At 40.5% G+C, this 72,089-nt stretch overlaps 3 protein-coding genes and 1 non-coding gene across 5 annotated transcripts in view; 1 reads left to right on the forward strand and 3 right to left on the reverse strand.

Annotated features, from left to right (window-relative positions):
• Positions 1 to 4,790, forward strand: part of trappc12 (trafficking protein particle complex subunit 12) — a 64,000-nt gene extending 59,210 nt beyond the window's left edge. For both annotated transcript variants that reach the window (XM_061968518.1, XM_061968517.1), the window contains exon 12: positions 2,557 to 4,790. In XM_061968518.1, the coding sequence (XP_061824502.1) occupies positions 2,557 to 2,799 (243 nt within the window). In that variant the 3' untranslated portion in view covers positions 2,800 to 4,790. The remainder of the gene's footprint in view (positions 1 to 2,556) is intronic.
• A 2,646-nt stretch (positions 4,791 to 7,436) lies between these two features.
• adi1 (acireductone dioxygenase 1) lies at positions 7,437 to 14,585 on the reverse strand. The gene is made up of 4 exons (XM_061968526.2): positions 13,907 to 14,585; positions 13,620 to 13,739; positions 10,414 to 10,593; positions 7,437 to 7,950 (listed from the first exon to the last, which is right to left on the reverse strand). Exons 1-4 carry the CDS (start codon positions 14,027 to 14,029, stop codon positions 7,801 to 7,803), a joined length of 573 nt encoding a protein of 190 aa, XP_061824510.1. The 5' UTR covers positions 14,030 to 14,585; the 3' UTR covers positions 7,437 to 7,800.
• Positions 14,586 to 30,861: 16,276 nt separating this feature from the next.
• trnas-gcu (transfer RNA serine (anticodon GCU)) lies at positions 30,862 to 30,943 on the reverse strand. The gene has a single exon. It is a non-coding gene; the product is annotated as a tRNA-Ser (tRNA).
• A 915-nt stretch (positions 30,944 to 31,858) lies between these two features.
• marcksl1a (MARCKS-like 1a) lies at positions 31,859 to 34,165 on the reverse strand. Its single transcript, XM_061968527.1, has 2 exons — positions 33,868 to 34,165; positions 31,859 to 33,239 (listed from the first exon to the last, which is right to left on the reverse strand). Exons 1-2 carry the CDS (start codon positions 33,952 to 33,954, stop codon positions 32,697 to 32,699), a joined length of 630 nt encoding a protein of 209 aa, XP_061824511.1. The 5' UTR covers positions 33,955 to 34,165; the 3' UTR covers positions 31,859 to 32,696.
• Between the last annotated feature and the right edge of the window lie 37,924 nt (positions 34,166 to 72,089).

The raw sequence follows: 72,089 nt of genomic DNA on the forward strand, positions 1-72,089 counted from the left end.
TCAAGGCGTTGAGGGGATCTGGTTTGGTGGCTGCAGGATTAGGTCTCTGCTTTTTGCAGATGATTTGGTCCTGATGGCTTCATCTGGCCAGGATCTTCAGCTCTCACTGGATCGGTTCGCAGCTGAGTGTGAAGCGACTGGGATGAGAATCAGCACCTCCAAGTCCGAGTCCATGGTTCTCGCCCGGAAAAGGGTGGAGTGCCATCTCCGGGTTGGGGAGGAGATCTTGCCCCAAGTGGAGGAGTTCAAATACCTCGGAGTCTTGTTCACGAGTGAGGGAAGAGTGGATCGTGAGATCGACAGGCGGATCGGTGCGGCGTCTTCAGTATTGCGGACGCTGTATCGATCCGTTGTGGTGAAGAAGGAGCTGAGCCGGAAGGCAAGGCTCTCAATTTACCGGTCGATCTACGTTCCCATCCTCACCTATGGTCATGAGCTTTGGGTTATGACCGAAAGGACAAGATCACGGGTACAAGCGGCCGAAATGAGTTTCCTCCGCCGGGTGGCGGGGCTCTCCCTTAGAGATAGGGTGAGAAGCTCTGTCATCCGGGGGGAGCTCAAAGTAAAGCCGCTGCTCCTCCACATCGAGAGGAGCCAGATGAGGTGGTTCGGGCATCTGGTCAGGATGCCACCCGAGCGCCTCCCTAAGGAGGTGTTTAGGGCATGTCCGACCGGTAGGAGGCCACGAGGAAGACCCAGGACACGTTGGGAAGACTATGTCTCCCGGCTGGCCTGGGAACGCCTCGGGATCCCCCGGGAGGAGCTGGACGAAGTGGCTGAGGAGAGGGAAGTCTGGGCTTCCCTGCTTAGGCTGCTGCCCCCGCGACCCGACCTCGGATAAGCGGAAGAAGATGGATGGATGGATGGAAAATATTTTGGGTTTTGCCCTTAAAGCCCTCCTGTGTCCAGGGACTTATTTTCTGAGTCTGTAAACAATAACAAAAATGTAATGATCGTAGTATCGACCATATACTAATACTGCACTTGGTATCGTTACTCTCGATATTTGTATCGATCCGCCCACTCCTTTTTACGTTCTAGAGCTCTAGCTTAGCGGTTAGCATGGCTTCTTGTGTACTCATATGGTGTGTAGTGTAGCATGTTAAGCTTTTTTTCATCCTCCACTGATGATACTTGTGAGAAACAGTGAATTTATCGCAATTGATGAAAGGATTAGTGACTCGCACTGTGGAGGGACGTTAGCCGCTAGCTTGTTAGCTTGGGATCTACATTGCGTTGAAGACGCGATTGCATGTCGTAGTCAAATTTGCAGAACACAGCTAGAGGGTGTCATCATCATGTATTATTACGACATGACGATAGTATTAAAAGCTCCATCATTTGCCAAATGTATATTGTATATTGTGCAATCCTAATTTAAATGTACATGATTTCATAACATAAGAACATTTTCTTTAATATTACTTGTATTCCGACACGTGACTTCTTCCCGAAGGTGAAATCAGTGGTGGTCAACCTAGCCAAGATGCAAACAGTGTGTGAACTATTTGAGTACAAAAGAGGCTTAAATCTTCCTACAAAAAGCAGATATGAGTAAAAAATCTAACTATGCAATGGAATAGATTCCTATAATTTATCAAAAAAATATTTGTCGAGTGATATCGCCGGTTGCGTTCCCAGAGATATGGAATTATTCAAACGTCATTCTACACAACAAACCAGATAGAAACTTAGAAGCATGGAGGTCTACAACTTATTTGTGTGTGGCTGGGTCGAGGAAATTGGTATCAAGACTTTCCCGGATATGTATGCATCGTTTTTGCTTAGATAAGGTTGCATTTCATGCTTTAACTTCAGGTTTGCTGCTATGTTTGTTGCTGTTGCACGCGCTGTTCACGAGTAGCGTGTTTTCCCCCGTCTTTATCAAAATATAACTATAGATGTCAACATTGTGTATGTGCTGAAAGATTCATTTATGAGTGTTGCCTTTGGTAAAAGCTCAACTCTTTTAGGTTTTGCTCACATTTGCTTTCTTTTATTTAGACTCACCGAGTTGATGCTTTTGGAAACACTCATAGCTTAACATGTTTCAGAAATACAAATAAGATCAAGATGACACTTAAATGGGAAATAATAAACCTTAAAAGTATATCAAACAAACCTTTAACGAAGTGATCACTGCAAACTTGTGCATTGTTCGACTCTGCTCCCTTGGACTGTAGTGTGAGCTGCATGCGTTTCTCATCGTTGTTTTGTAAAATCTTGCACTCTTCTGCCCTTTTTAATTACCTCTCGTGGAACATTAAAGAAACTTTTATCTTTTTTGAGATTTGGACGATTCGTACAGCCGAAAAATCAAGCATAGGTCATTTTTTCTCTTCGAGAAAAGCTAAGTGGCGCCTAGTACTCATTGAGAACATAGCTAGCTTGACCACCACCCATATTTAATGGGCAGGACGTGAGCCGGACGTGACGTACGTAAAATCCAAGTAACAGTTAATATATGTACTGAATCTTTACTGAAGTGTCATGATTGTCTTTTTTTTTTCGGGGCAAATAAACAAGAATTTAATGCACAACTTAATTCCTTACAAGGCTAACAACAATGCAGCGGTGTGCCTGCTCTACCTGGGCCGGCTCAAGGAGTCTCTGGGCAAGCTGGAAGGCCTGGTTCAACAGGACCCAGCACTCTACCTGCATGAGAGCGTGCTCTTCAACCTGACCACTATGTACGAGCTGGAATCCTCACGCAGCACCCAGAAAAAGCAGGCACTTTTGGAGGCCGTGGCCTGTCGAGAAGGCGACAGCTTTAACACTCAGTGCCTCAAACTGGCCTGACAAGTAAGACGAGGACTGGAGGGGGGAAACAGTATCACACCTTCTACTGGTAAAATGATGTTCTTTGCTTGAATTGGTTTCCCAAAAGTGGTTTACTCTGACAGTACATCATCTATAATAACTAGATGTGTTAACTTCAGTCTGTCAGGAAAGTGTTCACATTTTTGGAAATACACACATTTATATGTGAAGAGTTACCATAAATGGCAGTTTAGTTTGGCTTTGTCCACACAACACAACATCTAGTACTACTTATATTATCACTATCATTATTAACAACAATACTGTACTTCTTAAAAAAGACCACCCAAATTACTCTATAATGCTTTAGAAATACACCTTTTTTTTTTTATTAAATCAACAAGGTAGTCAGGAAAATGGTTCATTACAGAACTGTACAAGCTTTCGCTTTTTGTTTGATCAGTTTGCATTTTAATAGCGTTAGCATATTTGATTGTTAAATATGTGGCTGTTTTAACTGTCATGTTATGAGCTGCTAGCGGATATCAACTGTTGTCTCAGTCATGCAGGAAGTCACAATATTGCAATGATGATACTTTACATGTGTTAGGATGCATACATAGGGGCAGCTATTTTTCCAGCATACTCTTGATACCAAGATAATTACCTCTGCTTGGTAATTATTTACAGTGGAATTACTGTCTGTCAAATATCATAGATACATTGCACTACGCCTGCAGTGGTGATTTTAAAGAGAGGACTTGACACGGGCATTATGCTAAGAGCCATTCTCCAAGACTAATAAGCATGCACGAGTCCATACAAAGCTTCTCCATGTAAGCAGACACCTGTAATACGGGATTAACGGTCTGATTCCACCTTTTCTTGCTGGGGTTTAAGTCAGACAATATTCACTGCTATTGCATTGCAACTTGTCCAAAACATAAGTTAATATCATATTTTGGTCGAGCTTTGTCTGGGATCTAAATGTCAGTGTTTCCATATTGTGTTGATCATAACAGATTCTGTCTTAACCTTAATAAAAGAAACATTTTAAACAAAAACATGTTTTATATAAAAAAAAATTCTCGAAAGCAATGATGAAGCAGTCCATATAATTATTAGACATAGCACTGTTACAATGAAATATCAGTCGAAACACTGGTTGTTGGTTGCATTCATTTCTTTATTAGGAAGCTGTATGCAGTGTAGTGCTGGAAAATCTTTAGTTACTATAGCTGTTATAATTTCCCTTTGTCAGTGATGAAGATAGAAGATAAAAAATCTATTTAATATGTTAATTGTTGAATATAATTGATTATATAATTGTTGACGTAAACAAGTTAATAATTTAGTCATGCACCTTTAAGTTGAGTCAGGCCGTTTACCGGGCAGCTATGTTTACGTTTCCGGGGTCTTTGAGTCAGCGTGTTGAACAGTGTGTATGCTGGTGAAAAAGTCACAAAGAAATACGTTGAAACGTAAAACCGGTGTCCTTATTCCCTAACCGGAGTACGCTCACGGGTGAAGAATCCCAGCACAACAACAACATCAGTTTATCCACGTGGTTCTTTAATAATAGCAATTTTAAAATATTTGATATATTTATTTGACCACAGCTAAAGTTATTTTTTTGCATTTCCCACAATCATCAATATGCGCTGACTGCTAAGTAGGTCAACACTTTGTCTAAGATTTAACATTATTCATGTGTGGGTACTGCATTGTGTTAACCTTATTTTTCCGACTATAAACCGTACCAGTATATAAGCCGCACCTACTAAATTTTAGAAGAAATAATTTTTTTATATAAGCCACAGATATATACTGATACATTTTAAAATGGGATATTTGCTGTATTTTTCATACCATAGGTCGCATTGGATTACAAGGCGCACTGCCGATGAGCGGGTCTATTTCGATACAAAAGGCGCATTAAAGGGATCATATTATGATTTGGGATGTGTCACTTGCAAAAAATGTGGGAAGCTATTTCATACGTTTCCCGCAACCCAGAAAGGAGAACACTATGGGAAATAAAGGTTCGCCATGTATATATATATATATAATTATTATAAGTATGTATTAATACAATTTATAAATATATATATATATATATATATATATAAATATTTATATTAATATATATAGATATAGATGTATAGATACATATCTATATACATATACTGTATATGAATATAAATAGATATTAATATTAAAAATATATATACATATTATAAATATATACATATTATAAATATATACATATATATATAAAAGTATACATGTTATATATATATGAATATGTATTTGAATAAATATATATATATATATATATATATATATATATATCGATATATATATATATATCTATATATCAATCTATATAGATATATATCTATATATATATATATGGATGTATATATATGCATCTATATATAGATATATATCTATATAGATAGATATATAGATATTTATATTAATATATATATTTTTAATATTATATATTTATATTAATATATATATATATAGATATGTATCTATATAGATTTGTCTATATATATCTATATATATATAGATATATAGATATCTACTATCTATATATAGACATATAGAGACATATCTATGTAGATATATGTGTGTGTATATATATATATATATATATATATATATATATATATATATATATATATATATATATATATATATATATGTGTGTGTGTGTGTGCTTCAAAATAGCACCTTTTCTGCATGTCACCAATAAGCCAAACTAAACTCATAAAATAGTGCAGTAAAAAGCAGCATTAGTTCAGTATTCTAGTTAATATGGTGAGAATGAAATCAGGAAATCTTGAACTCGCCACAGCAAAACCAATGAAAAATATTCAAAAAAGCAAAAGTGAAAGCACAGGCATATGCGCAGGCACGTGAGTGCCTTTTGACCAATCAATGAGGAGATTGCTTTTGTGTGACTGCCATCTACTGGTCACACTTATCATTACATAAACTGGAAATTGTGATGTATCATGTCGTTTTTGATTGATTGATTGAGACTTATTAGTAGGTTGCACAGTGAAGTACATATTCCGTACAATTGACCACTAAATGGTAACACCCGATGGTAACACCCGAATAAGTTGTTCAACTTGTTTAAGTCGGGGTCCACTTAAATTGATTCATGATACAGATATATACAATCATCATAATGCAGTCATCACACAAGATAATCATCAGGGTGTATACATTGAATTATTTACATTGTTTACAATCCGGGTTGTGGAGGGGGGGGGGGGGGGGGGGCGGTTAGGTTTGGCTGTTATCATCAGTCAACAATTGAGAACAGAGAAATGGATATTGAAACAGTGTAGGTCTGACTTGGTAGGATTTGTACAGCAAGTAGTGGACATAGAGAGAGAGAGAGAGATCAGAAGGCATAAGAAAAAGTATCTACATTTGATTATTAACAATCCGGGGAGGGTGTTAGTTTAGGGTTGAAGTTGCCTGGAGGTGTACTTTTATTGCGGTTTTGAAGGATGATAGAGATGCCCTTTCTTGTATACCTGTTGGGAGCGCATTCCACATTGATGTGGCATAGAAAGAGAATGAGTTAAGACCTTTGTTAGATCGGAATCTGGGTTTAACATGGTTAGTGGAGCTACCCCTGGTGTTGTGGTTATGGCGGTCATTTACGTTATGGAAGTAGTTTGACAAGTACTTCGGTATCAGGGAGGTGTAGCGGATTTTATAGACTAGGCTCAGTGCAAGTTGTTTTACTCTGTCCTCCACCCTGAGCCAGCCCACTTTGAAGAAGTGGGTAGGAGTGAGGTGTGATCTGGGGTGGAGGTCTAGAAGTAATCTGACTAGTTTGTTCTGGGATGTTTGGAGTTTAGATTTGAGGGTTTTGGAGGTGCTAGGGTACCAGGAGGTGCAAGCGTAATCGAAAAAGGGTTGAACGAGAGTTCCCGCTAGAATCCTCATGGTGCTTTTGTTGACCAGAGAGGAGATTCTATAGAGAAATCTCGTTCGTTGGTTGACCTTTTTGATTACCTTGGTTGACATTTTATCACAGGAAAGATTAGCCTCTAGAATGGAACCTAGGTAGGTGACCTCATCTTTCCTGGTGATAACAATGTCACCCACTTTTATAGTGAAGTCATTGACTTTCTTAAGGTTGATGTGGGACCCAAACAGGATGGAATTCGTTTTACCCAAGTATATGGATAGCTTGTTGTCAGCGAGCCAGGTGCAAGTTCTACAGAGTTCAGCACCAAGGATTTACTCCACCTGTGACTTGTCCTTGTCTGATACCAGCAGGGCCGAGTCATCCGCAAACAAGAACAATTCACAGTCGCATGCATGCATGTTCGAAATAAACTCAAACTGAACTCAACTCAACCATGTACCAAATAGCATTGCTTTGAGGTCGGTAAACACAACCAGAATAAATCTGTACATAAGGCGCAGTGTTGATTTTTGAGAAAATGAAAGGATTTTAAGTGTGCTGTATAGTCTGAAATATACGGTACATAAAAATAGGCTCCAGCACCCCCACGACCCTGAAAGGGACAAGCGGTAGAAATGTATGGATGGATAAAAAATATTTTGTGAACGTGTTTTTTTTACATACCTTAATTGTTTCCAAACCATGCCTGTAAAACAGCTGATCAACCATAACAGAAAAGTCATTGATGTCTTTATTCATCCTATTTGAGATTAATAAGACGTTCTCCTTTTTTAATAAGGTTTTAAGATGTTTATCAGGAATCTTCTTCTGTATTTTGTATACACTTTGAGTTTAAACAGTTTCGTAAAGTGTATCATTGTGGTACATTGTTTGATTTATTTGCTTAATCCATTCCATAATTTAGATTTAAACAATCCATGGTTTAGCCGCACCTTTGTATAAGCCGCAGGGTTCAAAGCTCGGGGAAAAAAGTAGCAGCCAGAAAATACGGTAACCACTAGAGTGAATTTGCAGCTTCTTGCAATTGTGCAATTATGCAACCTTGACAAATATTCCAAACTGGAGCAACTAAGCAACTAGTGGTCGATCATGTGGTGCTTTGCTCCGTTACAGCCGCTCTGCAGAGAAGCCACATACTTCTTTCGACTCTCGAGGTCATCCGCTGGCCGGTTGTGGCATTTCCAAATCGGTTTCCCCACAAACAGCCTCATTGCCTTTGTGTAGTTCTGTGAAGAGATGTAAAAAAATAAAAAATTACTGCAATTTGTCTCGTCCCATGTACCGCGGTTTACTGTGCATTCGACACTGTAAAATAACTATATTAGCAGTATTCAAGCAGGTTGTACTCTTCTAGGAATGTAAAAAATAATATGCTTCCTCATGTGTTTAATCACAAAAAAATGATCGCATTGATCATGTATTGACGCCGATTAATCACACATTTTATTTTGACCCTACATGCTTTTTTACCTTAACCGCGGATAGTTACCCGAAAGGCGGCCCAAGTTGCGATATGGTCAGTGACCGAAGCATAACTTGTGGTTAATCTGATTTAAAAATATATATCATTCGGCAGTACTCTTTTTCTATTGTGCTATTGATCATATATTATTTTGAAAGATTTCTCACTTGGGGAGTAACATGAAATTACACAAGCCGCAGAAGAATCGTGTTTTCCGAATCAATATATGTTTTAGCTCAGTAACATTAAATTAATAAAACTTTGAATAACTTTTGTGTGTTTTACATCAAATGCTCCAAGTACTTAAATAAGTGTCACATTTTTTCCCTTCAAGAAAAAGGTGGTGCCTTTTAAATAAGATGCCAACATGTAAACCATACCAAATCAACACATTAGTTGTACATTTTCATATGTTTATTTTACTGGAGGCAAAATATTAACACAATTGTATTGCATTTGATTATAATTTGCAAATAAGCAAAAGGTAATTTGTTGACAAGCACCGAGTTTCGATGTTCTTTTGTATTTATTCATCACTAAAATCTAGGGATGTCCGATAATGGCTTTTTGCCGATATCCCGATACTGTCCAACTCTTTAATTACCGATACCGATATCAACCGATACTGATATCAACCGACATATGCAGTAGTGGAATTAACACATTATTATGCCTAATTTGGACAACCAGGTGTGGTGAAGATAAGGTACTTTTTTTAAAAATTAATAAAATAAGATAAATAAATTAAAAACATTTTCTTGAATAAAAAAAGAAAATAAAACAATATAAAAACAGTTACCGTATTTTTCGGACTATAAGTCGCAGTTTTTTTCATACTTATACATGTTTTTTTCCTTCTTTATTATGCATTTTCGGCAGGTGCGACTTATACTCCGGTGCGACTTATACTCCGAAAAATACGGTACATAGAAACTAGTAATTAATTAAACTGTTAAAGGTTAGTACTATTAGTGGACCAGCAGCACGCACAATCATGTGTGCTTACGGACTGTATCCCTTGCAGACTGTATTGATATATATTGATATATAATGTAGGAACCAGAATATTAATAACAGAAAGAAACAACCCTTTTGTGTGAATGAGTGTAAATGAGGGAGGAAGGTTTTTTGGGTTGGTGCACTAATTGTAAGTGTATCTTGTGTTTTTTATGTTGATTTAATAAAATAAAATAAAATGTAATTAAAAAAACGATACCGATAATTTCCTATATTACATTTTAACGCATTTATCGGCCGATAATATCGGCAGGCCGATATTATCGAACATCTCTACTAAAATCCTTAAGTGTGCCGTTTGTTATTTCAGAGTTTGTAACAGCATTTGTTAGGGTTGTCATGCCAGAAGACCCAGCAACACTGTTTTCAGGCCTGGAGGTTCTTATCCAAGATTTTGGAATGTTTGGATCAGGGGTCTCCAACCACTTTTGATTTTGAGTTGCTCACCAAAAGGTCAAAATATATCTTCTCAAACTCTCAGTATTTAAATCCCTAACTGTTCAATTCAGACAGTGTACCTCTAAATAATGACCACAGAATAGAACAAAAACAACCACACTTTTAGAGTGGATGTCTGCTTCCTAATTAAAATACAACTCAAATGTTGTCAGTCATAAATTAAACAAATAAAACATTTACTTTTGTCAAAATCGCTCTAACAATGATTTCAAAACCTGAACTAGAAAGAAATGCAAGAAGCAGATGAACATATTTTTTTGTAGATTTTTTAACACAAAATATGAGTTGTAGATACCGACATGTTTATGTCCTGGCCAAACAAGCGTATTCCCTTTGTTTGGGTTAAAATAAGTTATGAAAGTTTAGTAGCTCTCAGGAGATTTTCAGAAGTGGCTTTCAGAAGAAAAAAATGTTGAAGACCCCTAGTTTGGATGGTGTTATCATATTCACCAAGCTGATTAATAACTAGGGCATTTAGTAGTACGCCAAATAATCACTTAATTAAATATTCAAACACGGTGTTACTGTTCAAACTATGTGTGATGCTACAGTGGCCAAATTTTTTTACTTATTGTTAGCCTTGTTTTTCATGAATATTTAGGCCTACTATGCTACTGCATTTTAATGTGGGTCATTATGGTGGTACTTGGAGAGCCAAATGTTTTATAAGGTGGTACTTGGTGAAAAAAGTTTGAGAGCAAATTAATCCAGCAATCATTATTTTATTTTTCCAAGTGTAGTTCAAACTTACGGTCTCGTCCAATGTGAAGCGGTGGTATATGCCAGCTGGCAGCGTAATCAGGTCACCTTTGCCCACAGCGATTCTTATCCAGCGGTCCTCCTTGTCCCGGACGTCGAAATATGCCTGGCCATCAAGGATGTAGCGAACCTCATCGTCCAAATGTAGGTGTTCCGTATAGAACCTCTTTAACTGAGAGATATCGAAACGTTCATTCAAAAGATATGTTTGTGAATACATGACTTTTTTGAAATGCATGAACAGCAGACCTTGGTATTCCTCCGCCCCACTTTTGTTGTGAATCGGTTTGACTGACATTTTTGCAGTAAGCATTTCTCCGGTTTACTGTCATTGAATTCACGCAAATTGGAAAAACAAGTTTATTTTGTTTTGAAACACAAACAAATTAATTGTAAAACAAGTGTTTTTCTTACAGCATCAATGAGCAATAACTGGATATGAGTTTATTATTTTTCACAACAAAAATGAAAATCATTACTTTGCCGAAACGAAGAAACTGACCAAAAACAGATGTATTTTTTTAGATTCTGACACTGGAAAAAAAAATATCCATCCATTTTCTACCGCTTGTCCCTTTCGGGGTCGCGGGGGGTGCTGGAGCCAGATAGACAGACAAGATTCACATATGAAAAGTACAATTAAAATTAGACTTAGACTTCCTTTTTATTGTCATTCAAATATGTACTTTACAGTACAGATAAAAACAAAATGTTGTTGCATTAGCTCATGGTAGTGCAGGATAAAAAAATCAATAAGGTGCAGATATAAATAAATAGATTACTGTACAGATAAATATATTGCACTTTTACATATGCATCCACGTTTATGGATGTATGTTATATTTTCTTTATATTCCAGCGAGTTAATCCATTTTTGGGGGGAATTGAGGGGATTATTATGATGCGTTCAACAGTCTTACAGCCTGAGGGAAGAAGCTGTTACAGAACCTGGAGGTTCTGCTACTGAAGCTGTGGAACCTCTTTCTAGAGTCCAGCAGTGAAAACAGTCCTTTGTGGGGGTGGGAGGAGTCGCTGCAGATTTTCTGAGCCCTGGTCAGGCAGTGGCTTTTTGCCATCTCCCGGATAGGAGGAAGAGGAGTCCTGATGATCTTTTCCGCCCTCCTCACCACTCTCTGGAGAGACTTCCAGTCTGAGGCACTGCAGGCTCCAGTCCAGACAGGCTCTCTATAGTGCCTCTGTAGAATGTGGTGAGAATGGGGGGAGGGAGCTGTGCTCTTTTCAGCCGATGCAAAAAGTGCATGTGCTGCTGAGCTCTTTTTTACAAGGGTCCCTATGTGTGTAGGGACCAGGTCATATTGTCTGCACCCCCAGGAACTTAGTGCTGCTTACGATCTCCACCGCTGTGCCGTTGATGAAGAGTGGAGTGTGGCTGAACTGGTGCTTCCTGAAGTCGACGATGATCTCCTTGGTCTTGTTGACATTCAGGACCAGGTTGTTAGTTCTGCACCATTCAACCAGATGTTTCACCTCCTCCCTGTAGTCCATGTCATTGTTGTCACGGATGAGGCCCACTACTGTTGTGTACTTCACAATGTGGTTAGTAGTGGACCTGGCGCAGCAGTCATGAGTCATCAACGTGAACAGCAGTGGACTCAGGACTCAGCCCTGGGGGGAGCCGGTGCTCAGGTAGATGGCACTGAAGGTGTTGTTGCCCACTCTCACAGACTGAGGTCTGTCTGTGAAGAAATCAAGCAGCCAGTTGCATAGGGGGGTACTGAATCCAAGGGGGGCCAGTTTGCTCACCAAGTGCTGCGGGATGATGGTGTTGAACGCCGAGCTGAAGTCCAGGAACAACATCCGCACGTGTGTGTCCTTTCCTTCCAGATGTTCTAAGCTCAGGTGGAGTGCAGAGGAGATGGCGTCCTCCGTGGAGCGGTTAGGGCGATAAGCAAACTGGTATGGGTCGAATGTGGGGGGAAGTCTGGAGACAATATATTCCTTTACCAGCCTCTCGAAGCACTTCATTATGATGGGGGTGAGTGCAACGGGGCGGTAATTATTGAGGGAGGAGATTGTGGGTTTTTTAGGCACTGGAATGATTGTGGCCGTATTCAAGCATGATGGTATCACAGCCTGGGTCAGCGAGATGTTGAAGATGTCTGTGAGAACCCCAGCCAGCTGGTCTGCACATCCCTTAAGCACCTTGCCCGGAATGTCATCAGGTCCTGGTGCTTTCCGGGGGTTTACTCTCCTCAGGGTTTTCCGGACATCCGCTGTGTCCAGGTTGAGCGGCTGCTCATCAGGGCAAGGGATGGATTTCCTCGCCGGAATGGTGTTAAGTGCCTCAAACCTTGCAACGTGGTTGTTTAGGTCATTAAGGAAGCTGATGCTGTTGTCACAGGGACGGGGGGCAGCTTTATAGTCCGTGATGACGTGTATGCCCTGCCACATTCGTCTAGTGTTTGTGGGTTCTCGAAGGAGTCCTGCACTTTCTGACTGTGAGCACGCTTTGCAACCCTAATGGCACGGTTCAGGTTAGCTCTGGCTGTTTTAAGTGCGACCATGTCGCCAGATTTAAAAGCCGTATTCCGAGCCTTCAGCATTGAAATTAAACTATTTTTAGATGCAGTTATTGCTTTTCGACGCAAAAATGTTTAATATTTTCCCTCTTAAATTTTTAAATTACATTCAAATAAACCAAAATGTTATTTGTTTTTTGATCACCATTCATAAAACTAAAATTAAATAAAGATACACTGACCATATTATCATACAGTCAAACAATGCCTGTAACAAACAAGTTCATGGGACTCGAGTGCTCAAACCACGTTAGTGACTCGGTCAGTCTTTGCTGTTTTTATTGATGAGAGTACAAGTGCAAAAAATCTACCATGGAGGCCAAAGAATGTTGTAAGTGTCAGGACTTTGATTTAAAAAAAGAGGCGCAAGAAGCATGACTGAATTCAAGAAATAAATAATAACCTGCTCATCATCGCCTTAGCCAACAAAAGCCTCCAAAAAAAGGTAAAAGTGGTGTTTATCCATTTTCAATTGTCATTTATATAGATATATACTGTATGGTTTGCATGTAAAACCATCATGTGTTTTGTTTTAATACCTAGAACGGCAAATTCATGTGCAATATTTATGAGACAAAGTGCTTTGGCTTTTGGAACATATTACTAATAAAAGCAGGAGGTAGCACTGTGTTCATATAACACAGTGACTTGTAATTACCATCTCCTCATAATTTGGCAGTGTGTTCTTCTCAACGGTGATTATGTCCATGTAAGAGTAGCCTTGCTCTTCCCTGATCAGCTGCAACTGTGGGTCATCCTCATGGATGTCTGCATTCAGCTGCAACAACAACACAGTCAAAGTGACATTAAACAAACAGCAACACAACACAACACAAGAACAAAAAATGCCGCAAAGCACTACTTAGGGTCACAAAAAAGTGTAATTTGCAGACACCAGCTGGAATGATCAGCATGTGACTATGGTGGCTGTGACGTAACCGTTACCTTCCAGTGGAAAACTCCGATGTTTTTTAAAGTCTCCAACGAAACGGGCTGATTCGGCTGAAGTTTGTGCGGCTTCCTCTGGTCTTCGTCAGAGTTGTCCATGTACCAAGCTTCGATCCCCATGTTGAGCGCACCGTAAACCGCCACAACAAGACGTGAAGCAGGAAACGTGTAGCTCGTTCTGTCTCAACGGCGGACAATGCTGCCTTCAAGTACCCTCGGTCGATCTGGTAGTCAAATCATCACGTGACAAAGACTGAGTGAAGACTAAGTGAACTCAAGTTGTATGTGTTAGGTTAGTTTGAATTACAGCATAAATTATGTTAGTTTTGTTTTAAATACAGCGTAACCTATTTTTATGGAATTGCCTCTTTGTGATGTTAAATTCCTGTTATAAGCTGTTATATAGTATATGCCTTGAGCTCTTATCTTGAAGGCGCTAAGAGCGGAAATGGTGACACATTGTGGTGGAGCGCAGTTTTGAAAACAAACGAAATAAAGCGGTCCTCGTGTAAAAATGGAGCCTCCGTGTTTGTTATTTTGTAGTTTTATACAGTATAGGCGACATATATAAACCCTCGGTTACATTGGTGGCAGCGGTGGGACCAAGGTCCCGCAAAATAAAGACGTCTAAGTACCGTTGTTGTACCGAAATCAGTTACCCATCGGAATTTGAAACTGCAGGGGGAGATGTTCCCATGGCGTTTGTTTGATGGTTAAACGGCAGGCCCAAAGAGGAGGAGAAGAAGAACGCTTGCGTAAATGGCGTAAACTATCCTTAATGCTGAAACGTCAGTTGTCAGAATTTCAGCATTAATAAATTACACATATTCTGGAAATCAATGACTTACTTTCATTATAGTATGAGTCCATTGTATCAGCTGTTGATTTTCTCTCACACACATACATTTTCCAATATAGATAAGGCTATACATGCACATGCGGTTGTTCTGTTTGTTATGGCTGTATGTTCCCTATTCTTAAGCCAGGCACCTCAATTACAATTTCCTGCCCTTTTTTACACACCCCCTCCCTTCATCTCCATACACTTTTTCTCATTTGGACCCCCAGAATCAGGACGCACGAAGGTTACATTTTCCGATAAGCAGTGACTTGGCCATCAGATTTCGAGACCTTACTGTATGTTCCCTATTCTTAAGCCAGGCACCTCACATACCATTCCCTGCCCTTTTTACACCCCCCTCCCTTCATCTCCATTCACCTTTTCTCATTTGGACCCCCAGAATCAGGACGCACGAAGGTAAATTTTCCGATAAGCAGTGACTTGGCCGTCAGATTTCGAGACTTCACTGCATCTTTCAGCATTTATAATACAGATTTTTATTAAAATACATATACCGTAACCAGTGTTGGGACTAACGCGTTACAAAGTAACGCGTTACTGTAACGCCGTTAGTTTCGGCGGTACCTAGTAATCTAACGCGTTATTTTTTATATTCAGTAACTCAGTTACCGTTACTACATGATGCGTTACTGCGTTATTTTACGTTACTTTTTATGTAGTATAAAGTGTGTTTTATCGGAGCGCTGCTGTGTCATCGTTCTGATTCTTCTTGTGTCACAAGCCGGAGAAGAGAGACATGCGCTCTGTGTGGGTGTGTGTGAGTGAGGAGAGGGAGGGAGGGGAGGGGAGGGGGGCGTGTCTGATCACGGCGGAGCCAGAAGTCGAGTTTGCTAACATGGAGATATTTTCACTACTTTTCTTTTGTCGAGCACAGAGAAAAGAACATTTTAGTTAAATGTAAATTGTGCTTTGGATCAAAGATCCCATCTACTGCCCAAAACAGCAATTCAAATCTGCTGAAACAAGCTACATAAGCAACATGCTTCGACGAAGCTAGTAAAGAGAGATAGAGACTCCAATGACACTTTACCTCCACCACCACTTAAGGATTAAGTCTGCCTCTGCTCATCATTCACCGCTGAAGGTACACACTCTGTCAATCAATGTTCCCTCTAATTGTTCATGTGTGTGAGCAAACGCAAAAAGTCCCTGAGCATTGAGTGGAGCCCATGTGAGCAACTTTAGACGTGCACACTGTGGCTACACCAGCAGCACACCTGTCCCAAACATGACTAAATAACAAGTTCAATCTCCATCCATCCATCCATTTTCTACCGCTTGTCTCTTTCGGGGTCGCGGGGGGTGCTGGAGCCTATCTCAGCTGCATTCGGGCGGAAGGCAGGGTACACCCTGGACAAGTCCCCCCCTCATCACAGGGCCAACACAGATAGACAGACAACATTCTCTTATTATTATAATCAAATGACAGCAGTCATTTCCATTTCTAATATAAGTGTTTAGGCCCACTTACAATGACAATAACAACAAATATTGTTTTTCATGAACTGTGTACTTGTATTGTTTGTCTGGGTGGAGGTCCTGCTTTGGAAATAGTTTGTACCCCTTTCATTTAGTTCCCATTAAAACATTCACATGTTGCACAATGAGATGTAAGCAGGGGATCATGTGTACATTCCTGCAACTTCCTGTTTATAAAAAATATATTTTTATTAGTATTTATTTAATATACTAACCGCATTTAATTATTAATATTTATAAATTAAGATTCCTAATAAATGACACTAGAATAAGCACACATTTGATTGGTAAATCATAGTGTAACGACCTGGAATTACACTTTATGTGTGGTGTTGGAGTTGTCCGACTTTTTGTGTGGCTGTAAACGCATCACTGGCTAAGTGCCATATGTGCAAGTGTTGGCACACGTGAGAAAGAGCGAGTGGCTGCTGTTGATAAAACAAAGTAGCTTTTGGTCTGGTTTGTACTGCAGAAAATGACCACTTTTGCTAGATATCATTTTTTTTACTAATGTTTTGGTGATGTGTTTATGGCCGACAATAAAGAGTTTTGCTCAGTAAAGAAAATGCCTGGTTAGGCTTTGTGTATGTAGTGTGTGCCTTTCTTGGTTTACATCTATGCTATTTGTTACTTATGTACGTTATGTTGCAGCTATTTAAAATAGTTTTGTCAATTTGTTCTGGCCAGAAACAAATTGGCCTTTGTAACATATCTTTGTCTTTGTGTGTTGTATGTAGACCACATTGCTTAGCAGAGTTCAGTGATGCAAATGCATGTCAAGTTGATCAACAGATTGTATTATTCTCCAGTGCAATAACAGTACTGAAATGAAGGCTAAAAGGGCATTAATGGGAGCTTTAAAAAGAAAACAAGAAGTAACTAAATAGTTACTTTTCACAGTAACGCATTACTTTTTGGTGTAAGTAACTGAGTTACTTTTGAAATGAAGTAACTAGTAACTGTAACTAGTTACTGCTTTGCAGTAACTAACCCAACACTGACCCTAACCATCAAACTAAACTAAGCAGAAACAGAGCTAAACAGAAACCATTTTTTTACAATAAATTTTGGAATTCAAATGCAACATACAATCATAACTTATTTTCTAATACAGAAATGAACATGATATGTTCCTGGCATGCATCACAACTATATCCCTCCTCCTTGGGGTTTCCCACACACAAGCTGTGGTACCATCGCCCGCACCGCTCGCACTGCATTTGGTCAAGTGTATCAGTTCAATGTAAATCAATATGTAAATTAATTAAATAAATTATATTTATTGATATAAATCAATATCAGTATATCAATATCAATTGGCTTCTTTCAGTGGCTGATGTTAAACAAATGTGGCAAGGGAAAATATTGTTTGTTTTCTTATCAAGATATCTTACCCAGTCAGTGGTATCACTTTTGGGGCTCCCACCAATCTCCTCCTCTCCGCAGCAGTGGCAGAGCTCACTGAGATCATCTGCAAGAGATTTTCACAAAGAAAACCTGATTTTCTTTGTGACGTACGAAAGGATGTGAAAACACAGCACGCAGATTCTTCCATTTGTAACATCGAGGGACACATTGCTAATCCCAGTAGTTTCATTGGAAATTTGTTTTAAAAGTACACACCAGTTTCCTTGAGGAGCGTATTTGCAACATCCATCCGATATGCCTCCACCGCCTGGTCAGAATTATCGAAAATGGGTGCCTCCTCTGCCAACACCTTTTCAGCATACTAGGATTGAGTGATAGACAAAGTGATGGTGAATTAATACAAGCTCAATTAGTCTGAAAAAATGTATGCCCCTCAATATATATTCTATCTTGTCCCTTATTGATATTTAATAAAGCTTTATGGAAATGCACGTAAAATCCATTGCAATTGTTTGTCAGATATAGATGATGTATTAAGTAATCATTCAAGCAAATGTGAAATGAACTTACTTTCGATACAAATATCCCACAGGAGGTACTGTCTTTTTGTAGACTGTGAGGCACTGTGTTTGCAGACCACTTTGGTAGTGCAACATTCCTCTGTCGCATGAAAGACCTTCATATAATATACACATCAAATTAAATTCAGGTATTGTGGATGTGTGTGAAAGTAAGGGATGGTTGATGGTAGCTGTAGGAGGATGAGATAGGGGCAGCTGCTCTACAGGCGTGACACATCCTTAATCCCTTACGTTGTGCCTGTAGAGCAGCTCCCCCTATCTCATCCTCCTACGGCTACCATCATCCACCCTTTACCTCCACAGTATGTTGGAAGCCTGGGAGCTTTTGACTTATGAAAGAAACAGCTGTTACCCGGTGGACTCCAAACACTTGGGTACTTTAGAGCGAGCGTTGCCTAATGAGTCAAGCACAAGACTCCGCTGCTCTGCTGGATAAATGGCCTGTGAATATTCAGAAAAATCATAGAGCTTCACTTCTATTTCCTCACTGTCAGATAAGCCGATAACAGAAACACCCAGGATTAGGAGATATAAATCTTCACTTACTGTAAAAAAAAACAGTGGCCAGGTTCATGGACAGCTCCCAAAACAACAAAAAATGAATTGGGATCCAGCTGAAAAAAAAAAATCGAGTATGCAAATTTGGTTTACATTTAAAAATGCAAAGCACATTGTTATTTGTGCCATGTTCTCATATTAACAAAGGAATCCTACTTTCACTCGTGTTTTTTTTCCTTGCCACATCATTGTAATGGCAAATGAATCAATGTATGCAGCTTGTTTCCCTCCTCGGCTGTTGTAGCACTCGACTAGTTTATGTAGGTATGCATTGATGACCTAAGGGCAAGAAAGTGAAGTGAATCCACCTAACTTTATTATTGTGGGTTTTTTATTTGTCTTAGCCAGATGTAAATAAAGGAAATTTGTGTTTCAGCTTACCTCGCTTTCAAGTTCCTTGTTGGGCCCTGTGCGATTGATGTCCCAATACCACAATTTGTATCGTCCAATTTTGGACAGAAGAATGTGACAATCCTGTCCTCCCCAAGCTTCTTTGATATCTGCCAGGAAGATTTTATTTTTTAGAAATGCGAGGTAAAAACAGAGGTGGTAGATATGTAAGAGGGGATGGAATGTTGGTGTTCACATTTAAATCAAGTAATGTTTCTGAAATGGGTTTTTGGTCATTTACATTGCTCTGGATTATGTGAGATGGCATGGATTCCATGGGATCCTCGGGCAGGTGTCATTCCTCTTTTGGTAGACCCAGAGGTGGCTGAGGTGGTCTCACTGGTGTTTGGGGCGATGGCTGTGGCAGGTGCAGAAGAATCTTCAACTGCTGTGGTGGCAGGTGAGGCTGTATTTGGAGTGGCTTCAGCAGGGGAATCTGTGGAGCATGTCCTCAATTTGGCCGGTATTCTAGGGCCTTCCTCCACATATTTTCTTAAATGATCAGCATTGACCTTATACACAGGCTTTCCATCTGTGCTGACAAGGTCAATACTTTTCCCCTGAATTTTTGTTATGCAAAATGGACCAAGGAAGTCAGGGTCAAGCTTTCCCCCTTTTCTTTGCTGACTTCGGACATTTCGCCGCCACACCATGTCCCCCACCTGCAGAAATTGAGTTTTAGGCCTGTTTTTTGCTGCCTGGGTTCTTTGATGAGCCTTTTCTTGATGTTTTTGTACAATGGCTAATATTTTCTCCTGCCGTTGTAGATCAAACATCACCTCTTCCTCTGTGTATAGCTCCTCAAAAGACTTATCAACCTGTGGCAGAGAAGAAACGGATGCTAGACATACACTGTAGTACTGGCAAATTGGGATTAAAGTCTTACACAAGGGAGGAATACTGTATAGATGGAATTGAAATGTAGATGAATGAGAGTTAACCTGGAAGTTCTCTGCAACCTCAGAAGGGTATCGCGCCTCCCTTCCGAACATGAGGAAGTATGGCGAAAATTGTGTGGTGATTTGTTTTTTGGTGCGTAGGCCGAACATAACTGCGTCCAAATAATCATCCCAATCGTTCGCCTTGTCTTTCACGAGCTTCCACAGGGCTCTAAACAATCATTTCATAGAAACAACATAGATGCTCTAAAAGTTTGGAATGTTTTGGGTGAAACTAAGACTTAATGGAAAAAACATCTAACAACTATAATTCTAATCATTAACAAAGCTATAATGGCATGTTTTTATTTACCTCTGAATGCTAGAGTTGAGTCTCTCCACCAACCCATTTGTCTGGGGGTGGTATGGAGCACAAAGGCTTCTTTTAACCCCCAAAAGCCGGCAAACCTCTGTGTTGATCTGTAAAAGTAGTTTGTAGTTTAAGGCTTCAAGTACTTTCACATGTTTAGTCCTTTTAAACCTCACAATTTAAGTCAAGCAGTATTCTATCAACAATATTATAGTCATCAATCGTATCAGTGAGAAGTACAACACAATAATTCTAAACTAAATCATAAGTTTGTGTATCTTACATCAAACAAAAAGGTATATGCATACATTGTTGACAAATTATTTGCCCTGGTCAGTCAGGATTCTTTGCGGAACCTCAAACTGATGGAAAAATTTGAGGATGCACCCTGTCACTTCTTCTGCTGTTTTAGATTTTAGGGCATATGCCTGTGCCCATCTGGTGCAGTAATCTACCATCACACAAATGTTTTGGTTGCCTGTCTTGGTCTTCACCAGCCTGCCTATGAGGTCCATTCCGACCAGCTCAAAGGGGCATTTGGTCTTGAAGAGAAGAGTGGAGAACAATGTTAGAGTGGAGTAAACACACAAAAACTCACACAAACACAGGGAGAATTATAGCTGCTGTGAGGCAATGGTTCGGGGACATGAAAATTTAGGCAACATTTGCATATTCTTCACAACTAGTTTGACTTTGGTAGTCTCAAATGATTGACCTATAAACAGCGAGGCCTTATCCCTGCCAGAGTTTGAATAGGGCCACCTTTTCATGGGAGATTGCAGTGCTAGCCATCCCACCTCTCGCCAAGGATACATGCTGTGTAATTAAAATGCAAAAGGTGAAGTTCACCTTGATTGGCTTGTACTCTGTGCCTGCCTTTAGGTCAACCCTGCCCTTCTGTTGACAGGACGTGCATTCAGACACCTGAGTATAAAAAACATTGACCAATACAAAATATTTAACGGCTTAAAAGTTATGTCAGTATGGGTATGTGCAGAGTATGTTATTTAATTGTTTGACAAAGGTGAATGGGGTATATATGCCAAAATGGTAAAGACTCTTTGATATATACTTGGGAATCAAATTGTTTATTTCAGCAATGAAGGACAAAATATCTGAATTGTTTGACATTCAGAATTTTTTTAAATGTTTTTATGACGAGCCAGCAGACTGTCCTTCAAAGTGGACAGTCATAAGTGCCCTTCATAAATAAAATGATGGACTGTATTCCATTTATTTCTGACATGCCTGTTCGGTAAGACAGGCAAGACATGTTGTAAAGGCAAAAATGAGGAAAAAACAAATCTTACCCATTTTTCAATGTCACACGTCATGGAGGGCCAGTAACATCTCTTGGAAATTGCATCCCTTGTTTTGATCTGGCCACAATGTGCGCCAATGTCACTTGAGTGGAACTCTCTAAATATGGCATCTGCTTCAGCTGCCCCACACACCACTTTAACTTTCAGCTCTTTGGCCGATCCTTTGTGGCGGAGGTTATATAGCTTGCCATCTATGACAAATCAAAGCTTTAATTGAAAGCTTATTTCTTACAATGAAAAGTAATACAGTGAAATACAAATATCTCTGATTTGAAATCTAGAGATTGCAGCAATGGTATTTGTTTATTGTACAAATGTCAATGCTTTACTTGCTGTGCTCGCACCTAACAAAGTGAGCGGCCTGATTCAATACAAATTAAATGCAAAACTCACAAATGGCGTGGGGGCAGTGTATATTCATTCATGAAGGATCTATGTATATTAAGATTTACTCTTAGACTATTAAATTAATAAAATGAAAACATGGCTCTGAGACCGTTTATTTATTCATCAAAAAAACAATACACATGAGTAAATCCGCGACAAAAAATATCTTATCCATCACACAATCAACTCAGAGGATATGGGCACGGCCTCAAAGGGTCAATATCTGATGAGGCAGAGAACTGCCATCAACCCAAAATATACAGAAAGGGTTTTTTGGAACAAAAAAAGGAAATTAACATTACTTTCACTTTTTCTTCAATTTTCCATGGATTTAGTTTAAAAGGTGTACAATTTCAGACACCATTTATGCACCTGAGTAAAGTTGCGCCGCATTCTCGTGCTAGGTGAGAGTCCATCTGAAGTATGACAATCTACAAACACTGAACACAGTTGCCCTCTGTGTTTTAAAATTTTGATTTCTATTTACTGTTTTAATTGGTTTCACCCTTAAAATCGTTTTTAATCATATTTATTTTATATTGTTTTTATATTGGTTTTATATGTATTTATTTTTATTTTTTGTTTTTTATTCAGTCATTGGTGGAGCTCAGGATTGTATTTGAATGTTGTTTTTAATATTGTTGTGCAGCACTTTGAAAACATTTTGTTGTTTAAATGTGCTATATAAATAAAGTGGATTGGATTGGATTGGATTGAATTATGCTGTAGTATAATGTAAAACTGTAAATTTAGAAAGGGAATGCTTTGTTTTTCTTTAAATACATTAACACCATCACATTTTGTTATAAAAATACTAAGTCGTTGAACCTCTTGAGGCAATTTGGCATTTGCTGGGGTAGTCATCAAGTGCGATGCTAGGTACCATAACTTGCCTTCCACAATGTAGTTTGCCGTTTTTCTTTTCAGGTTGAAGCGCTCGTATTTTTTGGAATTTGGTGGTACTTTCCCTTCGGTAAGATATTCCACCAATTCTCTATAGGTGCTTGATTCCATGATTTAGATTGGAGTCAAAATCCGCTAATAAATTGGAAGGTGGGCTTCAAACTGGATAAAGCCAAATGTTTCAAGTACCTTGGTATGGCGCCACCTCCTGTTAATAGTGTGAAATGCCATAAGCTTACGCCTAGTTGGCTGGGCAAAACGCCGACGGGCTTATCGGAAAATGTAACCCTAGTGCGTCCTGATTCTGGGGGTCCAAATGAGAAAAAGTGTATGGAGATGAAGGGAGGGGGTGTGTAAAAAAGGGCAGGAAATTGTAATTGAGGTGCCTGGCTTAAGAATAGGGAACATACAGCCATAACAAACAGAACAACCGCATGTGCATGTATAGCCTTATCTATATTGGAAAATGTATGTGTGTGAGAGAGAATCAACAGCTGATACAATGGACTCATACTATAATGAAAGTAAGTCATTGATTTCCAGAATATGTGTAATTTATTAATGCTGAAATTCTGACAACTGACGTTTCAGCATTAAGGATAGTTTACGCCATTTACGCAAGCGTTCTTCTTCTCCTCCTCTTTGGGCTTGCCGTTTAACCATCAAACAAACGCCATGGGAACATCGCCCCCTGGAGTTACAAATTCCGATGGGTAACAGATTTTGGTACAACACCGTAAAGTTCAGAGAGTCAGCTAGCTTCATCTAAGTTAGCCGCAGCTAGCAACGGCGGAGCTTCGTCTTGTCAGAAAGCACGAAGACTTCTTTCTTCTTGCTGCTGTCTTCTGATTTATGTGGAATAAACACGAGGACCGCTTTACTTCGTTTTGTTTTCAAAACTCCGCTCCACCACAACGTGTCACCACTTTCGCTCTTAGCGCCTTCAAAATAAGAGCTCATGGCATCTACTGTATAACAGCTTATAATAGGAACTTAACATCACAAAGAGGCAAGTCCATAAAAATAGGTTGCAACAGCATCAATTGGGTTTGCCGTCTATAATTACTTAAATGCAGTGACGTCCTGTAAGGGGAGGCAAGTGAGGCAGTGTCTCACCTTGCCACCAGGAGGGGGGTAAAGGCTGTTCAAAAACTAAGTAATAAAATAAGATTGAATATTTATATTTTGGTCTATGCTTTCTATGTGACTTTGGTGTGGTTCTTGTATGTTTTGATATTTTTCATGGTCAAAATCGCGGAAATTCCGTGTTTCCTGATGAAAATAACGCAGCAGAGGAGAAGTGAGGCAGACACAGGTGGTGCCTCCACGGCTACACACAAAGTCTATTGAGCGTGCGCGCGCGAGGGGGCACGTGCATGTTGCCAGGGGAAAAGGCAGGCCATGATGAGGCAGCAAGTACCTCTGCCTCAAGGTAGGGGGCGATATATTGTCAACTTGCAGTTCAATGCCTCTGCAGTACTCTGACTCGCCACACTGGGAGAAGTGGGGGCGCTCAAGCTAGCAGACACATGTCTCTCCAGCGGAAGTCAGCCTTTTTTTTTTTTCTTTTAAACTGTATTTATAACAGACATGGCATTTTCAAAATATTGTTTTATTGCTTGGAATGAAATTGAATTAAATGAATGTGTCTGGCAATATGGAGGATTATATACTGTATCCAATGAAATACTTCTCTAAACTGGACTTTAAGACAAAATGAATGTGATCATACAAAGTACGTTTTCACGGAGGGTAGCTATTGCTGCTTCAGATACAAATACAGAAAGGTAAGATACACTCACAATACTTGATTTATTTTGTTAAAAGCAAATGGGACCAAAAGTTATTTAATAACAACTGTATCAAATACTTTTTGGACCCATTTATCATATCATAATATCATTATGATAACATTTTTATGAAAGCGAATAACTCCCTTCTTTTTCCTGTTACTCTAATGTGCAACCTAAATCAACAATGACTAGAGCTGCACATATGAATTTAAGTTTAAAAAAAAGAAGAAGAAAAAACTCAAGTATCTATGCCTCACCTGGTGTTTAGTTCACTGCACGTCACTGCCTAGTACTCATTGAGAACAGAGCTAGCTTGACCACCACCCATATTTAATGGGCAGGATGTGAGCCGGACGTGATGTTCGTAAAATACAAGTAATAGTTAATATATGTACTGAATCTTTACTGAAGTGTCATGATTGTCTTTTTTTTCCCGGGACAAATAAACAAGAATTTAATGCACAACTTCATTCCTAACGAGGCTAACAACAATGCAGCGGTGTGCCTGCTCTACCTGGGCCGGCTCAAGGAGTCTCTGGGCAAGCTGGAAGGCCTGGTTCAACAGGACCCAGCACTCTACCTGCATGAGAGCGTGCTCTTCAACCTGACCACTATGTACGAGCTGGAATCCTCACGCAGCACCCAGAAAAAGCAGGCACTTTTGGAGGCCGTGGCCTGTCGAGAAGGCGACAGCTTTAACACTCAGTGCCTCAAACTGGCCTGACAAGTAAGATGAGGACTGGAGGGGGGAAACAGTATCACACCTTCTACTGGTAAAATGATGTTCTTTGCTTGAATTGGTTTCCCAAAAGTGGTTTACCCTGACAGTACATCTACAAACCCTGTTTCCATATGAGTTGGGAAATTGTGTTAGATGTAAATATAAACGGAATACAATGATTTGCAAATCATTTTCAACTCATATTCAATTGAATGCACTACAAAGACAAGATATTTGATGTTCAAACTCATAAACTTTATTATTTTTTTGCAAATAAAAATTTAATTAGAATTTCACGGCTGCAACACGTGCCAAAGTAGTTGGGAAAGGTCATGTTCACCACTGTGTTACATGGCCTTTCCTTTTAACAACACTCAGTAAACGTTTGGGAACTGAGGAGACACATTTTTTAAGCTTCTCAGGTGGAATTATTTCCCATTCTTGCTTGATGTACAGCTTAAGTTGTTCAACAGTCCGGGGGTCTCCGTTGTGATATTTTAGGCTTCATAATGCGTGGCATTGTTTTGCTGAAATAAGTAGGGGCGTCCATGGTAACGTTGCTTGGATGGCAACATATGTTGCTCCAAAACCTGTATGTACCTTTTAGCATTAATGGCGCCTTCACAGATGTGTAAGTTACCCATGTCTTGGGCACTAATACACCCCCATACCATCACAGATGCTGGCTTTTCAAGTTTGCGCCTATAACAATCCGGATGGTTATTTTCCTCTTTGGTCACGACGTCCACAGTTTCCAAAAACAATTTGAAATGTGGACTCGTCAGACCACAGAACACTTTTCCACTTTGTATCAGTCCATCTTAGATGAGCTCAGGCCCAGCGAAGCCGACGGCGTTTCTGGGTGTTGTTGATAAACGGTTTTCACCTTGCATAAGAGAGTTTTAACTTGCACTTACAGATGTAGCGACCAACTGTAGTTACTGACAGTGGGTTTCTGAAGTGTTCCTGAGCCCATGTGTTGATATCCTTTACACACTGATGTCGCTTGTTGATGCAGTACAGCCTGAGGGATCGAAGGTCACAGGCTTAGCTGCAGTGATTTCTCCAGATTCTCTGAACCCTTTGATATTACGGACCGTAGATGGTGAAATCCCTAAATTCCTTGCAATAGCTGGTTGAGAAAGGTTTTTCTTAAACTGTTCAACAATTTGCTCACGCATTTGTTGACAAAGTGGTGACCCTCGCCCCATCCTTGTTTGTGAATGACTGAGCATTTCATGGAATCTACTTTTATACCCAATCATGGCACCCACCTGTTCCTAATTTGCCTGTTCACCTGTGGGATGTTCCAAATAAGTGTTTGATGAGCATTCCTCAACTTTATCAGTATTTATTGCCACCTTTCCCAACTTCTTTGTCACGTGTTGCTGGCATCAAATTCTAAAGTTAATGATTATTTGCAAAAATAAAAATGTTTATCAGTTTGAACATCAAATATGTTGTCTTTGTAGCATATTCAACTGAATATGGGTTGAAGATTCGCAAATCATTGTATTCCATTTATATTTAAATCTAACACAATTTCCGAACTCATATGAAAACGGGGTTTGTAAAACAAATGGCTTATCGATAAGCCATTTTTATTTATTTATTTATTACAATGCCAAAATAGGCCTAGCACCGCCAATGGTTGCTGTAGCACTTTGAGATTTGGAATCAAATGTAAAGTAGATTACAAATACAATTTATTATATAAATAAATTATATATATATATATATATATATATATATATATATATATGTCCTTACGTAACATCACCAGAATGATTGACAATTAGGAGGATATATCAATCAATATGATCCACCCAGAAATAAATAAAACAAATGGCTTATCGATAAGCCATTTAAAAACAAAAAATGTTTTAATATTTATTTATATGTATCATTATTCTCCTACTCACCTTTCCAGTAGAGGCCTCTCCCCTCTCACTTTCTGTGCTCCTCTGCCCTGACTCCTACAGGTCAATAGGGGTTGTGGAGTGATTATTATTATTATCTACTGATGATAGTCATACGTGAATGCGCTCAGCTCCAGTTCTCCTCCATGTGTAAAGTGAGAAACACAGCTGATGCTCCAGAAGGAAGTAACCCCAAAGATAGCAAATGGTAAAAAAGAGTGCACATTTAACTTTATAAATAACCAGGACCTTCATGATGCATTTTAGGCTAACTAGCTAACTAAGTAGCAGCATTGTTTTAGAGCGGGAATGTAACTTTTTGTCAAACACAGACCTGGTGTAAAGTGGAGCTAATACATTTTACTACAAGCAGTGCTGAAGACTTACTTTCTTGAAAAAGTTTCTTATGCCTATTTTGCATCCGTTCACGTTCTTGTTCTGCAGTGCTGTGTGCTACTGTGCTTCGTACACCTGCAGCACCGCAAGCAAGGTCGCAGAGAAAATGCGAACTGGATTTTGAGTTATGTGGGCATTTTCTATATGAACAAGTCCAAGGACCGCAAGCAAAGTCGCAGAGAAAATGCGAACTGGATTTTGAGTGATGTGGCATTTTCTATATGAACAAGTCCAAGGACCGCAAACAAGGTCGCAGAGAAAATGCGGACTGGATTTTGAGTGATGTGGGCATTTTCAATATGAACAAGTCCAAGGACCGCAAGCAAGGTCGCAGAGAAAATGCGGACTGGATTTTGAGTGATGTGGGCATTTTCTATATGAACAAGTGGAATCGATTGGATACCGACGCACTAAAGGGGCTCTCTACCTTACGCTATGAAGTGAGGGGAAACTGAGTGAATAATGACAGGTTATATGATTATTTATTTAAACTCATATTCGGGCCACTTTATAATGAATATGTCGGCATGTATTTGTAAAAAAAAAAATATATATATATATATATATATATTTATTTATTTTTTTTTTTTTTTGTAACACCAAATTATTTAGGGGGGCTTAAGAATATTTTAGGGGGGCTTGAGCCCCCCTAAAATAGGGCTAACAATGCCAATGGTGTAATGTGTAATCCTAGATACAGTATATGATTTCTGCCTCTTTCCATTTAATTTTGGAGTTCTGAACTTGTGATTTCTTGCAGTGTTTATTAAGTGGTAATATTTCACATTTGTCCCAATTGACTTTATACCCTGATAAACAGCCATATTCAGTGATGACATTATTGATATAGCGAAGAGAGGAGTTAACATGTGACAGGTAGAGAATTATGTCGTCACAATACATCGATAGCTTATTATACTGAGAGCCAATTTTTATACCATGAATATTGTTTTCCCTTCTTATTTTTGCAGCTAAGGGTTCAATAACCAAATTAAATAATAATCCAGATGCAGGACATTCCTGTTTTACTCCTCTTTTTAACTAAAAAGGTTCTGAAATATGATTATTGGTTTTGACTGATGCCATGGGCCTTGCATAAAGCATCTTAATCCATTGTCTAAAATTATCTCCAAATCCAAATTTACGTAATGTGCAAAACATAAATGAGCAGTTTATGCGGTCGAATGCCTTCTCCACATCAACAGTACATACTGACGTGGGATAAGGGAGACTTCTAGCATAGTAAATAACATTAAACAATTTCCTTGTATTGTCTAAAGATTGTCGACCGTCCATGAAGCCAGTTTGGTCATTATGCATTAAGTTTCCTATTACATTTGATAATCGTGTGGCTAAGATTTTTGCCAAGATTCAAAATGATTCTCTATTCATTCAATACATAGGATTTCAGCAGGATCTACACCAGTCTGCTGACATGCAAGCAGAGTAGCAAATTTTTGTAAAAAGCTTTTATAATTGTAAAGGACAATGTTTTATCAACTGATTGCAATAATGTAAATTTGTTTTAACTATTAAATGAACCAAAAATATGACTTATTTTATCTTTGTGAAAATATTGGACACAATGTGTTGTCAAGCTTATGAGATGCAATGCAAGTGTAAGCCACTGTGACACTATTGTTCTTTTTTTTTTTTTATAAATGTCTAATGATAATTTCAATGAGGGATTTTTAATCACTGCTATGTTGAAATTGTAACTAATATTGATACTGTTGTTGATAATATTCATTTTTGTTTCACTACTTTTGGTTTGTTCTGTGTCGTGTTTGTGTCTCCTCTCAATTGCTCTGTTTATTGCAGTTCTGAGTGTTGCTGGATCGAGTTTGGTTTTTGAATTGGATTGCATTGTTATGGTATTGCTGTGTATTGTTTTGTTGGATTGATTAATTAAAAAAATAAAAAAATAATAAAAAAAATCCACAAAAAAAAAAATCGATTTTTTTAAAAAAAGGAGAATCGATTCTGAATCGCACAACGTGAGAATTGCGATTCGAATTCGAATCGATTTTTTCCCAAACCCCTACTAAATAGCATGTTAGCATCGATTATCTTGCAGTCATGCAGTATATGTCTGATTAGCACTCCACACAAGTCAATAACATTAACAAAACTCACCTTTCATGCACAACCTTAAAAGTTTAGTGGACAAAAAGAGACAGAAAAAGTGGCATAAAACACGTCATAGAAAGTCGGAGAAAGTTATACATGTAAACAAACTACGGTGAGTTCAAGGACCGCCAAAATTAGTAGGACAAAACGGCGCTCAGCAAATACTCGAATCAGTGAAGCATGTTTAATAAAAACAGTGTGCTTTATAACAATTAGGGAGGTTTGTGTCGTGTTTGTCCTCCTACAGAAACCATATTAAAACAAAAAATATATTTTTCCCTCTCATCTTTTCCCATTTTTCATACATTTTTGTAAAAGCTCCAGAGAGCCACTAGGGCGGCGCTAAAGAGCCGCATGCGGCTCTAGAGTCATTTGCAGACACCAGCTGGAATGATCAGCATGTGGCTGTGACGTAACAGTTACCTTCTGTAGAATGATCGAAGGCGAGTTCTTGGTTTATTGTAGGCTGTTTTCTTGTGTGGGTTTATTGTACTTCCTCCCAGCGCGGTAACAACACACACAACAACAGTAACGTTTTTGGTCTACCGTAAAGCAGTTCGTCTGCCGTAAACAGTGAAGAACTCCGATGTTTTTTAAAGTCTCCCACAAAACGGGCAGATTCGGCTGAAGTTTGTGCGGCTTCCTCTGGTCTTCGTCAGAGTTGTCCATGTACCAAGCTTCGATTCCCATTTTGAGCGCACCGTAAACCGCCACAACAAGACGTAAAGCAGGAAAAGTGTAGCCCGTTCTATCGCAACGGCGGACAGTGCTGCCTTCAAGTACCCTCGGTCGATCTGACAGTCAAATCATAACGTGACATATACTGCTGTTGGCTAAGTGAACTCAAGTTGTATGTGTTAAAAATAAATAGGCATAGAAAGAGACGAAAAAGCTACGACGAGGATGGGATTCGAACCCACGCGTGCAGAGCACAATGGATTAGCAGTCCATCGCCTTAACCACTCGGCCACCTCGTCATATGATGCCGTTGCGTGTCAATTTTTATATAAGAATACATCTGTCTGTGATACTGTGATATACATTTATGCAGTGTGAAACTTTGTGGTAAATCACCAACGGAATGATTAACCTAAAGAATATAGTTTAAGAGGAAAAGAAGATGAAAATCGGCTTCGACTGTTAAACATCCTGTCCATGAGAGGGCGCTGTAGACCAACAAATGCTTAATAAATTGGCTAATTTGACAATGCTGACGTCTTATTCCTTTGTTACAATAAAAAAATGTTTTCATTTTTGATGTAGCGTATTAATAAACGTCACACGTAAAACCTTACTGACGAGAGAGGTACAAACAAAGCAAGTACATTGGTGCTTTGTTTTCTTTAATGAGTTTGCATATACGTCATCTTTATGGGAACTACGTTTTAATAGTGACCACAACAAAAATAAAGGACATGTACGCACTTGATTAAAATGTTGACTTTCGACGTAACAGAAGACGAAACGTCTTTTGCCCTCATTCGATTGGCCAATTTCATGTCAATCAAACATAGTCTACCTTTAAGCTCCGCCTCAAGAAACAAATCAGCCAATCGTGTTTATCTCTCGGACACCCCAGATTGATAGGGTATTTCTAGAATTGTATTTGTTTGACAAACATTTGTTTAAACCAGAAAACTTTCTATATATTTATATGTATTAACATAAATCATATTATACTGTGATACTAGAATATATCTTATCATTAAACGTATTAGGAATGAAGATGTATATAATTATGGGCTTTTACTGTACATGACAGACACAACAAACTAGAAACATTTTCTTTATTTATGATTACTAATTTATGACCCAATTGAACTAACTCTAGCATAAATGTGAGTCAAGTAAATACTTTCCTTTAAGTACGAATCACAAAAAATAACACATACTGAGGGGATCAAACATTTAACTTTATTAAAAGTTACAATAAAACCATGAACATCTTCAAACAATAGCAAAACAAAAAAGAACCAAAAACATTGGCCAAAACATATTTACAGAGAAAGTTTGCAGATAAAAAGCTCACATTTTGTACACAACCCCAACCCCGCATCATAAATTCTGAAATGCGACCGCTGCAATATTCAAAAAGCCAGAATGGGGTTTAATACCGCTTGAAAAGAATCAAACTGCACAAAAGACATTGATCTTCTCCCACCTCCTCTCATCCTTTTTTACCTATACATGACAAAATACTTGAAATTTGGGGGTAAAACATAGGAATGTTGAATTTTAAAAATGAGTAGGTGTCCATAACAGTCATTTGGAGTGAAAGAGATGGAATATGCCCCGCTCTGCAACGGTGACAATCGTTAGATCCCCCAAAAAAGCTGAAAATAAACATGTTATAGAACTGCCACGATGTCAAAACGATGCATCTCCAGAAATCATTTATTTGGGGGGAGGTGAAAAAAGTCAGTATTCCTTATTCGCTCCTCATTCAGTTCATGACTTTCTCCACATGCTGGTCCCTGTATGTACCATGAGGGGGCGACACAAGCGTTACATCAATCTGAGGGCCCGGTGAGATTCCGTCTGTCAAAGTACAACTTAATTTTTTTTTTTTCTTAAAAAGGCAAGTGAAGTGTTGACTCAGCAAAACGTGATATATCCTGTATCTTCTGTTGTAGTTCTGTTGTATAACTTTAAGAACGTGGCTTGAGTCTCTCTTATATATATTTATATACTTTAATCTTGGAAAATTAGTTCAGTGGCTGGAGGGTGCCGTCACTCTGCACTGGCGTCGCCCTCTGGGGCCGCGGGTGTCGTGTCCTCGGCTGGGGGGGTTGCAGCGGCGGGGACCGCCTCCTCGGCCGGGGCAGCCTCCGCGGCCGGGGTCTCCTCGGCTGCCTTGGCCTCTTCTTGCGGGGCTGCGACCGCCTCGCCTTCTTTGGCGTCGGCGGCTGGCGTCTCCTCTTTGGTTTCCTTGGCCGTGTGGCCGTTCTCCTCGGGCTTCTCCTCGCCCGCGGGGGAGGTGGCGGCGGCCTCCTCCTTGGCTTCCTCGCTGCTCTTCTTGTTTTTCTTCAGCGAGATGCCCTTAAACTTGAAGGAGTTCTTCAGGGAGAACTTTTTCTTCTTCTTGCCGTCCTTGGGGGTCTCCCCCTCAGCTTTAGCGACCTCCCCTTCGGCGGCGGGAGCAGGCTCGATGGCGTCTCCGGCGCTGGCCTCTCCTTCCTTGGCCGGTTCGGCTGTGCCATTGCCATCTCCGGCGGCGACTTCCCCGTCTGGCTTGGCCGACACATCACCGTTTGTCTTCACGTGGCCGTTTTCCTACACAACAGAGAGATTATTAATGTGGAAAATCAAACATTTCTTCTTAGCTGCTGGCTTTGATTGACAGCATGCACCACCCTCAGTGGCCACACGGGGGCAGTAATGCTGCGTGTACAATCAGACCTAAAGGAACAAAGGAATTTCCTCTAACGGCTCTCAACTGTTCTCTCCATCTATGTGTTCTGGGTTTTTAACGCATCAATCATTGTTTATATTGCAAAAGCAAGGATATTACAAAAAAAAATCATTTCAAAAGAGCTTAAATTGTCTTTACTCATATTCAATACGTTGTATGTGTTTTATAGGCTTTAAAAGGCCTGATTTTAAAAAAGCGTGCAAAATCTACCAAGCCGGTGATTTTGTACTGCACATATTTTGTTTGCGATAAAACATGCGTTGTATTAAAACATAGGGCTATGTGTGTATTTAGCATGAAAATGGAAGATGGTTGTAAATGAACTGTCATCCCTCCGGGGGACAAGACCGAACAAAGGCAGCAGGTTCTCCACTCGACGGTGATTCCTGCTTTCAAGCTCACTTGTTCCCATTTATTTTATAAACTTTCGGGCTTCTTTTTTTTTTTTTTTAACCTTTTGAGCAAGTAGCAACAGTTTGCTTCACTCACCTGGCCGTTGGCTTTGGCTGCTGCGGGGTCTGCGGCGACGGCTTTCCCCTCGACAGCTACATCTCCCTTAGACATGCTGGCTCCCATTTTTACTTGCTTCCAACCAAAAAAATGTGAAAAAGGAAAAAAAAAAACGGTTCTAATCCAGCTCAGGGAGGGTGAGAGTGTGTGAGTTCTCGCTGAAGAGGTGAGAAAAATCCTTCCTTCACTGAGTCGTGGACACACGGAAGCTTCCCGAAGCTTTGACTGTTCTAAACCCGCGAAGGTTGAGTCCAAATGAGGGGATGAGGAAGACACAACTGCGTGTACTTCAACCGCGCCTCAAAAATCGACCGTAGTCTCCGCCCATGGGCGTGTCCTCGGGGTCTTAACCAATAGGAGGCCGGGGATGAGCCTCATCACCCTCTGTCTTTGCAACAGTTGCCTCTTTGATGCCTTATGATGGCTTCAGCACTCTGGGTTTAGTAACTTTTTTGTACTATCACTTGTTGATGTTTTTTCAATTAAAACATCCATCCATCCATTTCCTACCGATTATTTCCTTCGGGGTCGCGGGGGGCGCTGGAGCCTATCATATTATTGTTTATCTTCTGTTAGATCAGTGGTTCTTAACCTGGGTTCGATCGAACCCTAGAGGTTCGGTGAGTCGGGCTCAGGGGTTCGGTGGGGGTCAAAACACACTCGACTCATCGTGTAAATAAAATCGTCTTCCTATCGGTATATGACGGATACGACAACAGCAGAAGTCAGACTGATTTGCAGGTGTGTAATATGTTGTGAGTTTATGCACTGTGTTGGTTTTGTTCTTTGAACAAGGTGATGTTCATGCACGGTTCATTTTGTGCACCAGTAAAAAAAAAAACATGGTAACACCTTAGTATGGGGAACATGTTCACCATTAATTAGTTGCTTATTAACATGCAAATTAGTAACATATTGGCTCTTAACTAGTCATTATCAAGTACTTATTAATGCCTTATTCGGCATGGCCTTTTTATAACCCTAACCCTCTAACCCTGACCCTAACCCTCTAACCCTAACCAAATAACTCTAAATTAAGTCTTTGTTACTTAGAATATGTTCCCCTAGTGTCCAAAAAACTCAAAATTAAGTCTTTGTTACTTAGAATATGTTCCCCCTACTAAAGTGTTACCAAAAACATATAACTTTGTCTTGAATTTGAAAAAAAAAAAAAACATTTTATTTTTCACTAAAGAAGGGTTTGGTTAATGTGCATATGAAACTGGTGGGGTTCGGTACCTCCAACAAGGTTAAAGGGGAACATTATCACAATTTCAGAAGGGTTAAAACCATTAAAAATCAGTTCCCAGTGGCTTATTTAATTTTTCGAAGTTTTTTTCAAAATTTTACCCATCACGCAATATCCCTAAAAAAAGCTTCAAAGTGCCTGATTTTAACCATCGTTATATACACCCGTCCATTTTCCTGTGACGTCACACAGTGATGCCAACACAAACAAACATGGCGCATAGAACAGCAAGCTATAGCGACATTAGCTCGGATTCAGACTCGGATTTCAGAGGCTTAAGCGATTCAACAGATTACGCATGTATTGAAACGGATGGTTGTAGTGTGGAGGCAGGTAGCGAAAACGAAATTGAAGAAGAAACTGAAGCTATTGAGCCATATCGGTTTGAACCGTATGCAAGCGAAACCGACGAAAACGACACGACAGCCAGCGACACGGGAGAAAGCGAGGACAAATTCGGCGATCGCCTTCTAACCAACGATTGGTATGTGTTTGTTTGGCATTAAAGGAAACTAACAACTATGAACTAGGTTTACAGCATATGAAATACATTTGGCAACAACATGCACTTTGAGAGTGCAGACAGCCCAATTTTCATCAATTAATATATTCTGTAGATATACTCTCATCCGCTATCTTTTCCTGAAAGCTGATCTGTCCAGTTTTGGAGTTGATGTCAGCAGGCCAGGGAAGCTAGGGTTGATATTCTTCTCTTGATCATCTTCGGTGGCATAAAGGACGGTGTGAGCCAAGACATCCAGGGGGGTTTAGCTCGCTCGTCTGCGGGAACAAACTGCCGCCATTGCTTGCCGTGCTACCGAGGTCCTATGTCTCTGAATTGCTCACACACTCCGGCAGATTCAATGGGGGTCTGGCGGCAGATTTCTTTGACTTTATCGTTGGAAATGCATCTGCTTTGAGTGTCGCAGGATATCCACACATTCTTGCCATCTCTGTCGTAGCATAGCTTTCGTCTGTAAAGTGTGCGGAACAAACGTCCAATTTCTTGTCACTTTCACTTCTTTGGGCCACTGGTGCAACTTGAATCTGTCCCTGTTTGTGTTGTTACACCCTCCGACAACACACCAACGAAGCATGATGTCTCCAAGGTACGGAAAACAGTCGAAAAAAACGGAAAATAACAGAGCTGATTTGACTCGGTGTTTGTAATGTGTTTGAGAAAATGGCGGATTGCTTCCCGATGTGACGTCACAATGTGACGTCATCGCTCCGAGAGGGAATAACAGAAAGGCGTATAATTTTCCAAAATTCACCCATTTAGAGTTCGGAAATCGGTTAAAAAAATATATGGTCTTTTTTCTGCAACATCAAGGTATATATTGACGCTTACATAGGTCTGGTGATAATGTTCCCCTTTAAGAACCACTGTGTTGGATCCACTTTATTTATATAGCACATCAGTTTTACTAAGTGCTTAAAACATTACAGTGCATCCGGAAAGTGTTCGCAGCGCTTCGCTTTTGCCACAGGATGATGTTATGTTGCATCTAGGGCTGCAACTAACTCTTTATTTGATAATCGATTAATCTGTCGATTATTACTTCAATTAATAATCGGATAAAAGAGACAAACTACATTTCTATCCTTTACAGCATTTTATTGGGGAAAAACAGCACACTGGCACCATGTTCTGGACTTTGGGGATCTAGCATACACCAATAATAACACAGAAATGTAACTCATCAGATCAGAACTGAATCAGGGGCCGTATTTATCAAGCGTCTTAGAATTACTCCTAAGAAGTCTGCTAAGAGTTGACTTATGAGTAAAGAAATTCTTCGCTGAAAGCTGCACTTAAAAGTTAGTTATCAAGCGTTTTACTCACACTTTCAGCGAAGTGTAGGACTGAATCTTAAGTGTCACACTCAGAGCTGAATTACGACATTACTATGTGCCGTAAACGGAATTTTAGGTGACATAATTTCTGTGTCCATAGAAATGACCAATCACGGAAGGGAATCCCTTGTGACAAAACTGAAGCGCTGTGAATCCTTTCCAGAAGCACTGTAGCAATACACAGTCAAAAACAAAGCTCAGTTGGACCTGTCCCCACAGATCAGTGCAACCTACTAATAAAAGTCTCAATCAATCATTCCTTTTTAGGTGGAAACAGTAAAAGATATGTATCGTTTGAACCTTTTATCCCCATGTAAACAGTGTTTTTGGTGCTCTGAAACAGAAGTTTTTGAGAACCGGCTCCAGGGTGGGAAGGTCTGAAAAGGGGGCAAAAGAAGCCACCAGAGTACCCATAAATGATGACGTCGCACCCTCCTTCCTTCCCTGTCACCACCCCGGCAGGAGTAGACACGTGCAAGAGTGGTCACCAACAAAGCTGTGATTGTGATGTACATTGGTTATTACTATTACCACTATGGCAACAAAACTTCATCATGTTTGATCAAGAAGACATGCAATGCAGACACGTACACATAATACACACATCATATCCTTTTGAATACAACAATGTCAAGCTTGGGCCACAAAGGAAAAAGCTTGTTTGTCTTTTTTACTACTGTACACTACTGCTAAAATCATTGTGTTATATATGTACTAATGTAATATTGTAACTGTTGTTAAAGGTGTGGAATGAGAACAAGAAGATATTGGTTAATTGTGTGTGTGGTGTAAACCAGTGTTTTTCAACCACTGTGCAGCGTGAGATACAGTCTGGTGTGCCGTGGGAGATTATCTAATTTCACCTATTTGGGTTAAAAATATTTTTTGCAAACCAGTAATTATAGTCTGCAAATGACGTGTTGTTGTTGAGTGTCGGTGCTGTCTAGAGCTCGGCAGAGTAACCGTGTAATACTCTTCCATATCAGTAGGTGGCAGCAAGTAGCCAATTGCTTTGTAGATGTCGGAAACAGCAGGAGGCAGCGTGCAGGTAAAAAAGGTGTCTAATGCTTAAACCAAAAAGAAACAAAAGGTGAGTGCCCCTAATAAAAGGCATTGAAGCTTAGGGAAGGCTATACAGAACGAAACTAAGACTGAACTGGCTACAAAGTAAACAAAAACAGAATGCTGGACGGCAGCAAAGACTTACTGTGGAGCAAAGACAATGTACATCCGAACATGACATGACAATCAACAATGTCCCCACAAAGAAGGATTAAAAACAACAGAAATGATCTTGATTGCTAAAACAAAGTAGATGCAGGAAATATCGCTCAAAGGAAGACATGAAACTGCTACAGGAAAATACCAAAAAAAAGGGAAAAAGCCACCAAATAGGAGCGCAAGACAAGAACTACAACACTACACACAGGAAAACAGCAAAAAAAAGTCAAAATAAGTCAGGGCGTGATGTGACAGGTGGTGACAGTACACCTACTTTGAGACAAGAGCTATATTGATGCATGCTTGGTTATGCTTTAAAGTCATATCCAACAATGGCAACAAGATCAACTAAAGAGGGCGTCAAACAGAAATAGACAGTAAACTAAGGATAATATTACTAAACTAAACATCACAAATATGACCTGGGCAACGGGCTATGGCACCTTGAGTCACCCAGCAGCTATCAAATCATACAATTATATTGCTGAGTAGACAATATGTCTTATTTTTTAATTTCTGACAATCCAAATATGTTAACACACACATGTAAGACAGAGGTCTTTTTTTCTCCATCATCTGTCTTTGTAGCATACTTGCCAACCTTGAGACCTCCGATTTTGGGAGGTGGTGGGCGGGGGGCGTGGTCAGGGGTGGGGCGGGGCGTGGTTAAGTGGGGAGGAGTATATTGGCAGCTAGAATTCACCAAGTCAAGTATTTCATACATATATATATATATATATATATATATATATATATATATATATATATATATATATATATATATATATATATCTACATCCTGAAAATATGCAAACAAAACTGTATTTAGATAATTGATACTTCAAACTTGCATAAATAAATATTAAGGAATATAACATAACTTGGCTTCTGAGAGCTTCAAAATGTAATGAGTAAAATGCTAAAGTTGTTGATAAACAAGCAATTATTTTAATAATTAAATTTGGTCATTTTAAATGAATTATTATGATAATTTAAAATTAATTACTTCGAATATGTTTATTTTAATGTATAATTCTATGGCTGGATGTAATAAGGAGTCAGAAAAAATACAAATAAAAATACAATTAATTTTGATGTTTTTAGCAAAACATAGTAAACATGTATTTCGTTTTTTTTTTTTTTTTTTATTAATAAATATATTTATTTTTAGGTAAGATAAACATCATAATACAATTTATCTCTAGTCTTGATGATTTAGTTCTTGTCATCCTGTTGTCCTCCTGTCATGAAAAAAAGGCTGTCCTCACTCAGGTCACATGGAGCTGGAGGGGGCGTGGCCTCCAGCTCCGGCTGAAATCGGGAGATTTTCGGGAGAATATGTGTCCCGGGAGGTTTTCGAGAGAGGCGATGAATTTCGGGAGGGTTGGCAAGTATGCTTTGTAGCCTCCTTTCTCACAGCTGCATTTGAGCATAACTGCCAGTTTGTACATACATGTGCTAACTATAGATGCAAAACAGCAGTTGCAGATAAGTTTCAGTCTTGATAAATCACATTGTAAGTGCTAAATAAATATAGTTGCCTCTCCTCATTGTAACAATCAGCATATATTCTGCATATACTACATGATGAAATAATATTCCATCCAAGTTCAGCACCATACGAAGAGAATCTGCGCTAGAATTATTTTCTTATGCCGAAGAGGCTACATGTGTATCTTTTGATACAAAAAAACGAGCTTTTAGGGATTGCACCTGGTAAAACTCATTGCACGACTAAGGGCGTGATTTACTAAATGTTTGCATCGATTAAAACGTGCAGATTTGATAGCACTAGCCCAGTTGATCTATTAAGCTGGTGCGCAGAGGATTGCGATCTTAAATGGACAAAATAGAGATCAGAATCCATTTAGCGTGTCTGTCTTCATGAATATTCAAAATATACTCGGATTATCAGAAAGCCCAAAATACCGGGAGGAAGAGATGCAAATGTAATAATATAGCACTCGTAATGTGATATATCTATATGAATAAATAACACTGGCATACTAAACATAGGTTTTATTTGCACTTCTACAGTATATCGCTCAGAAAAGGTGGTGTGTGGTGAATATTGCACAACATAATGAAATAGCACAGATTTGATAATTGGAACATTTGATGTCATGAATGTAAAAGGAATTGAGTGTCTTCTTGGTCACAGCCCAAAGTATACTCAAAAATCTAATTTAAACAGGACGGTCTGCACCAGTTTTGCATTTGTTCTGAATTCTACAGGCTCTTAGTAGATCATATGCAACACATCCACTGATGGGAAACATAATGGTATAGTGTGCACATGTTATTTAGCATATCTTATTTGGGATCTGGGTAGATCAGGCCCTAAATGTACAATCTTTTAGATTTTACTTGTCATTGTTCATGGTGTCAGAAAACACATTATTAAGTATTGTTTACTATTGTTAATAGATATTAATTTTACACTCCATGGAAAACAGCTCCAAAGTCCTCAGTTGGAACAAAAACTCTGAAAAGCAACAACACTGGTGAATAAATGTGGGTCTCAGGTATTTTACTTATGGGATTAAGTGCCATGGGATAAATAATGATGAAATATCTCTTTATATTTATAAATGCCCTTAATAAAAATGCCTTAAAACAGCCCACTACCTTTAATATAGGCTTTTTAAACACCAGATCATTGTCTCCCAAAACCTTATTAGTTAAGGAGGTCATTAAAAACAACAATCTTAACGTCATTTGTTTCAGTGAAATTTGACTTAAACAAGATGAAATGTTCCCGCTTAACAAGGCATCTCCTCCTAAGTATACAAGTTCACATATTGCCCGTCCCCTACAATGAAAACCTGAACCTTAGCCTTAACCTACGGCTGCTTCTTCACTAAGAAGGCTAAGGTCATACAGGGTATATCCCAACTAACCTTCTACCTGTCCCCACACACACAGTGCCATCGTTTAAGATGCCCTACCCCCTTCGTCCGCCAGTGCAATGCGACTTAGTAAACATTCGCAGAAAATGGCAGACGCGCATATATATTATGTCAAAGTCACCTCTGATCTGGAAGTGTATCCTTACCCTGTGTCTCAATGTAGCCTATTGCCACATTTCTTTTAACAGTAAACCTTGCTTACCTCGCCATCAGCAGCTGTTAAACTATCCCTATTGTAGTGAATCACACCTGAGCCATCATACATGAATCATATCTTTAATGGACGTGTGAAAGTAAATAATGTGATAAAGAACATTTTACAACAATAAATCTCGATATCTGGTCAGGACATTTCTCACTCTTTTACCTACATCGTCCATTCTTGCAATCCTGCCTGTGCTTGTAGGCTGAAATTGGCGGTCGTACTTGACGGCCGCAACCACTTCATGGCTTCACAATAGTTATGGAGTACAAAACTAGATCTTTAGTAATCGCTCGACATACATCGCGGACAATAGCTGATAGTCTTGCTTTGCCAATCTCCCCCTCCTCCCCCCGGCCCTATTCAGACTTAATCAGTGGATTTTCAGAGTTTGTCGCTGATCTAGTGACGCATGCAGATACTATAATTACAATGGGGATTTTAATATCCATATGAACACCCCGTCAGACCCTCCATGCATGGCGCTCCAGACTATAATTAATAGCTGTGGTCTTACACAAATAATAAATGAACCCACACATCACAACAGCAATACAATAGCCCTAGTCCTTGTCCGGGGTGTCACCACCACTAAAGTAATGTCCGATCACTACCTCATAAAATGTGAAGTTTTGACTCATCGTCAACAAGCTATTAATAACAAATGCTTTAGCAGCCACCACATTAATGCTGTCACAACTACGACTCTTGCTGGCCTTCTGCCCTTGATAATGGCATCATTTCCAACTGATGTGGGCTCTATCAATAACCTCACTAACAACTTAAACAATGCCCTGCACAACATAATTGATAGTATAGCACCACTAAAGCTAAAATTGGCCCCTAAAAGGCAGACCCCCAGGTTCACAGAAGAAACCAGAGGTCTTAACTATCATGAAGAAAGCTGGAACGCAAATGGCGTGCGACTAAACTTGAAGTTTTCCATCAAGCATGGAGGGATAGTTTAACAACTTTTAAACATGCGCTTACCTTAGCTAAAACTAATTACTACTCCAATCTCATCCGCCTCAATAAAAACAATCTTAAATATTTGTTCAATACAGTAGCATTGCTAATCCAACAAGGGACTCCTTCCAGGAGCTCCACCCACTCAACTGATGACTTTATAAAATTATTAGAAAATTGAACTCATTAAAAAAGAGATTAAAGATAATGCGTCCGAGCTCCAATTGGGTTCTATTAACGCAGATACAAATGTATGTACGACGGAGAGTGCCCCACAAAATAATCTATCTCTTTTTGAAGTAATAACATTAGAGGAACAAAACAAACAACATGTTTACTTGACCCACTTCCTGGGCAACTTAACAAGGAGCTCTTTGTAATATTAGGAGAATCACTGCTAAATATTATTTACTCATCACTATCCTCTTTTACTGTTCCTCTAGCATTCGGACCTAACCTCAATCTTGACCTCATGATAAACTACCGGATCCTCGAAAAAATAGTTGCACAGCAGCTAAATGAACACTTAGCGACTAACAATCTCTGTGAACCCTTTCAGACCAGTTTCAAGGCAAATCACTCTACAGAGACTGCCCTCGCAAAAATAACTAATGATCTATTGCTGTCTATGGATGCTAATGCATCATCCATGTTGCTGCTACTTGATCTTAGCGCTGCTTTCGATACCGTCGATCATAACATTCTATTAGAACATATCAAAACACGTAGTGGTATGATAAACTTAACCTTTTCTTGGTTTAACTCCTATCTTACTGACAGGATGCAGTGCGTCTCCCATAACAATGTGACCTTGGAGTATGTTAGGGTAACGCGCGGAGTTCCACAGGGTTCTGTTCTTGGTCCTGCACTCTTCAGCATCTACATGTTGCCGCTAGGTGACATCATACGCAAACACGGTGTTAGCTTTCACTGAAATGCTTACAACACCCAACTTTACATGCCCTTAAAGCTGACCAGCACACCAGATTGTAGTCATCTGGAGGCGTGTCTAAATGAAACTAAACAATGGATGTCCAACAACGTGTTGCATCTTAACGCTAAGACGGAAATGTTGATTATCAGTCCTGATAGACACCGGCCCTTATTTAATAATAACACCTTAACATTTGACAACCAAACAATTACACAAGGCAACTCGGTAAAAAATCTCGGTATTATCTTTGACCTAACTCTTTCATTTGAGTCACACATTAAGAGTGTTACTAAAACGGCCTTCTTTCATCTCCGTAATATCGCTAAAATTTGTCCCATTCTGTCTACCACCGACTTTGAGATTATTATTCATGCATTCGTTGCGTCTTGTCTCGAACACTGTAATGTATTATTTTCAGGTCTCCCTATTTCTAGCATCGAAAGAATACAGTTGGTACAAAATGCGGCTGCTAGACTTTTGACAAGGACAAGAAAGTTTGATCATATTACGCCTATACTGGCTCACCTGCATTGGCTTCCTGTGCACATAAGCTTCGACTTTAAGGTTTTATTACTTATGTATAAAATACTAAATGGTCTAGCTCCATCCTATCTTGCTGATTGTATTTTACTATATGTACCGGCTAGAAATGTGCGTTCAAAGAACTCCGGCTTATTATTGATTCCCAGAGCACAAAAAAAGTCTAGGCTTTAGAGCATTTTGTGTTCGGGCTCCAGTGCTCTGGAATGCCCTACCGGTAACAGTTAGAGATGCTACCTCCGAAGAAGCATTTAAGTCCTATCTTAAAACTCATTTGTATACTCTAGCCTTTAAATATACCCCTTTTTAGACCAGTTGATCTGCCGTCTCTCTTTTCTGTTCTGCCCCCCTCTCCCTTGTGGAGAGGTTATCAGGTGACCACTGATCAGCTTCCACAGAGGAGGCACTCACTGTCAAAAGTCCAGACCCGTGGTGGACCACTCCTCTGTGCATCAGTTGGTGATGTATGGACTGCACTCTCACGTTATTAACCGTATCCACTCGGCATCCATTGCATCGGTCACCCAAGGGCGCGGTGGGGGGTTCCCCACATCTGCGGTCCCTTCCAGAGTTTCACATTGTTCCCATTGGGTTTAATTTTTTCTTCCCCTGATGTGGGATCTGAGCCGAGGATGTCGTTGTGGCTTGTGCAGCCCTTTGAGACATTTATTATTAATGGCTAAATAAGTAAACTTTGATTGATTGATTGATTGATGTGTTCAGACAGACAGAAAGACACCGAATCAGCGTGTCTGCCATAACGAGGCAATGGCCCGTCATTTTGGAGTTGTTAGATTTTTCGTGTAATCCTGTGGATTTGAGTTTATACTGTATGTGGTTTCTGTCTCAATCTAAAGCCTTTGCGATAATTTCTGGCAGATGAAATCAAACTATCTCCATCTGTTCCATTATCAAGTCCCCTTTGTGTTGCAATAATAAACCTGTTCTGCTGTCGTCTTTGCACAACTTGATTCATTTATGATTTAATTTCAATTATCGGAAGCATCTCTGTCTGACATTCCAAGAATCCAAAAGCACAAGGATCAACCCCCTTAACTCATACATACCCTTTCACAATCATGTCACAACCGTGGTATGCGAGGTATGCACACGCCACCCAGAGTTTGATCTCCATCCTTTCACCGGGCTGAACTTCCCAGAGTGGAATACACCCTCAGGGGTTTTAAATCTGCAAACATCCCCCTCCCCACCATTTCTTACCATCCTCCAGCTGACCATGCATTCTCCCAGAATGAGTCAAAAAAGACAACAACATCTTTCAAAGCATGCCTTATTCCTCCATCCAATGTGCATCTAATCATGTCTTTGGAATTTCTCTGTGATTTGGGGGACGTCAGTGAATTGAGTGTTAACCAGTGTAAGGACTACACATTAAGGATGTTTGATGACTACAGAAAGAAAGTTCTCACAACAAGGCACACTTCTTTCTCGGGGAACCTGGTCTAACCTGAAATTCCTTCAACTGTATATTTTTTTCCCTCCCAAATTTGTCTAGAATTCTTTAACTGCAAAGCATATTAGATTAACAGTCTAGTATACGCTGGCATGTTGAACAAACAATTTAAATACGTTGATGTTTTATCATGCAGATGCTGTGTGTCAAGTCTACATAAAAGTTGTTGAGAGAGTGTGTTTTTACAACGCAACATCTGTGTAAATTGTTGTTTTATAGCTGTCTTTGCCAAGTTTAGGGTTCATGACCAAAAACTGATCCCCATTGTGTCATGATGTCTCAGAAAGCTGCAAGCTGTTTTACAGATCATCAAGAAGACAAAGCATTTAGGGAATTCATCTTGTTTTAAATGTGTGTAGTTTTGTATTAATAGTCCATATATTACATAGACATACAGGTGAAGTGTGCAAAAACAGGCAAACATTCAGGCTATGTCAACAACAATATGTTTCTGTATTTTGGCCTCTCGTCCACAAGCAAATGTAAGTTTTTGGAGTGGAGATTTTCAAAAACTCAGCGTTGACAGTTAAACCGAGCTTTTAAGAACGCTTTTAAGACAGTATCCTATGTTTTTAAACAACTAACATGAAACTATTGACTTACTGGTGTTCATCCATATACAGTAAGAACAAAAATAATTGAAATGTTTCCTGGGCTCTGTGGAAGTGTGTGCTGATTTTAAAGATTCTAAGGTCATTGTACATCTAATACAGAGGTGGCCAACCTGTCACAAACCAAGAGCCACATTTTTAACTGTACTACCGCAAAAAGCCACATCATACACATTGGCCCATCCACATACACACACACATCTTTGCTCAGCCATATTTGTTGTAAATGTCACACACCAACATGATAATGACCGAAATTAACTTCCACAGTACTAAGACCAAAGGCCAGACTATTTTTTTAACAATGAACATTACATGCACAGTCTCCCACAGACAAATTCCTAGTTCAACCAAGTCGAAGGCACTGAGGATTTGAAGCTTTGAAATGCACTAATGATACCTGACATATAAGGCAAATGGACTCTCATTTCTATAAGCATAAATTGTACCTAAAAAAATATTGAACATCTTAAAGAGGATTTTTTTTCCCCGTTGGAAAACCGAGATTTGGCCATCACGTGATTACTGCATTCTCACTCATTCGTCCATGTTAATAGGCGTATATTGCCCATCAATAGCTGAAATATTACCACAACGGGACATTTGGCTTTGTGATCATATTTTTTTCTTCCCAATTTTCGTTAGTTTGCAGCACCATTCACTGGCGAGTGGCAAGTACAAAGGCTGTCTGTACTTATTGTGTGTGTAAAGCTGGCGGTCCCACGCTCTGCCCACTGAAACAAAGATTGTGAAAGAGTGAAAAGAGGGCTCAGTGCGTTGGGTTAATTCCACTGTTAAATAAGGTGTTGCAAATAACAAAAGTGAGACATCTTTCTCCAAGAGACGATTAAAGGCCAGGCTCTACAATTGTAAATGGAACATTAAATATTCACACAGGTGCTTGTGTTCATTCACAGATTTAACAAAAGACAGTGCCTATAATACGACAGCCAGGAGAGGCCATTGACCCATGTCTTCGTCTTCCTCCTGCGTGCGTAGTTGAAAGGACTTGGAGTTGTTTCTTGGCCTGGTTTTTGCTTTCACCTCCTTCTCAAGGCTGGTCGCCTCTGGGCTTGTGCTGTCTTCTTCGGCGTGTGGTGGTCTGGCCTTTCAGGGCCCATTGGTGGTGGTGGTGGATTTCCGTTCCTTTTTTTGATGGCCTGGTCAATCGCCTTTGGCTTTGGGGCTGTGTTGTGTGCATTTTGCCATGTCTTCTACTTGATGATGAGGGTGAGTGTGTAACATGCTAAATGGCTGACTGAATGATTGTGATTTAAAATACTATTGGTCCACCGTGACCCGGTCTGCAATTTCATTGGTCTGATGTGATGAGACTGAATTTGTTGTCGGAATCTGAAGCTTGTGAACCCGGAAAAATAAACTAGCCACAGTATTGTATATGGGAAAAATATTGTAGCTTATAGTTGGGAAATTAAGGTAAACGTCCCAACACTCCTGTACTAATCTGAAACTTGGACAACATACCAAAGATGTCTTCTATGCATCTTAAACATCACGGGGGGGACAGAAAAACCAATATCAGCGTATTGAGGGCGACCGAAAACTAGAAGCATCAATGCTAACAGCAACAGTGGTCAGCTTATACAGAGTGGGCATCTTGTTTGAATGTTTGAAGATCATTTACCAAAACAGTCCCTACTCCCAATGGAAAACGGAAGAGAGGACAAAAGAGGAGGTATGAGGCCCACTTGAAGAAGTGGAACATCTATTTCAACAACTGGGGGAAAAAATGCAAGTAACCAAAACAGCTGGAGATCCATTATTCGTGAACGAATAACAACATCTGAGACTAACTGATGTGAAGAGTTGGGGTAGAGTGTCAAAAAAGAAACAAAATGCGACTACAACCCAGACCAAAAATACCCCAGGGAAAAACCTGCCCGATCTGGAGAAGATCCTTCAAAGCCTGAATTTGACACATTAGTCACCTGAGGTTACACCAACAATCCCAGTGGAGAAAGCAGAGAATATCATCATCCTTTGAAGAGAAGGGATCGCCACTATCCATCCATCCATTCTCTACCACTTGTCCCTTACTACTCAGTGGCCTTGTGGTTAGAGTGTCCGCCCTGAGATCGGTTGGTTGTGAGTTCAAACCCCGGCCGAGTCATGCCAAAGACTTTAAAAATGACACCCATTACCTCCCTGCTTGGCACTCAGCATCAAGAGTTGCAATTGGGGGTTAAATCACCAAAATGATTCCCGGGCCCGACCACTGCTGCTGCCCACTCCTCCCCTCACCTCCCAGAGGGTGAACAAGGGGATGGGTCAAATGCAGAGGACAAATTTCCCCACATCTAGTGTGTGTGTGACAATCATTTGTACTTTAAATTTTTAATTTTAACTTTACGGGATCGCGGGGGGTGCCGGAGCCTATCTCAGCTGCATTCGGGCGGAAGGTGGGGTACACCCTGGACAAGTCCTCATCACAGGGCCAACACAGATAGATAGACAACATTCACACTCACATTCACTGACTAGGGCCAATTTAGTGTTGCCAATCAACCTACCCCCAGGTGCATGTCTTTGGACTACTACCACTACTACTACTACTACTAATATACTACTATTACTAAATATACAGTAAAGTCCATCAGTCAGTGAGCATGTAATATAATATTACACTATGTCTTGAAATAAACAATGTCTGATCCTCTTTGTGATGAACAGGCGCTGTAAATAATCCAGAAAAGACTCATTTGTCTACAACAAGGCAAACTGGTGGCCGGGGAATGACACCATACCAGCCACTGAGTTCATTTCAAAACATTTTTGTATCAAATTCCTAACAACACAAAAGTGTTCCTGTTGTATAGAGGAACTTGGACCACTGTAAACACTGGCAGATCCTTGCATTGACATTTAAACCTTGCTAGCAAACACAAAACACTGGGGTCCAAACTTACATAACTGAGGCAATCCTTAAGGTACCCCTTTAAGTTCTCTCCTTCTTAGCAGTCACACATATTTTTGTAATGTGATTAATGTAACTAAGGTGTTTAGTAGTCTTTCGTTCAACTTCTTTAGTTATACTCTTAGTGTTCCTTAAGGTTCCATTTTAGGTCCTCTCGTTTTCATCATTTCGATGACAGTTAAGTCCATCAGTCAGTGAGCGTGTAATATAATATTACACCACGTCTTGAAAAAAAAAAAAAAAAAAAAAAAAAAAAAAAAAAAAAAAAAAAAAAAGAAATAAACGATGTCTTTGTGATGAGGAGACGAGGCAGGCAGAGAAAGGCTTGGATGGACAACATCAAAGAATGGACGGGCTGCAGCTTCCAAACCCTGCTACGAACAGCAGAAGATCCCTGACTGCCTAAGCATCCACCATGACACCCCTACGGCCTCCTAGGCCATGGGATGAGTGAGTGAGTGAGTGAGTGAGTGTGATGAACAAGCGCTGTAAATAATTCAGAAAAAACTAATTTGTCTACAACAGGGCTAACTGGTGACTGGGGAATGACACCATACCAGCCACCAAGTTTATTTCAAAACATTTTTGTATCAAATTCCTAACAACACAAAAGTGTTCCTGTTGTATAGAGGAACTTGGACCACTGTAAACACTGGCAGATCCTTGCATTGACATTTAAACCTTGCTAGCAAACACAAAACACTGGGGTCCAAACTTACATAACTGAGGCAATCCTTAAGGTACCCCTTTAAGTCCTCTCCTTCTTAGCAGTCACACATATTTTTTGTAATGTGACTAATGTAACTAAGGTGTTTAGTAGTCTTTCGTTCAACTTCTTTGGTTATACTCTTAGTGTTCCTTAAGGTTTCATTTTAGGTCCTCTCGTTTTCATCATTTTGATGAAATCAATTCAAATAACTTTTAAAAGCAATTTAGTTGAATAGCTCAAGTACTTACAAATAGAAATGACACCAAGCGTCTACCATCAGTTGACTACACGCTCTTGCACTATGCGTTGTTTTGATGAAAAGGCCTGATTTCCACGAGAAAAATCTGACTTTGTCTGGGGGACTTCCTCTGACCTTGAGCTGATGACTTATTTTTGTCGCGCTTCATTTTTTTTCCCCTTCACTCAGAGACAGTCAATGATCTTGTTTGTGCCCATCTTTCACGGCCTGGCTCAGGATGAACACTAAAATCAGATCAGAGGCTTCATTGTGTGATTAGCCACCCCTGGATGAGCATCCCAAGTAGGAAGCATGGAGAGGGTTTTTTTTTTTTTGCATGCAAAAAGTTATCTCAAGGAGTTGATTATTTATTTCCCGAGGGCATTACTTGAAACTTTCCATAACACCATCAAAGAAAAACAAAAGGAGGTTTCCATTAATTAGTAAGGGATCAATTATTAAATGGATGGCTTAAAGGCCTACTGAAACCCACTACTACCGACCACGCAGTCTGATAGTTTATATATCAATGATGAAATCTGAACATTGCAACACATGCCAATACTAAAGTGCAATTTTAAATTTCGCGCGACATATCCTGATGAAAACGTCTCGGTATGATGACGTCAGCGCGTGACGTCGCGGATTGTAGAGGACATTTTGAGACAGCATGTGGGCCAGCTATTAAGTCGTCTGTTTCATCGCAAAATTCCACAGTATTCTGGACATCTGTGTTGGTGAATCTTTTGCAATTTGTTCAATGAACAATGGAGACAGCAAAGAAGAAAGCTGCAGGTGGGAAGCGGTGTATTGCGGCCGACTTCAGCAACACAAACACGGCCGGTGTTTCATTGTTTACATTCCCGAAAGATGACAGTCAAGCTTTGCCATTGGCCTGTGGAGAACTGGGACAAAAGAGACTCTTACCAGGAGGACTTTGAGTTGTATACGCAGACATGGTACCGTGAGTACGCTTCCAAACATTTGATCACTTGCCTGTACGTGCGTGCCGCTATGTGCATGTCACGTACGTAACTTTGGGGACTTTGAGGAAATATATGTGCTGTATGAACTTTGGGGAGGTGAACGGTACTTTGGGCTGTGGGATTCAGTGTGTTGTGCAGGTGTTTGAGTTGTATTGGCGGGTTATATGGACGGGAGGGGGGAGGTGTTTGTTATGTGGGATTAATTTGTGGCATATTAAATATAAGCCTGGTTGTGTTGTGGCTAATAGAGTATATATATGTCTTGTGTTTATTTACTGTTTTAGTCATTCCCAGCTGAATATCAGGTGCCACCCGCCTCTCACAGCATCTTCCCTATCTGAATCGATCCCACTGCCCTCTAGTCCTTCACTCTCACTTTCCTCATCCACGAGTCTTTCATCCTTGCTCAAATTAATGGGGAAATCGTCGCTTTCTCGGTCCGAATCGCTCTCGCTGCTGGTGGCCACGATTGTAAAAAATGTGCGGATGTGAAGAGCTCCACAACCTGTGACGTCACGCGCATATCGTCTGCTACTTCCGATACAGGCAAGGCTTTTTTATCAGTGACCAAAAGTTGCGAACTTTATCGTCGATGTTCTCTACTAAATTCTTTCAGCAAAAATATGGCAATATCGCGAAATGATCAAGTATGACACATAGAATGGACCTGCTATGCCTGTTTAAATAAGAAAATCGCATTTCAGTAGGCCTTTAATCCTCATTATAATGGTGTATTATCGACGTCCGGTTTAAATAAGCATGTGGGATGGAAAAATAAAAACATTTCCAGCTCTAGCAAATGTTGATAATCATTTTCAGATCATATTTGTGCAGCATCTCATATGTTTCGTATGTGCAATTTAGAAGTTTGCATTGCGAGGCGCTTCTCTGGCATGAACAAGGGTGTGTCCACTTTAGAGAAAGGGCTTTGTGATGCTAATTAATTCGATCAACTGGCTTATTGACTGCAAAAGGGCCCTCACCAGCAGGCCAGCACAAAGCGGCACATGGCAGCCATCTTGGCAGGGACGTATCTGTCGTGTTCTGGCAGGAGGAGGAGAAGGAGGATGGAGCCTAGCAGGGTGTCCAATGCTTGGCCAAAGTTGTGTCTTTGGTTTGCCTCATTAACATTCACACAGTAGCTTGAAAATATAAACTGTAAAGATGGCGGGAAAGGACGAGCAATTGTTTTGACGTGTGTTAGTTTTTCGCATCCCCCACAACGCACACACACACACACACACACGCACGCACGCACGCACGCACGCACGCATGCACACACACACACACGCGCACACACACACCTCTTCTTCACTAGCCTTGTCTCTCTTTGGTGGTAGACACACTCATGATGCTGCACACCCCTCCCAACATTTCTGCATGAGTACAGACATGCCACAGAGCCAGTTACCATGGCAACTGCTGCTTCTATCCACTGCCGTTTTTTAAGGGCAGAGATTGATTTGGTGGGAAGGCGGTCAAGGGCAAAATGAAGAGAAGCTCCTTTGCTTGTCTAATCATCTCATATGTGTTTGTTTAAGAAGAACTTTGTAATAATCACACCTTTTTCTCATTAATTTCAGACCATATATTTTTTTTTTATCCTACGTGTCAAAAAACTATGTTTTTTTTTCCTTTTCCAGATGAGACTGAGAGAGAAGTACAAAGACAAGGTGGGGGTTAAGGGGTCCATTGATCATTGATGAATGAAGGAGGAGAAGAGAGACGCTGGCTCGAGTTGCTAGGTGTGTGCCAGACGGGGGGTTGTACAGTTGTAGGGCAGCTCATTCCCACTGGCATTAGTGCTGCAGCGTTACTAGGTCAGTGTGTCATCATCTCATTCATCAATATCGCAGCCTGCGTTTTTTTTCCTCCACTCTCTGTCTTTGGCCCGCCTTTTTCTTGCAGGTGATTTTTAGGGCAGAAGTGGTGTTTTTCTACCATTTTCCATAATTTGAAAGCTATAATGCATCAATGTTAGTTAAAATATCTGTTTTGTAGATGGTGCTTTTATTCTTAATAGTTGATGGGAAAACATTTGATTTACAGTTTTTTCCGGACTATAGAACACACTGGTATATAGGCCGCAGGATTCAAACCAAGTAGCGACTTATAGTCCAGAATTTACGGTAAATAAAATAGGTTCATAGTAATAATATTTCTATCACATATATGAAACAGGGCAGCACGGTGAAACAGGGGTTAGTGCATGTGCCTCACAATACGAAGGTCCTGAGTTCAATCCCGGGCTCAGGATCTTTCCGTGTGGAGTTTGCATGTTCTCCCCGTGACTGCGTGGGTTCCCTCCGGGTACTCCAACTTCCTCCCACCTCCAAAGTCTTACACCTGTGGATAGGTTTATTGGCAACACTAAATTGTGTTGGCCCTGCGATGAGCTGGCAACTTGTCCAGGGTGTATATTTGGAAACATACGGCGGGCTGTATAGAAAATATTAACAGGCCATATACGGCCTACCGGCCGTATTTTGCCCAGGTGTGTCGTAGACAGATAGTGGGTTGATCTATTACAGGTCAGCCAATCATCCCCTCCCCTCCACAGGCTCATTAGTTCTTGTTTGGTACACACAGATATGACACAACAACCTCTTGCATGCAACCACATCAAAACATGTTTACCCTTTTACACATTCACCCTCTCTCATACACACACACACACACACACACACACACACACACACACACACACACACACACACACACACACACATTCTTGTACTTATTACCTTCTTGGGACCTCTGAAAAATGCCTACCTCTTTAGGACCACTTTTTCTAGATATATAAAAATTTATATTTACAACATTAAGCTTTAAGTACTTTTTTTTTGTAATTAGTTTTTAATCTTCATTATTTACTTCGTTATTACAGTATATCTCTATATACATATTTATTTCATTTTTTTAAATGTTGGCCAAAGGGGGGCACATTTAAATTTCTTACACACACTTGTTATTACATACATTGACCAGAGAGGGAGCACTTCAAATTTTTACACACACTTGTTATTTCATATGTTGACCAGAGTACTTTAAAAACCGACACACAGTCAATTTGAAAAATCCCTCCTTTTTGGGACCACCCTAATTTTGATAGATTTCACCACCAGGTGTGCAAATGAGACATTCTCTATTAGATACAATGGTTTTCCGTATTGGGACCATGATTTTGGTTCCTAAGTTGTTCACCGGTCCTCATATGGAAGGTACTTTTCCTTGTTGACGTCTCAAGAAGGGTAGTATTACAAGAACACACACACACACACACACACACACACACACAAACACATTCCTGTACTTATTACCTTCTTGGGACCTCTGAAAAATGCCTACCTCTTTAGGACCACTTTTTCTAGATATAGAAAAATGTATATTTACAACATCAAGCTTTAAGTACATTTTGTTTTTTGTAATTAGTTTTTAATCTTCATTATTTACTTCAAGTTATTGCAGTACATCTCTATAAACATATTTATTGTATTTAATTTGTTTAAATGTTGGCCAAAGGGGGGCACATTTAAATTTCTTACACACACTTGTTATTACATATATTGGCCAGAGACGGAGCACTTCAAATTTTTACACACAATTGTTATTTCATATGTTGACCAGATCCATCCATCCATCCATCTTCTTCCGCTTATCCGAGGTCGGGTCGCGGGGGCAGCAGCCTAAGCAGGGAAGCCCAGACTTCCCTCTCCCCAGCCACTTCGTCCAGCTCCTCCCGGGGGACCCCGAGGCGTTCCCAGGCCAGCCGGGAGACATAGTCTTCCCAACGTGTCCTGGGTCTTCCCCGCGGCCTCCTACCGGTCGGACGTGCCCTAAACACCTCCCGAGGGAGGCGTTCGGGTGGCATCCTGACCAGATGCCCGAACCACCTACTACTGAAGATGCCGCACCGATCCGCCTGTCGATCTCACGATCCACTCTTCCCCCACTCGTGAACAAGACTCCGAGGTACTTGAACTGTTGACCAGAGTACTTTTAAAACTGACACACACTCAATTTGAAAAATCCCTTCTTTTTGGGACCACCCTAATTTTGATAGATTTTGGTTCCCAACTTGTTCACTGGTCCTCATATGGAAGGTACTTGTCCTTGTTGACGTCTCAAGAAGGGTAGAAATACAAGAACACACACACACACACACACACACACACACACACACACACACACACACGCACACACACACAGTTCTGGGTTATCTGCTTGCTAGGGTCCCCCCTCCCCCGTTTTCCCCCAAATCTGTGCGATCACTCTCCCTTAGCTCTTGTCAAGTTTTTTTCTCTCTCTCTCTCTCTCTCTCTCTCTCTCTCTCTCTCTCTCTCTCTCTCTCTCTCTCTCTCTCCTCAAATGCCCAACCCCCCTGAACCATCTTCATTGTGATGCAGATTTAAAGATGAAATGGGGGATGGGTGCAGCGGGGGGGATGGGAAACAAGGAAGATGGCGGAGAAGCTACACTCTGTGTTAAGTATGACCTGGCAGCCCTGCTGCGTCTCAGCAGGCCGTCTGGCGTTGGCTGCGAGGGGGACAGGGGAGGGGAGCCAAAAGACAGAGAAAAGAGAGGGTAACCCCCCCCACTTAACCTCGCTCCCCCGGTTGAAAACATGACTCAGGGTATGTCCCCGCAGCAACGTTTAGGTTTCATTTTTGTTTGGGGTTTTCAAAAAAATAAATGTGTCCCCACAGCGTCTTATCAATAGTGAGTCGCATCCAGGCGGAAACGTTTCCTGGGTGAGAATGATGTAATACAGCGCCTGGCCATAAGTGGCGCTGTAAGCAAACAAAGCCACCGCAACCACTAAAACTAAAGAAGAAGAAACAGCGTATGGCACAAAGCTTTATTCTCCTGTCACTCATAAAAAAAGACCCAACAAAAAGGGATGACGTTTAGAGAAAGTGACTCTTTGGTTTGGACAGACAACCAGGTGGAATTACTCTGAGTGTCACACTTAATTAGAAAACTGTGAAATGTTTAGATAATTTTTACTGGGCGTCATGAAGATTCTTCATCCACTGTAACTCATACTTGCCAACCCTCCCGGATTTTCCGGGAGACTCCCAAAATTCAGCTCCTCTCCCGAAAACCTCCCGGGACAAATTTTCTCCCGAAAATCTCACGAAATTCAGGCGGAGCTGGAGGCCACGCCCCCTCCAGCTCCATGCGGACCTGAGTGACGTGTTGACAGCCTGTTCACACGTCCGCTTTTCCATAACATAAACAGCTAATGATCGAGGGCGAGTTCTTGGTTTTTTATGTGGGTTTATTGTTAGGCAGTTTCATTAACGTCCTCCCAGCGCGGTAACAACACACAACAACAGCAGTCAAGTTTTCGTCTACCTACCGTAAAGCAGTTCGTCTGCCGTAAACAGCAATGTTGTGATACTTTTAAACAGGACAATACTGCCATCTACTGTACATGCATATGTGACCCACCCATAATGTGTCACATTTTTGTGTTGATTTATTTATTTTATTTTGTGGTTTGAATTCGTTTTTGGAGCTGTCATTACACATTTATCAGTATTCACATTGGTCAGTAGGGGGCAGTAGGGCGTTTCTTCCCAATTGAATGCTATCACCTGCAGACCGGAAGTGTCTTGTCATTCTGATGAGCGCGACCAGTCTGTGAACAATTGAAACGTCCTGTGTTCTTTTTCCTCCTGTATAACAGGTTAGTTTTGGTGAATCAACTCACTGAATAATAGCCATGTGATCTTTATAAGTTTAAGTACACATTCTGATGGTGGAGCCTAACTCTAAAGTGTTTGTGAGTTGTAGTTTGTATTTGTGAATGAATCCAGTGCACAGCTGCAGTAATCAATACAAAAAGGCGACGCGAGTGCGCAATGTTTATATAGGAACTTCTGATCCTAATTCAGACTCCCAAATTAGAGCTCCTGTTTTCTTATTGATTTTATAATGTATATTTGTATAATGTGTGTGTTCTGAAATAGTGACAGAGAATAGAACAAGGATGGACAATTCAACCCTTAACTCAACAATGAGTAGATGAGTGTTATGTGTGTGTATATGTGTAAATAAATGAACACCGAAATTCAAGTATTTATTTTATTTATATATATATATATATATATATATATATATATATATATATATATATATATATATATATATATATATATATATATATATATATATATATATATATATATAATAAAATATATATATTGCTAGAATTCACTGAAAGTCAAGTATTTCTTATATATCTATCTTAACCACGCCCCCAACCACGCCCCCGCCCCACCCCCGACCACGTCCCCCACCCCCACCCCCACCTCCCGAAATCAGAGGTCTCAAGGTTGGCAAGTATGCTGTAACTCGCCTCATTCTTCATCTTCCCTCAAATGCTTAGAGTCAAACCAGCGATAATTTGCTTTTTGGAGTCTTGGAGTGGATAACTAACGCAGAAATGTTCTTCTGGTAGGTTTAATCAAAGTCTGCGGGCTATAGAGCGTTTTCTATTCGGGCTCCAGTACTATGGAATGCCCTCCCGGTAACAATTAGAGATGCTACCTCAGTAGAAGCATTTAAGTCCCATCTTAAAACTCATTTGTATACTCTAGCCTTTAAATAGACCCCCTTTTTTAGACCAGTTGATCTGTCGTTTCTTTTCCTTTCTCCTCTGCCCCCCCTCTCTCTTGTGGAGGAGGAGGGGACACACAGGTCCGGTGGCCATGGATGAAGTGCTGGCTGTCCAGAGTCGGGACCCGGGGTGGACCGCTCGCCTGTGCATCGGTTGGGAACATCTCTGCGCTGCTGACCCGTCTCTGCTCGGGATGGTTTTCCTGCTGGCCCCACTATGGACTGGACTCTCACTATTATGTTAGATCTACTATGGACTGGACTTTCGCTGATATGTTGGATCCACTATGGACTGGACTCTTACTATTATGTTGGATCCACTATGGACTGGACTTTCACAATATTATGTCAGACCCACTCGACATCCATTGCATTCGGTCTCCCCTTATGTGGGCTCTGTTGTTGTGGCTTGTGCAGCCCTTTGAAACATTTGTGATTTAGGGCTATATAAATAAACATTGATTGATTGATTAATACTTTAATCTTCACGAGCTAACTGCTACCAGCTACTTGATATGCTACATCAGAGCTAGTCTAGCTAGTGTGGTGATGTAACTATTGAGTTATGTTGCATAATCTTAGTGGTGGTGTGTTGTTCATATTTCCTCATACTGCATAGTGTTTGCAACGAGGGGATGAAACATTCTAAATTGTTTACTTTGTTTACTACGTCCACTTCTACACCAAGGTTATCCACGCTATATCCCACCTAACCTTATCCTTGTCCACACAAACACAATGCCACCACTTAAGACCCCATCCCCCTTTTGGCGCAATAGGACCTAGTACGCATGCGTGAAAAAAAGTGCGCGCGTCATAGTTACCTCTAACCTGGAAGTGTATTCTTACCCTGTGTTTCAAAGTACACTATTGCCACATTTCTTTGAACAGTAAACCTTGCTTGCCTCACCATCAGCTGCTGTTAGACTATTGTAGTGAATCACACCTGAGCCATCATACATGAATCATATCGTTAATGGACTTGTGAAAGTAATGTGATAAATAACATTTTACAACAATCAATTTAGGGATCTAGATATCTGGTCACGACACTGTGCTTGTAGGTTGAAATTGGCGGTCGTACTTGACGGCCGCAACCACTTCATGGCTTCACAATAGTTATGGAGTACAAAACTAGACGTTGAGTAATCGCTCGACATACTGTACATTGCGGACAATAACTGATAGTCGGCTTTGCCAGTCCAAATGCTTCCGCTCTTTTCCGTAGTACTCCCTGGTCTACGGGAGACCGCATTCTCGTTGTCTCCCCTTCGACAAATGGACAACATTTTTTACTAAGTAGAATCACAGCTGACCTGGACATTCGAAAGTTTTCTTGCCGTTCCTGTGACACAACACACTCACTGACAAACATATCCCACCAGGCTGCCGCTCTTCCAGGCCTTATCCAAAACCGTCGCTCAACATTGCTATGTTGTCGTCTGAGATGTGTTGTATCCCAAATAGCTGCAATTGCGCATTTCCTTCTTTTAAGGTTTTCAAGTGTGATTTCCACAAGCGTCTGTTATGAAGCTGGCTGTGAAGTGAAGTGAAGTGAATTATATTTATATAGCGCTTTTCTCTCGTGACTCAAAGCGCTTTTACATAGTGAAACCCAATATCTAAATTACATTTAAACCAGTGTGGGTGCAGTGTCACCTACTGCTCTTATAAATTATCCAAGGAGGGGGACATTAATCGATGGTTTAGTGTGGCTGACTCGGGGCTTAGGCTAAATAATTATTAATTTAAGCAGTTGTCTGGCTTAATGTAGACAGGGCCTAAGACACACGACAGCCGCGGAGGAGACAGAATAAAGAAAAAGTGTTTGAAGGAGGTGCACACAAATGGGAAAATAAAGGAGAGAATGTTGGATTGTGTTTTTAGATTGATGTATGTAGTCTTTAATGGTTTTATACTGTATGTGCACTAATTTAAAAAGTGAATCTTGTCCATACTTGCCAACCTTGAGACCTCCGATTTCGGAGGGTGGGGCGGGGGGCGTGGTTGGGGAGGGGCGTGGTTAAGAGGGGAGGAGTATATTTACAGCTAGAATTCACCAAGTCAAGTATTTCATATATATATATATATATATATATATATATATATATATACTTGACTTTCAGTGAATTCTAGCTATATATATATATATATATATATATATATATATATATATATATATATATATATATATATATATATATATATATTTATATATATATATATATATATATTTATATATATATATATATATATATATATATATATATATATATATATATATATATATATATATATATATATATATATATGTCTTAATAAGATTATCCAAAAAATAGTGCTCGATACCGTGGTAGAGCGCAATATATGTATGTGTGGGAAAAAAATCACAAGACTACTTCATCTCTACAGGCCTGTTTCATGAGGGGTTCCTCAATCATCAGGAGATTTTTTTTTTTTTTAAATCTCCTGATGATTGAGGGAACCCCTCATAAAACAGGCCTGTAGAGATGAAGTAGTCTTGTGATTTTTTCCCACACACACACACATATATATATATATATATATATATATATATATATATATATATATATATATATATATATATATATATATATATATACACATATATATATATATATATATATATATATATATATATAAAATAAATACTTGAATTTCAGTGTTCATTTATTTACACATATATTACACATAACACTCATCTACTCATTGTTGAGTTATGGGTTGAATTGTCCATCCTTGTTGTATTCTCTGTCACTATTTTTCTAACCATGCTGAACACCCTCTCTGATGATGCATTGCTGTCTGGCACGCACAAAAGTGCTTTCATCAAATGCACTAGAGTCTGGAATCTTCTATCTCTCCCTAGCATGGCCCAAAACCGGTCAATCTTTGCTTCCTGAGGAAGATCTTCACTGCCAAGCACTTGGTAGTCCACTACTTCTTCCTGGAGGCTATCCAGGTCCAATCGCAGCTGCAACTTACAAGCGTATTTCTTCATCTTACTCGTCGTCGGCATCGCCATGGCTGTATCTTCCTCGTTCTTCTGCTTCGTCTCCTTGTTGTGTGCGCAGTTGTGCACTGCACTCTCTAAAAGCCCTAGATGTTATTGTCACATATGCATGTACAGTAGATGGCAGTCCTGTTTAAGAGTGTCACAACATTGCTGTTTACAGCAGACGCACTGCTTTACGGTAGATGAAAACGTGACTGCTGTTGTTGTGTGTTGTTACCGCGCTGGGAGGACGTTAATGAAACTGCCTAACAATAAACCCACATAAGAAACCAAGAGCTCGCCCTCAATCATTCTACAGTTATAACGTGATTGGGCAGGCACGCTGTTTATATTGTGGGAAAGCGGACGTGAAAACAGGCTGTTGACACGTCACTCAGGTCCGCCTGAATTTTGGGAGATTTTCGGTAGAAAATTAGTCCCGGGAGGTTTTCGGGAGAGGCGCTGAATTCCAGGAGTCGCCCGGAAAATCCGGGAGGGTTGGCAAGTATGATCTTGTCCAATAAAAAAAGTAAATAACTATCTGTCATTGTTAACACCACACAAACAATTAACTAATATCTTCTTGTTCTCATTCCACACCTTTAACAACAGTTACAATATTACATTAGTACATATATAACACAATGGTTTTAGCAGTAGTCTACAGTAGTAAAATAGACAAACAAGCTTTTTCCTTTGGTGGCCCAAGCTTGACATTGTTGTATTCAAAAGAATATGATGTGTGTATTATGTGTACGTGTCTGCATTCCATGTCTACTTGATCAAAGATGATGAAGTTTTGTTGCCATAGTGCTAATAGTAGTAACCACTGTACATCACAATCACAGCTTTGTTGTTGACCGCTGTTGCACGTGTCTACTCCTGTCGGGGTGGTGACAGGGCAGGAGGGAGGGTGCGACGTCATCATTCTCGGGTACTCTGCTGGCTTCCTTCGATGCACGGAAACGACAGAGCCATAGTTTTCAGACCTTCCCATTCTGGAGTCAGTTCTCAAAATTTTTTATTTCAGACCACCAAAACTGCTGTTTAAAAGGGGATAAAAGGCTGAAACGGTACATACAGTCGTGGTCAAAAGTTTACATACACTTGTAAAGAACATAATGTCATGGCTGTCTTGAGTTTCCAATAATTTCTACAACTCTTATTGTTTTGTGATAGAGTGATTGGAGCACATACTTGTTGGTCACAAAAAACATTCATGAAGTTTGGTTCATTTATGAATTTATTATGGGTCTACTGAAAATGTGACCAAATATGCTGGGTCAAAAGTATACATAAATAAAGTTGATTTGATTTGATACAGCAATGTTAATATTTGGTTACATGTCCCTTGGCAAGTTTCACTGCAATAAGGTGCTTTTGGTAGCCATCCACAAGCTTCTGGCAAGCTTCTGGTTGAATTTTTGTCCACTCCTCTTGACAAAATTGGTGCAGTTCAGCTAAAGTTGTTGGTTTTCTGAAATGGACTTGTTTCTTCAGCATTGTCCACATGTTCTCAATGGGGTTTAAGTCAGGACTTTGGGAAGGCCATTCTAAAACCTTAATTCTAGCCTGATTTAGCCATTCCTTTACCACTTTTGACGTGTTTTTGGGGTCATTGTCTTGTTGGAACACCCAACTGCCCAACCTCCGGGCTGATGATTTTAGGTTGTCCTGAAGAATTTGGAGGTAATCCTCCTTTTTCATTGTCTCATTTACTCTCTGTAAAGCACCAGTTCCATTGGCAGCAAAACAGGCCCAGAGCATAAGACGACCACCACTATGCTTGACTGTAGGCATGGTATTCTTGGGATTAAAGGCCTCAACGTTTTTCCTCCAAACATATTGCTGGGTATTGTGGCCAAACAACTCAAAATTTGTTTCATCTGACCACAGAACTTTCCTCCAGAAGGTCTTATCTTTGTCCATGTGATCAGCAGCAAACTTTAGATGAGACTTAAGGTGTCACTTCTGGAGCAAGGGCTTCCTTCTTGTATGGTAGCCTCTCAGTCCATGGCGATGCAAAACACGCTTGACTGTGGACACTGACACCTGTGTTCCAGCAGCTTCCAATTCATTGCAGACCTGCTTTTTGGTGGTTCTCTGTGACGACCGGGTCAAATCGTGATGCGGGGCTTGTTCTCCCAGGAATGCAGACGGGCTTCGGACACAGCGTGCAGGTAGGAAGTTATTTATTTAAGGAATAAATCAGACAGAACAAAGAAAAATGTGCTCATAGCACTTAAGGCAAAAACTAAATGGGCTAGCGTGGGAGCTAGCAAGCAAAATAGCCAGCGTGGAAGCTAGCAGGTATAGAGCAGGAATCACACGTCGTCAACTGTTGCATAAAGCAAATTAGGAAGCCAGATCGAGTGAGGCCAGGGCATAGACTAAATAGCCCTCCGATTAGTGCCCGGACAACAGGTGAGTGTCCCGAACACTAACCAGAGGCAGGTGAGTGCAATCTGCCGTCATGGCAACTGAAACAAACAAAATCAAGAGGTGCTGAAAACACAAGTGACTAGTAAACGTAAACAGACTATGATCCGGGCAGCGGATCATAACAGTTCTCAGTTGACTCTTGATCACCCTGACCAATTTTCTCTCAGCAGCAGGTGATAGCTTGCGTTTTCTTCCTCATCGTGACAGTGACAAAACTGTGCCATGCACTTTATACTTACGAACAATTGTGTGCACAGTTGCTCTTGGGACCTAACTTGTTCAAGTCAATGATTCCTTTTTTCAGATCTGTGCTGAGTTCCTTTGATTTTCCCATCGTCGCGCTTGTAACCGAGTCTAATGACTGCATCGTATGAGCCCTATTTAAATGGGCTCAGAGAAGTCAACCGGTGTCGTCAATCACAATCACTCACATGAATCAGAATCAGAAATACTTTATTAATCCCAGAGGGGAAATTAAGTAAAGAGGCCATGCCTTGAAGCTAATTTGATTTGATTGTAACTTTTCTACATCACCAAAATTGATAATGTATGTTGCTGTACAGTATGTAAACTTTTGACGCAGCAGATTTGGTCACATTTTCAGTAGACTCATAATAAATTCATAAAAGAACCAAACTTCATGAATGTTTTTTGTGACAAACAAGTGTGTGCTCCAATCACAAAATAATACGAGTTGTAGAAATTATTGGAAACTCAAGACAGCCATGGCATTATGTTCTTTACAAGTGTATGTAAACTTTTGAAGAAGAACATTTTGACCACAACTGTATGTTCACTGTTTCCACCTAAAAACAGTTCTGTGGCGACAGGCCCCCAGGCTCTAGATAGCAAAATCTTTGTATCAGCTGGAAACACAATGCATGCTTTATGCGAGAGCAGATATTACAATGCATGAGTTGTGATGTAGATGGTTTGTCTAGACATAATACGTCTTAGCAGTCGCACACTAGCATCCTTATTAAATGGAAATGAACAATCGTCACCATCACTGGTGAATGGCATTGTATTAATCTGTGCCTAATTTCTAACACCATCTGTTCGTCACTGTCTGTATCGTGGTAAATTTAGAGTTTCTATAAGTGTGTCAGGGTCTGTGCAAACATGTGTATTACGAGTGTGATTGTCTGCCAGGCTGTCTAGTTCTTATGTCTACAGCTTAAACCATAACCACGCTCATCCCAGCTGTCACTGCAATCATGTCTCAGCACAAAGCACAGTGGAAACGAGGGCTTGACCTTCTGACTGTAGTCTGTTCTGACATTGTTTTACACAAGAGCAAAATTAACAGACCATTGTCATTTTAGCCGCCCATTTACATGATATGATTATTTGCAATTCAAACTAGATGTTTTTGTTTTCTGTCTTGACATGTGCCAGTAAAGTGTCCCCTCGGTTCACCTTTTGCACCCTCATTTTATCGCGGTATTCTAAATTGTTAATGCTCATCCTAATTTGTGAAAATTAGTTTATCGCCTTCATTTCGGGTACCGATTACCACGATCAATTAATTATTATGTTGGATTAATATTAATAAATCATATATTTTAATTGTTAGACATAAATAAACTGTTTAGGACTGTATGAATATGTTTTTAAACATAATTAGAGCCCTGGAAACATGAAATAACACCCATATAGTCACTTTTACACTCGTTTCACGCAATATAGTATATATATATATATATATATATATATATATATATATATATATATATATACTCAGCCCGTAGGATCCTTCAAGCGTCATTGCTATGGATGTCACCTGGCCACTATACTACACGACCACAACGGCATATGTTGTTTTGCAAAAAGTTGGTCAAAAGTCCAAATGATCATTAGCTCAGGTATTACTTGTTAGCATTCCACCTTGTTACCAATGTGTGTCCTGCGTTGTCATTCTACATAGCTCACCCTAAAAGTGTGTTACTGATGTCAAAGATGAAGTGCATCTTCAATCAAGAGAGTTCATCTCCAATTTGCCCGGACATGTTGATCGCTCTTATCCTGAAGAGCTGCGCCAAACATCTGATGCTACGTCCCACTGTTATCTTTGAACATAACCAGTGTCAAAGTCTGTTATGTGCTTTTGATTAGGCAGGAGTTAAAAGGTTGTTCTGCCAAAAATTTATTAAATTGATATCTTTGCAAGGAAGATACGGTAGCACCAAGATTAGCCGCCCATTCTCGTTAGCATGGTTCACTCTTAACCAGGATGTCCGGCTTGGTGAATATATTTATCAACATAATAATATAAAATAAGACAAATACTGCACTGTAATACATGCATTAAAATTAATTAGACAAAAAACATGTAGAATATGCTTAAAAATGTAAATTGAAAATAAATCTGCGATGTAGTGAAATCTTGATATTTGAAACACAATGTAGCAAAATTAGTGCCAGGTCATGTCGTGTTTGGTTTTTTGGCATATTTTCTGTGTTACGAGTTATACTTGTGCTTGTACTTCACGCTTTTCTACCTTCAAAGTACTCAAAGCGCTTTGACACTTTTTCCACATTCACCCACACTGATGGCGTGAGCTGCCATGCAATGCCCGAACCACAACCCATCAGGAGCAAGGGTGAAGTGTCTTGCTCGAGGACACAACCAACAAGACTCGGATGGCGAAGCCGGGGATCGAACCAGGGACACAACGAACAAGACTAGGATGGCGAAGCCGGGGATCGAACCAGGAACCCTCAGGTTGCTGGCACGTCCGCTCTACCAACCAAGTCACGCTGTTCACCCATGTTTTTATTTTGTTTCCACTTCATGTTCTGTCTGTGTTAGCTTGCAGTAACTTCCCCCCTGCTTTCTAGCACTGCTCTGATCACCTGTGGGTGATTAGTGCTTATGTTTTTCACCTGCTGCTAATCATAGCCTGAGGTATTTGCAAGCAAGCGTGAAGAAGCACATTAAACTAAAAATTATTGAATGACAAGGCGCTTCATATAAATCTGTTATTCTAGGCCACATCATGCTTTATCACTGATTAGAATATTAACACACATTTTTTGCATTTATTAACGGTGGCTCCGTGACATTTTCATAAGCTCTGCACTGCTACACTAGTCATCATCGTCACTGGGAAGTTCTTCCTTTCATATGTTAAAATAACATACAGTGTTAGAATGTTTAAGAAATAATATACTGAGATTGGCTCCAGCACCCACCGCAACCCCGAAAGGGACAAGCGGTAGAAAATGGATGCATGGATGGATGGAGATATATATATCCATCCATTTTCTACCGCTTATTCCCTTCAGGGTCGCTGGAGCCTATCTCAGCGACAATCGGGCGGAAGGCGGGGTACACCCTGGACAAGTCGCCACCTCATCGCAGGGAGATATATATGTATATATTTAAATATATATGGATGTATATATCTTTATATACAGTATACATATATTGTGTGTGTGTGTCTACATATTATATTAATATGATGGATATATAGTTGATATAATGGATATATAATTAACATAATTGGATTGGATTGGATATATTAAGAGTATGTGAATGTTTGACTCCTACCTTGTTTACTTCCATGACAACCATAAAGTTTTGTAATCAATTGAAAATATCAAATAGCTAAATTGCGCCAAACATGTATAAGTGTGGAGAGAGTGTTTAAAATGTTGCCCATCATGTGCTCTAATGGATTTAAATAGGTGTAATTTAGACATTTTTAATGGTGTTTGGACGTTTTTCATTATATCCACAATGTTCAGTGAGCAGGTGTGACATGTTCGTTGAATTTTTGTAATGGTTGATATATATTTTTTTTGCACTATGAGTGGGGAATGTAGTTTGGAATGTGTCATATAAGTAAATGCTGTGCTTTTATTTCAAAGTAATTTCAAGGATCATTGATCTAATTTACTTACATTGTCCACAAAATGGCAGCAAAAAGATTAATTTGAAAGCGCGCCACAGTGCGATGTTTTGATGAACTCAGGACGTCGCGCGGGCCAAATTGAAGTGGTTGGAAGGCCGCGCTTGGCCCGCGGACCATAGTTTGGACACCCCTAAAATATAGACAGTCTCATCAGAACCCACCTTAGACACAGACATGTCTGGATCGGTCAGTGAAGTGAAGTTTCATAGTAATAAAAGCCTGTGGTTCCAAAAACCTCAAACAATAGGAACTGCTGTTTCGAAATGAGAATGTGCGATATAGATCAGACTACAGCAGACTGTCTGATCTCTCTGCTAAACATGTCTTTCATGTACCGTACGTCTTGGCTGAGTCACAGCTTTCTGTCAGACAACCATTTTTAGACAACAGATCCTGCCTTGCGCATGGTATAACCTAATTTCTTTCTGCTTGAAAGCACAGTGTGAAGATTAGACTGACTTGGCAGATTGTAACGCGTGACCCTTTTAAAGTGTAGACCACGATTACCCAAAGATTCCAGATACTATACAATGTTGCATAGCATGAAGAACGACTCTGAACGTGATACTACACACAGCAATAGATAGTAAGGGTTGAGGCTTTTATCCAGACCAATTTACTGGTTTAGCTCCATTCGCACAGCGGGGCTTCTCATTTCCATGTCAACAGTTTCTCTGTTCAGAGTGTCTTTAACTGATGAGTCACTTGTCTTGAGTCGTTTGTTTAAAAGCAACAGACTGATTTACTGCTGTGACTAACGCTTCAGATGATGGACAAACAAAAGCCTTTCCTACCTACAATGTTTCACAATAATAGCCTTAAACTGTCCAATATTTTAAATCTAAAATATTTGTATTTACAGAAATGTTCAGACCATAAGCCACTGCTTTTTTCCTACGCTTTGAACCCTTTATACAATACTGCAGCTAATTTATGGCGCAAATACATTTAGCCTCGTCACCTTGTCGCATCAGACCAATGACGTTGCCAATTGGGACAATGTTCACCAATGAAATTGGTCACATTAAATCAAACTTACTCACATTTAGTCAGCCATTAACATGTCATGGACTCACGCTCATCATGGAGAAGACATGATGGAATGCACACAACGCAGGCCAAAAGGCAAAAACGATCGACCCGGCCATCGAAAAAGGAAACAGACGCCACGCGGAGCGGATTATCACCACCAACAATTGGCCCCGAAATCCCGGAAGAAGACAACATTCAAGGTGAAAACGAGGCTGAGAAAAAGCTGGACAAAGCAAACCAGAGTCCCCTCAACTCTGACACCGAAGAAGACGACCCCATCGGCTCCCAGGTGCGCTCAGGAGTCTGGAAATTACGGTAATAGAGTCATGAGCACAGATTTACTGCAGGTCCATTCATGCAGGACCATTTTTGACTAAAACTGGGGGAAAGTGTGATTTGATTGTTTGTTAATGCAACAATCGTCTTCCATCCATCAATTTTCCATACCAGGGTCTCAGAAGGCCTATCCTAATTGACTACCTCTTGGGTTAGTAAACCACAGCGCACCATCTGGAGTCACATTACTTTATTAATTTTATAACTCAATTTAAATAATGTTGTTGAACTTCCCGTGGGTTCCACATTATCGTTGTGTAAACAGACTTTTAACACTATATAGAGACCCTATGTTTTGACTTGGCTGATCCTTTGGCTGATCACAGCTTGGTTCCTTTAAACTGTTAATGGTAATGCCAATCAGTGTAGCATATTTTTTACGGCCAAAAGCGCCAGTGCAAAAGCCTCTGATGGTGGTGCAGCAAAAGAAAATAAATAAAGGTCTAGAGTGGATTGATGGCCATTGAGCTCTAATGAGCCATGTTGGAGATAGATTCATTGACTCAGCACCTCTTATTGCACTGAAAAACAACCTGATCACTTTGTGGTTCACTTGTCATTCCCCGTCACACACATCCACTTATTCTGTCGGAAATGGTACAATTGACTCATATTTGGAAGGATTATTGGTGTGATATTTTGTATGTATTTTACCAACCTTTGCTGTGGATTGTGAAAGGTAGAGTCTAAGTTTAGGAAATTCAACTACATAGACTTGTTGAATGGCATATACAGTAGTGGAAAGTAAAAGAAAGTAAGTTATTCCGCAAGCAGATGGCTTTCCCACTCATTGTGCAACATGGCAACACAACTCAACTCAGCCTGTAAAAAATGTTGTGTAGCTTTAGAGCAAGTCATTATTCGGTTGTCATTTTGCTCCAGTTTTCTATTTCATCCATCTGCCATTGCAGCTGTGTGGTCATGGAGCATCAATGCAGTGTGTTGTGGTTGTTTGTGTGTGACCTATTTATACCACACCAACACACACATGCAAACGCACATTCGCACAAATACCAACCCTCTCTATCGCTTGCCCCCAATTCCCCCGCCATCCTCCTCCAATTTATCCCAACATGCTTATGTAAAAGCCTCTCCTTTTGAACCAGCGCTGTCTCATCACATGGAAATCTCTCTGAGCTCTTACATCAATCCTCAGATGTGATAGAGATTTGTGTCTTTGTGTTGTTTGCATTTCACGCTCTTACCCGTTTTCTTTGTTCAGAAGGTGTTTCATACAGGTATGTCACCTCCACAGTCAATTCTCATACCTCCCAAGCCTCCCGTTTTCCACATGGAACGCCCGTATTTTGTCCATCTTTCCTGACATCCTCTCATTTCTTTTAGATAAGAAATATTGTACAAAAACAATACAATATAATGTACTAATAACAACTACAGTTGTGTTATGAATTTATGTAATAATAATGTACAGCATTTACCTTGGAATGTGGACTTCTACAGTATGTCCGTCAGTTGCTTCTCCGCCGAACCCACAATCAGCAGCTTCTCCATATTTTTGTGGATAAATGACCACCGTTTAGATCCTTATCGTGGCTGCACAAGCCACAACGACATCCATGGTTCAGTGCCCACGTAAGGGCAAGGAAACACTCACAACCCAGTGGGACGTCGATGAGAATGATTATGGGGTTCACTTTAACATTTGCATCACCAACTAATGGCGGAAATGCTTCTAACTAAAATTTTTACTTGCAACTTAAAGGGGAACTGCACTTTTTTTTAAAAAATTTGCTTATAATTCACAATCCCTAAGAGAACAAGAACACGTGTTTTTCAATGCATGCTAACTCGTAAATAAACGTGAATAAAAGTCCGCTTACAATGGAGCAAATGGGAGCCATGAAGTCATTGCGTCTCTTTCGACCCAATACATGCCCATCCAAAAAGTGCTAATTTAACCAAGTATTATCGATATTGTTATTATAAGTGCTAACGCAGACAAACTGATATTAGCGACGCCCATACTTGCCAACCTTGAGACCTCCGATTTTGGGAGGGGGGTTGGGGGGGGGCGTGGTTGGTGGGGGGCGTGGTCAAGAGGGGAGGAGTATATTTACAGCTAGAATTCACCAAGTCAAGTATTTCATATATATATATATATATATATATAAGAAATATATATGAAATACTTGAATCCTTAGTTCAATTGTAATCCGTTATTCAATACTGATTCGGTTCGATACTTGCGACTCTGATGGTGGATTTTTCATATATATATATAAATATAAGAAATACTCCTCTCTGAGTTGCCACCTTACCGTGGTAGAGGAGTTTGCGTGTTCCAATGATCCTAGGAGCTATGTTGTCCGGGGGCTTTATGCCCTCTGGTAGGGTCTCCCAAGACAAACTGGTCCTAGGTGAGGGATCAGACAAAGAGCAGCTCAAAGACCTCCATGACGTATAAAAATAAAGGACCCAGATTTCCCTCGCCCGGACGCGGGTCACCGGGGCCTCCCTCTGGAGCCAGGCCCGGAGGTGGGGCACGATGGCGAGCGCCTGGTGGCCGGGCCTGTCCCCATGGGGCCCGGCCGGGCACAGCCCGAAGAGGCAACATGGGTCCCCCCTCCAATGGGCTCACCACCCATAGCAGGGGCCATAGAGGTCGGATGCAGTGTGAGCTGGGCGGAAGCCGACGGCAGGGCACTTGGCGGTCCGATCCTCGGCTACAGAAGCTAGCTCTTGGGACGTGGAACGTCACCTCGCTGGGGGGGAAAGAGCCTGAGCTAGTGCGCGAGGTCGAGAAGTTCCGGCTAGATATAGTCGGACTCACTTCAACGCACAGCAAGGGCTCTGGAACCAGTTCTCTCGAGAGGGGCTGGACTCTCTTCCACTTTGGCGTTGCCGGCAATGAGAGGCGACGGGCTGGGGTGGCAATTCTTGTTGCCCCCCGGCTCAGAGTCTGCACGTTGGAGTTCAACCCGGTGGACGAGAGGGTAGCTTCCCTCCGCCTTCGGGTGGGGGGACGGGTCCTGACTGTGGTTTGCGCTTACGCGCCAAACCGCAGCTCAGAGTACCCACCCTTTTTGGATTCGCTCGAGGGAGTACTTGAGAGTGCTCCCCCGGGTGATTCCCTCGTTCTACTGGGGGACTTCAATGCTCATGTTGGCAGCGACAGTGAAACCTGGAGAGGCGTGATTGGGAAGAATGGCCGCCCGGATCTGAACCCGAGTGGTGTTCTGTTATTGGACTTTTGTGCCCGTCACAGATTGTCCATAATGAACACCATGTTCGAACATAAGGGTGTCCATATGTGCACTTGGCACCAGGACACCCTAGGCCGCAGTTCCATGATCGACTTTGTAGTTGTGTCATCGGATTTGCGGCCTCATGTTTTGGACACTCGGGTGAAGAGAGGGGCGGAGCTTTCAACCGATCACCACCTGGTGGTGAGTTGGCTGCGATGGTGGGGGACGATGCCGGACAGACCTGGCAGGCCCAAACGCATTGTGAGGGTTTGCTGGGAACGTCTGGCAGAGTCTCCTGTCAGAGAGAGTTTCAATTCCCACCTCCGGAAGAACTTTGAACATGTCACGAGGGAGGTGCTGGACATTGAGTCTGAGTGGACCATGTTCTGCGCCTCTATTGTCGAAGCAGCTGATTGGAGCTGTGGCCGCAAGGTAGTTGGTGCCTGTCGTGGCGGTAATCCTAGAACCCGTTGGTGGACACTGGCGGTGAGTGATGCCGTCAAGCTGAAGAAGGAGTCCTATCGGGTTCTTTTGGCTCATGGGACTCCTGAGGCAGCGGACAGGTACCGACAGGCCAAGCGATGTGCGGCTTCAGCGGTTGCGGAGGCAAAAACTTGGACATGGGAGGAGTTAGGGGAGGCCATGGAAAACGACTTCTGGACGGCTTCGAAGCGATTCTGGACCACCATCCGCCGCCTCAGGAAGGGGAAGCAGTGCACTATCAACACCGTGTATGGTGAGGATGGTGTTCTGCTGACCTCGACTGCGGATGTTGTGGATCGGTGGAGGGAATACTT

This window comes from Nerophis lumbriciformis, linkage group LG08 (assembly GCF_033978685.3).
Source record: "Nerophis lumbriciformis linkage group LG08, RoL_Nlum_v2.1, whole genome shotgun sequence".
NCBI lineage: Eukaryota > Metazoa > Chordata > Actinopteri > Syngnathiformes > Syngnathidae > Nerophis > Nerophis lumbriciformis.

What these genes read in the sequence shown, in the direction of transcription:
- adi1 (XM_061968526.2), bottom strand. Translation starts at nt 14,029, where the DNA reads ATGGGGATCGAAGCTTGGTACATGGACAACTCTGACGAAGACCAGAGG. An exon ending in TCGGAGTTTTCCACTGGAAG is followed by an intron (nt 13,740 to 13,906) that starts GTAACGGTTACG and finishes TTGTTGTTGCAG; the next exon opens with CTGAATGCAGACATCCATGA. An exon ending in GCTTCACATTGGACGAGACC is followed by an intron (nt 7,951 to 10,413) that starts GTAAGTTTGAAC and finishes ATCTCTTCACAG; the next exon opens with AACTACACAAAGGCAATGAG.
- marcksl1a (XM_061968527.1), bottom strand. Translation starts at nt 33,954, where the DNA reads ATGGGAGCCAGCATGTCTAAGGGAGATGTAGCTGTCGAGGGGAAAGCC. An exon ending in CAGCCAAAGCCAACGGCCAG is followed by an intron (nt 33,240 to 33,867) that starts GTGAGTGAAGCA and finishes TCTGTTGTGTAG; the next exon opens with GAAAACGGCCACGTGAAGAC.